Source organism: Lathyrus oleraceus, chromosome 4 (genome assembly GCF_024323335.1).
Source record: "Lathyrus oleraceus cultivar Zhongwan6 chromosome 4, CAAS_Psat_ZW6_1.0, whole genome shotgun sequence".
Taxonomy (NCBI): domain Eukaryota; kingdom Viridiplantae; phylum Streptophyta; class Magnoliopsida; order Fabales; family Fabaceae; genus Lathyrus; species Lathyrus oleraceus.
The window spans coordinates 333,533,567-333,605,655 of record NC_066582.1 but is presented as its reverse complement, the minus strand read 5'-3'; the positions used below and the strand labels follow the sequence as shown (position 1 = coordinate 333,605,655).

The window sequence follows — 72,089 nt, the reverse complement described above, 5'->3', positions numbered from 1 at the left end:
ATCATTTTTCCCCAAACGTGCTATTTTGGTTTTTGTGCTAACGCTGGTATGTGTGTCGTTTTGCATGTGTTTTTACCCTTAGTATATAAACACTTTTCTCACATTTCACACACTTATCACTCTCACTCACTCTTAAACCCTAAACCCTCTCTCGAAGTTTTCTCTGCAACCTTCTCAGTTCTTCATCTTCTTCATCAATCTTCGTCATGAATCCTCAAGAGCAAGAAGTTTTTAACTTCTCCCAACAAATGGAAGCCGCTTCTAATCCCCAAACCTCAAACACTCAAACACCCATGGTTATAGACGTTACCACAACCCCAGTTTACAAAGAACCTCACATTCTTGAACGTGAACAACACATAAACCTTTCAACTCCCTTTGAAGGTTTAGATGTACTGTGTGAATCGCTGGTGGATTTTGAGAACTTAAGAAGAAACGGTGTTGATCTTACTGAAGATCTTCGCAAGCAAGGTTGGGAAACCTACTTCGACAGGCTGTATGGTCCAATCTATCCTCTTCTGGTAAAGGAGTTCTGGAGATGTGCAGATGCTGATGACCAGTTCATTGTTTCTTTTGTTCTGGGTGTGAAGATTGTCATCACTGAAGCATCAATTGCTTCCTTGCTAAACATGGAGAAAGCTGGAGGTAAAAGGATTTACAACATTCCTCCAAGGTCCAAGCGCATCACAGAAGTCATTAACCCTACAATCTTCAAAGCAAATGTTGAAGGAAACCCCTCTAAGAACAAGGAGCTTCATCAGAACCTCCGAGTTTGGCTGAAGATTATTCTGGGAACAATCCATCATCGTCCAGCCTCCAACTCTTCAGATTACATAAATGCTGATCAGAAATGCATCCTTTACTGTATTCAGAAGGGTATCCCGATCAACCTCCCTGTTCTCCTCTTCAGATATCTGAGGGATTCAGTCAGAGAAACCAGGAATAACATGAAGCCCAGATCCTACATTCCTCTGGGTAGATTGCTCTCTGACATCTTCATTGAGCATGGGCTGGTAGATGCTCTAGAGAAGACCAGATGTATGGATGATCTGGCAATTGACGTTGGAAAGCCTCTGAATGCCAAAAATCTGAGGAGTATGGGAATCATCAAAGACATCAGAGTCAAGCCCACTATGGATGTGACCTGGGAAGCTCTGAAAGATCAGAGGAAGATGCCTCATGGCCTTGAAAGGTTCTTCAAGAATGAACCCAGAGATGCCATTGCTATCTACCTTCAGGATCGTCTGGATGAAGGCATTGATATTTCTGATTTCCGCCTTGAAGACTGTCTGGACTCTGTAGAAGATTTGGTCAGATACAAAAGAGGTCTTTCTGAGAAGAAGATAGCTGAGGAAGCAAGGAAGGCAAAGAAAGCCAGACTTGGAGAAACCTCTGGCACCAAAGCTTCAGCACCTCTGAATGTCTCTTCTGGTAAGTCTATTCCTCCTGTCTCTTCTGAATCTATAATGGCTTCCTCTAACCCTCTCTCCTCTCAACCAATATTTACAACCTCTGAAATCCCTCCTTCAACCATCAGAACCTCTCAACCTCCACCTGTTCTAAAAATTGCTCGTAATTTCACAACAACCTCTGACCCTAATCAACTATATCACCACAGCTCTTCCTCATCCTCTGAATATGAATCACCCCCTTACCTTTCCCCTTCTTCTGACCAAGAGTTCTCTGAACAAGAGTCCTCTGACCAAGAACACTCTGACCCAAACTCCCCAACAATAGCTGAAATTTATGCTAAAAATTTCGCTCCACAACCCACACGACAATCTGAAGTAACCTCACCCCTCCAAACTTCACTTCCACCACAACAAACAACAACCTTACCCTCTGAAACTCAACCATCTAATCCATTCACCTCTAATATCACTCCACCATTTATTCCCGCTGTACCTGGACCAGACTCTGACCCTTTAGACCTAAATCCACTATATGCTTCATCCCCTAGTCTTCAACCAGACGCAGATTCTGAACTTCAAGCAGAATCTGAACCTCAACAAACTGAACCTCAACCTCTAAATCTCAGCCCTCAAAACTCTCCACCTCATTCACCTGAACCTGAACCTGAACTTACCATACCTACCCTTGAGGAGGCCATTATACAGGTTGCAGAAGCTTCAGTCCAGAAGATCAAGTCTCTGGCTAAAAACTCTGAAGTTAGTGATGATCCTAAATCTGTTAGGACACACTGGAACAGAGTCATTAGTTGGATGACCTCTGAGTCTTATAGGCTGAAGAGTATCTCTGAACAAGTCAGAAATGGCTACATCAGAGACTCTGAGGAAAGACTCCAAGAGAGATTGGCTAGAGAAGCTGAGGCTAAGAGATTAGAGGAAGAAAGGTTGGCCAGGGAAGCAGAAGAAGCCAAGAGGTTGGAAGAAGAACGACTGGCAAAGGAAGCAGAACTTCTAAGGATTAAGGAAGCTGAAGCCAAGGCTCAGGCAGATGCAGAAGCCCAAGCTGCTGCTGAAGCTGAAGCTCAGCAAGCTCTGATTCAGGGGGAGTCTTCCTCTGTGATCCCTCTGATTCTTAACACTCTGAAGGAGATCAAGCAAGATCAGCAAGAGATCAAGAAAGATCAGAATGAGCTTCGTGCCAGGATGGACAAGCAAGATGCTCTGAATGAAAACATCCAGAACATGTTTGCCATGTTGCTTCAGAGACTTCCTCAACCTCCAAACCCTTAGGCACTTAGGATTTTTTTTTTGTTTGTTTGCCTAGTGTTTTTGCTTCTGTCTTCTTGTTAGCTCTGATATTCTTCTTTGAATCTGATGTTTTTGACTGTTGTTTGCCTTTGTGCTGTTTAATGAAATGTTTTTCTCTTTATTATTCTTTTTATTTTTTATGCCTTTTTGATTATGCCAAAAAGGGGGAGAAATTATTAAATAGCTCTGATGAAAATTATGTCTAAAACCTTAAGCATTCTGCAACAATTATAGAAATAGTTCTAATATAAATAGCTCTGATTAAATAATAGCTCTGATTAAATAACTCTAACATTAAAATTAAGAAATTGCAGAAAGTTTTCAGAAACTTAATTACTTGGAAAGCTCTGGTAAGAAATTCTGAACACCCTAGTACTAACTCAGGGGGAGCTTTTGTCTATCTGATCTAATATTTTTCATGTTTCATCTGATAATTTTATTTGTTTTGTCATCATCAAAAAGGGGGAGATTGTAAGAACAAAAATTGTTCTACAACAGATTCCATGATTTTGATGATAACAAAGGATGAAACCAAAAATGGCACCCTAACGAAAAGGTTCTAAGTGTGCAGGGTTCTAAAGAAAGAAGAAATAAATCTGATGATGTCATCAGATGCAAAACAAGATCAGATGCAAAATCTCAAGTATCAGAAGCATCTAAAGAGGAATCTCATTCAAGAAGCTCTGACTCTGGACAAAACTGCAAAGTATCAGAAGCATCTGAACATGAAGTAAAGTCTAGAAGCTCTGACTCTGAACAAATGCCTTCTGTAAATTCTGAAGTTATCAGCGCCATTTGAACTTTCAAGAGATAACATCAGAAGCCAGTTTCTCCAGATACACAAAGACTCTAATCAGAATTGTTAATCATGATGAAGTAACGTTTAAGCCAAGTTAAAGTTCTGCAAATGGATTTCCTCAATTAGAAAGAGACGTTAATCTCCACTTCCAAGAGAAAAGATACTAATTGTGGTAAGTAGTCACTTCTAAGAGAAAAAGTCTACTGCAGAAGCTATTAATGGAATGGCGTAACTACATCTCAATATCCAACAGATTCAACGCTACTTCAACTCTACTTCAACTCCTATAAATAGAGAAGAAATCTCATTCAGCACAACAAGAAATCACTAGCCAAAACTATACTGAAATTATATCACGCTCAAGAAAAACATCTTTGTTCTTCAAAGAATTTCACTAAGCTTTTGCTTATCAAGTGAAAAATTTGTTCTTAAGTTTGTAATATTTGCTTTCTTAGAAGCACTCTAGATTACACATCTTGTATCTAATTTTTAGTTGATTTCCTCAAGTGACTCTTTGTAGTCTGTAGACTTGAGAGGACTAAGAGATTTTCTTCTCTCTTAGGGGTTGTTTGTAATCTTTCAAGATTAGTGGATTAAGTCCTTGTTGAAGGCGAAATCACCTTGGCCGGGTGGACTGGAGTAGCTTTGTGTTATAAGCGAACCAGTATAAAATCATTGTGTGATTTCATTTTGCAAAAGCGCTTATTTTTCAAACAATTCAAACCCCCCCCTTTCTTGTTTTTCTCACCTTCATTTAATTGGCTGCATTATATGGTAAAACACTAGCTGGATTCTAATATCTTGACTGATGTCATGACATGGTGTGTATGTGTGACTGCATTGTAGGTTAGAATATCTAACTGTACTCTAATGTCTTGACTGATGTCATGACACACTTGAGTAGTTACTGCAGGATTAGCTAATACAGGATTTATTGAATGTCAAACTGGAGACTGTGACATTCATCCCTGTCAGCAGCTACTGAGGAATAGAACAGTTGGTGTTCTGTTAGAGCTCAGTATTCATTTGCAGTCTGGTTATCAAGGAAGAACCAGACCTGGCATAAGGCCTACGGTATGAATGTCAAACTGGATGTTATGACATTCATCATGGACAGTATATACTGAATAATAGACAGGGTGGGGTTCTGCTACACTTCAGTATGTTTCTTAGTTTGTTCTCCAAGAGGATAACAGAACTGACTTAAGGCTAAATGTGTAAATGTCAAATTGGATGCGTTGACATGTATTAATGTAAGTTGTTACTATAGAATGGACAGTTTGGTCCTGTACAGTTCAGCAAACTTGTACAGTCTGTTTTCAGGAAAAACAGACTTAGCATATGGTCCTTGATGTCAAGCTGAATGTTGTAACATTCATTCCTGACAGCATATGCTAGATTGTAGGTTGTTTAGTTTTTCTGTTTCAGCATTTTTCTCAGGCTAAAATCCAGGAAACCAACAACCAAGCTACAATTAAGGAACCTAACAAATAGCCTATTTGTTAGCACACTAATATCTGGAAATTAGTTAGAATCCTATGTGGCATTACATGTGGAGGTCTTGAAGACTCAATCAGAAGATATATAGGCTCAAAATATGGAGATATATATGGAGAGATTCTAGGATTGAAGACCTTGTTTGTAGCAGAATTTTTCTGCTGAAGTTGTAACAGCAAAGAACAAGTCTGCTGCGATTTCTGAAGGCCCAAATCCAGTTGGGTGATTAGGTTATAAATAGCTGATTGTAACCTAGTATTTGTAAGCCTCCTAGAATGAAAATTTAGGGGTGTGTGTGAGGTAAACCTCCCAACCTGTGGGATGGTTACCATGTGTTTCTCAGTGTTCAAAGCTGAGAGTATTTGTAACTCAAATCCTGTAGGCAAGAGTGATTATGTTCTTGAACAAAGCTGTGAAGCAAGTTCAAGTTGTTTTCTCAGTGTTCAAAGCTGAGAGTATTTGTAACTCAAAGCCTGTAGGCAAGAGTGATTATGTTCTTGAACGAAGCTGTGAAGCAAGTTCAAGTTGTTTAGCATTACATTGTAATTGTGGTGATAGGAATGGAAACTGGAGGTTTCTATCTAGGAGTTCCTAGGTATAGATTGCATTGGGTAGGGATTAAGTGATAAGTTGTAAACGGGTGAGTTTAGCTTTGAATTGATACTACTAATAGTGGATCTTCTTCCTGGCTTGGTATGCCCCCAGACGTAGGTGATGTTGCACCGAACTGGGTTAACAATTACTTGTGTTTTTACCTTTTGCATGTTATAATTTTGTAAAATAAGGTAAACCTGTAATGCTGTAACAGATGATGTTCAAATCAATGTTGAGACATCATGCTGATAACTGTGCAGGCTCAACAGAAGTAAGTGCTATGTTTGATCTCTACTGTGCCTGTGTACCAGATGGACAGAACTGGGTGTTCTTCCATTCTATGGTGATATAGTAGCAGATGTCGTGACATCTGTGAATGTGTGCATATCAGTACTAGGTTGTAATTTGTATAACTGTCTTGCTGTATTAGTTACAATGTTAGATCAGATGTCATTACTTGGAGTAGAACATCTAAACTCTAACTACACCAGAATTTCAAATGGTATCAGAGCAGGCATCCTGTTCTGCTTCTGGATGAGATCCATGGGTAATACTTTCTGGTATCTTGCAAGGAGTTATGTTAGTACTGATGCTGGAACCTGTGAAAGGTTCTGTAATTTCCCTGAATGGTCCCTTGAAGTAGGTGGATGGACTGTTCATGACAGGAATGGTGTGTACCTGTCTTTGGAGGGTGGCAATTGGCCTGTGTGTGGGACAGCTGTGCCAGTATTGAATCACATTCAAACTTGGTATGGTCTTGGAGGCTGATCTGGTGAAGTGTGTGTTCATAGGTTGAGTTGTATTATGATTTCCGCTGCATAATACCTGGCAAAACTCAAACTCTGATGTTGTTTCCCCTCATGTGGATGAAAGGTTGCTGTATTCAAGATCTCATCATAATCTACTGAAGATGTCAAAGATACTTGAGTCTCCTCAAGTCCACTCATCATAACGTTCTCACTTCAGGATGGTAAGAATCACTTAATAACTGATTCTTTTACTCACTTGAGTAGGGTGTATGAAGACCTTGAAGACCTTCAAGGAAGGTTTGTTCCAAGGAGGTGGAACTAATGTTCTATGCGATGTTAGAACATGTTGTTCAACAAGTATGCAGCTACTGGTTGAAGAGCAGATGTTTTTAGGTATCAAACAAAGGGATACTTCTGTTTGGAACCTACTCCTGACCTGGAAGAGGAGACATCTGTGTGTGCTAAGTTGACAAGGGTAGGGTCAACTGTGTGTGTGCTCAAGAAGGTCACCTTTAGAAGTCTGATCTCTAGAAGTTGAGCTGGTTGAGATGTGACATTGTGCAATCTCCTGCTGTTTGGCATATTCCTGTTGATTGATCAGGGTTGGATAGCTGTTCCCTAAAGTACTATGTTGTGTTGGAAGACAAGTCCCCTGGATGTTAGTAGTCAATAATGGGATAACCTGATTGCTATACCATTTAAGAGGATTGGAACCATGAATCTTGTTATTCAAACACCACATTTCAGAAGTGGCAGTTCTTTCGAGGAGTGAGAATATGACGATTCAGAGGTTAGTTGAGGTAGTATGCTCTAGCAATGCATATTTACCATTGACTGGTGCTGTTTTGTATCACTAGTACTTATGGTCAGGTGGAGTCTGATTGGTGTGATTGGAGTATGTATAGGTATAACTCATAGAGTTAGTTGCCACTGGTAGGGATGGTGTATGTCAGGTTGAGACATTTTTATACAATGCATGGTTATTGATGTGGAGTTTCCATGATTGTTAAGTTGAGGGGGAGTTTTGGTTAACCTCCTCAAGTCTGGTCAGCCTAGGGCCTGGTTGGCTGTTGACCTGTGTCACATGGGTTCTGGTAGTTGTGTGACATATTTGCAAGGAAGAATTCATCTCTCTCATTCCTAAGGGTGAATTTAATCTGGGAAGACTTTCAAAATTGTCTAGGTGCTTGCAAGCAGAAGATATTGACACAAGAAGAGTACTTTCAAAGTATTCTTATGGTGGAAGTATCTGAAAGGAAAATTGGGAAAGGATTTAAGATCAATGTCTACTTGTGCCAAGTACAAGTGTTTAATTGATTATCCTTGGAGCTCAAGATAACGGATGTTCTTAAAGATGTTGGAACATCACTTCTTCAAGACCCTGTGCAGAATCACAGGAAGGATAGTACATTGGCTTATGATCTATCTCTTTGGTGGCAGCAAAAGCATATGATCTCTGAAAAGGTTTCCTGGCAAGAAACATGATTCAGCCTTGGTATGTACAAGAAGAAGAAGACATCATAGTCTTGATGGTGGTTACTTGGATCAGTTTATTTCTGATCTAGGTAAGGAAGTGCATTAGCTTGTGCACACTGTGGAGTCAAGAACAAGTGGCAGCAGTCTTGACATCATGGAAACAGCCTTGCCTTAGGATGTGGAATCCTTGGTAGAGCTGAAGGGTTAGTTTCTAACTGGTCCTTCTGAAGACTCATACATCAGAGTGTCTGATGTCTTTGGAGAAGAAGCAGGGATTCATCAAGGTGTGAGCTTGGATGACTTAACTGCAAACCTGCAGGATGGAGGTTGTTTACTCAAACTTGGTTCCACAATCAAGTCTATGAGAACATTGAACTCTTGTTCTGTGAAGGGAGGAAGTTCTTTCAAGTGGCAGAAGAAGGAGTTGAATTCAACAGCTAGATGTCAAAACACAATGTTGTGACATTTGGTTCAACATCAGATTCTTAGTTGGTGAAGTGGCACATCAACTTGAGATAGAAAGGTCTACAGGGTTGTAGATTGGATACTTCAAAAAGCTTGAAGTTCTAGTATCACTTGGAATGTCAGAATATCTTTGGGAGAAGTCTGATAAACTTGGGGAGGTCAAAAGGCAGCATTTGACCTTTTCATATGAGGATTCATGAAGGAGGTAATCAACCAGTGGCAATTGGTCTACCTCAGAAGTGAGTTCGAAGAATCAAGATAATCAACATATGGCAGCTGATTATTCTTGAGGAAAGTCTGAGACAAATTACTTTTGAGCAGAAAAGTAGTAAGTTGAAGACAAAAGGAGGTGTTTTTAATTCATCCCTTGGAGCTTGTGGTTGGAGTTCTGAGCCATCTATGGAAGATTATCTCTTGTAATGGGACGAAAATGTATATGTCCCAATGTATGTCTGGGTTCTTCTTGATCAAGCCGGTGACTCAGTGATATCTGAAGACTATCAGATGGTGTGCCTTGTCCTGTTATGAAGGATGTCCCAGCTGATGTTAGAACATCTTGTGAAGTGGTCTTCTGTTCTGGTTAGAAGAGAGATTGACACAGAGTGTAAATGTGTTCAGCTAAGAGGGTTGAACAGAGGGTGTGCTCTTGAAGACATGAAGATGCGTCTTATGTTTTCCATTCATCAAGTGGTTTGGATTCTCTTTGAATCAGGAAGTATGTGAAGGTCCAACCTTGGGATGTTGGATATGATCATGTGTGATCTCCCAGTTTTAAGAGGAGAGTGGGTTGTTCATGACAGGGGGAGAAGAAGTACCCGTGTGCATTGTACATTTGTGTGTCTTACTAGTTGCATCCATAACTAGTAATTCTGATTGTTGCAAAGATTTAGGGGGAGGAGAAGTACCCTTGTGCACGTGTGTATTACTAGTAGCCATAACTAGTAATCGTTTTTGCTTCTGTTGCTGATTAAACTACTATTATGTGGTTTAAACTGCTGATAGAACAAAAAGGACAGAGTATTCACAAGATGTCATATGTGATGTCTTAACATAAGATATCTTATGTGCCTGCTGGAGTTCAAGAAAGTGTTCATGCAGGAGTGGATCAAGATGTCAGACTCAAAGTCATGGAATCTGATATGGGTGTACCTACAGTAAAGATCAAGTGGATGCTAACTTGGTTGAAACTGTGAAGTAAAACCAAGTCTGTAACTCTGTCATTGTTCTCTGGTTATGTTGTTGGCTTTGGCAACATTTTTGACAAAAAGGGGGAGTAATAACCACCCCTGACAAACAGAGTGGGTCTCTACAACAGACTCTCATGACAGATTTTCCCTCCCCTCCAGCTGATGTGTGCTGCTTTGTTGTGAAGTTTTTATTTAACTTCCATGTGTGTGAGTGTGCTGCCACTCTGAGTGTATTAGCTAGGTTTATTTCCTGCTAGATGTGTGATTCCGCTGCTATGAACTCTGTTATGGGGATCAAAGTGTTTTAGCCAAAAATTTGCCAAAGGGGGAGTTTGTAGGTGTTTAATGTAAGAACAAAAATTGTTCTACAACAGATTCCATGATTTTGATGATAACAAAGGATGAAACCAAAAATGGCACCCTAACGAAAAGGTTCTAAGTGTGCAGGGTTCTAAAGAAAGAAGAAATAAATCTGATGATGTCATCAGATGCAAAACAAGATCAGATGCAAAATCTCAAGTATCAGAAGCATCTAAAGAGGAATCTCATTCAAGAAGCTCTGACTCTGGACAAAACTGCAAAGTATCAGAAGCATCTGAACATGAAGTAAAGTCTAGAAGCTCTGACTCTGAACAAATGCCTTCTGTAAATTCTGAAGTTATCAGCGCCATTTGAACTTTCAAGAGATAACATCAGAAGCCAGTTTCTCCAGATACACAAAGACTCTAATCAGATTGTAACCCAGTCTGCTGCGATTTCTGAAGGCCCAAATCCAGTTGGGTGATTAGGTTATAAATAGCTGATTGTAACCTAGTATTTGTAAGCCTCCTAGAATGAAAATTTAGGGGTGTGTGTGAGGTAAACCTCCCAACCTGTGGGATGGTTACCATGTGTTTCTCAGTGTTCAAAGCTGAGAGTATTTGTAACTCAAATCCTGTAGGCAAGAGTGATTATGTTCTTGAACAAAGCTGTGAAGCAAGTTCAAGTTGTTTTCTCAGTGTTCAAAGTTGAGAGTATTTGTAACTCAAAGCCTGTAGGCAAGAGTGATTATGTTCTTGAACGAAGCTGTGAAGCAAGTTCAAGTTGTTTAGCATTACATTGTAATTGTGGTGATAGGAATGGAAACTGGAGGTTTCTATCTAGGAGTTCCTAGGTATAGATTGCATTGGGTAGGGATTAAGTGATAAGTTGTAAACGGGTGAGTTTAGCTTTGAATTGATACTACTAATAATGGATCTTCTTCCTGGCTTGGTATGCCCCCAGACGTAGGTGATGTTGCACCGAACTGGGTTAACAATTACTTGTGTTTTTACCTTTTGCATGTTATAATTTTGTAAAATAAGGTAAACCTGTAATGCTGTAACAGATGATGTTCAAATCAATGTTGAGACATCATGCTGATAACTGTGCAGGCTCAACAGAAGTAAGTGTTATGTTTGATCTCTGTTGTGCCTGTGTACCAGATGGACAGAACTGGGTGTTCTTCCATTCTATGGTGATATAGTAGCAGATGTCGTGACATCTGTGAATGTGTGCATATCAGTACTAGGTTGTAATTTGTATAACTGTCTTGCTGTATTAGTTACAATGTTAGATCAGATGTCATTACTTGGAGTAGAACATCTAAACTCTAACTACACCAGAATTTCAGGATCGAACCGAGGCCACGATTTGAATAAGGCCAACGCGCGCTACTGTTCATAACAGCGTCCGCACGGCCAAACACGAATTTGAGGATCAAACAGCCTATTTTGGAAAATATTTCAAGTGTTCTTCACGTGTTCATACATTCATCACCACATTCATCACTCAAGAACTTTTTGTCACCAAATTGTACAAACCATACATCAATGGAAAGGTCTTTCAATGTACATTCACAATCTCAAATTAAATTTTCCTAATTCTTGATAAATAAATAAAAATCGAAGCAAAACATGTTTGTGCACAAAACTTCAAATCATCATAACTTCCTCGTTTCTCAACCAAATTTAGTGGTTCAAATTGCAGAATTCTCTACTAAACAAGATTTATCCAAAGCATCAATCAATTTCAAGAATCATTGAAGTCGAAAACTCACCTTAATTTGAGGACAGTTGCTAAATTGCGCGTTCTAGGCCTTGAAATGTGAAAACAGAACTTCTATGATGCTTGTAGAAGTGAATGGAACAAGTCTTGTTGCTCAATTACGCACGATCTTGATGAAATCTTGAATTGCCATTGTTGCACCTCACTTTAACAGTCCAAAATTTGGCTTGGAAATGATGAAATCTTGCTTCAATTAGCTTCAATAATGCATGTAGATGATGAATTGATGAAGAACAATGCAATGTTTATGCAAATTTTTTGGAAAAAAAGTGAGAGAGAAAGTGAAGAGGTTTTTGTGATTTCTAGATCTAGATCTGAATTCTGTTATGATTAAGATGAAAACAGTTACAATTAGGCTTTTATATGTTATGTTAATGATGATTCTAATCCTAATTAGTGCTAATGAAATGGATTAGTGAAAATGCACTTTTATGCTAAATGGACAATTGGTAATTTCACCTCACTTATGCCAAACCAATGTAACAGTGAAAATTCTTTGTTGCAGCAAGTTACAAATGGTGTATGTGAGCTAGTGCAAAAGGAATCATGTGAAAACAATGAATATTTTGCAAAATCACTTTTTCCCTCCACTTTTTAAAATTAAGTCCACTTGAAAAATGACCTTTTTATGTGATGAGTTTTGATGAAATGTAATGATGGATCATGATAGTACATGTCAAATGGAGTTTGCTCAAAGAAACCTCACTCAATTTGGCCTTGTGAATCAAAAGTTATGCCACTTTGAAATTCAACTTTTTTGGACAATGATCCATCCATAACTTGCCAACCACACATGAGAAATTCATGTTCTTGGACTTTTTGGAAAGGTGAGAGCAAGATCTACAACTTTCATGTTGAACAAATTTTCATTTGAAACATTTTTGGACACGTAATTTTGAGGAGAAAAACTTTCCATTTTTGGCAGTTTTCAATTACAAGTCATTTTCTATTTTTGGAAAGTTTCCATCTGACTTTATTTTCTTCATTCTTGATGTTTGAAATGTCAAATGAAACTTGTTTAGACATGAATGAAGTGTCTCTAACCCTCTCCCACCTCCAAATCCATCAATTCAGGCACAGTTGACCACAGTTGACTTTTTCTGACTGATAAATGAATAGGCTGTGCATTGATCCACTTGAGCCTCAAACTCCTGATGAAATGGCTCAATGATGAAACCCAAGCTTCCATAAGCTCAATATAATCATAAAATGATCCCCATATCCATTGAAAACCTCATCTCCTTCACAAGCCTTGATTGGCCTAATACAGATGATTCAACTGATTAGGGTTGACCAGTGGTCAAAACCCTAATCTCAAGGTATCTGATCAATCTCTTGGATGATATCTAGACCATGATGATGATGATGTAGCATTGCAACCAAGATAAAGCACAGCCCTCCTTGAGGAACCATGAACCCTGATTTGAATCACCAACCCTCAGATGGCTAGTGATCAGTTCAATGAACCCTCAACTTGAATCTCAACCTCTTATCTTCTGATCAAGACTTAGGAGGATGACTTGCACAATGACCTACAAAATGATATGCAAAGCTAGTCCCAAGAGAGGAGGGCAAATTTTGAGGTGTTACAACTGCCCCTATTCAATCCACTGTGAACCTGTCGATATGAACAGCCTCGGCTTTCAGATGATCAGGATGAAAAGTGATTGAATACCAAGAACAGACGAACAATTTGCACTCTGATGGGAAAATAATTATCAATGCCTGCCAGAATCGGCAAAGAACACAACCTCAAAGAAAGAACCCGCCTGGTACGGAGAAAGTCGGCCTGATCACTGAAACAGAATGTCGACCTGGATACCAAAATAAATGGTAACGCAGGGATAGCCATGGCCTGAACACCGCATCCTCTGGGGATTATTACTATTTTTCTTTTCTTGAACCCCGAAAATTTTGATGATTGCTTTTTCATTTTCTTGAACCCCGAAATTTTCCTTCGCGCAAGTGATCCCGGATCACTGCATTTGAACCCCGACATCTTATTTGCCAAAATAATGAACCCCATTCTCCATTTTGAACCCCAGTCGCCTGACGATAACTTGCGATCGCCATTGTGAACCCCATTCTCCAGAAAATGCCTCAACATTTCCCTTTCTCCGTTTGAACCCCGTTCTCCAGAAAATGCCTCAACATTTCCCTTTCTCCGTTTGAACCCCGTTCTCCAGAAAATGCCTCAACATTTCCCTTTCTCCGTTTGAACCCCGTTCTCCAGAAAATGCCTCAACATTTCCCTTTCTCCGTTTGAACCCCGTTCTCCAGAAAATGCCTCAACATTTCCCTTTCTCCGTTTGAACCTCGTTCTCCGCTTTCTTGTGATAATTCCGCTGGCAACGTCGGAAATAACACCAAACACCACTCTGAGGGCGACATATCAGAGGGTACACCTTCACAAAAGGAAGGTAACATGTGCATCTCTTCTTCAGAAGACACCTATAACGACCTCCATTGACCTCAGCCAAAGTCTAAGGTGACACATGAACAGAAGATAATCCTGCGGACCTCATCCCGGATATAATCTTCAACTCCAATCTCCACTTGAACCCCGCTCTCCAGAAAATGCCTCAACACTTCCTTTTCTCCAATTGAACCCCGATCTCCAGAAAATGCCTCAACATTTCCCTTTCTCCATTTGAACCCCGATCGTCGCGCTGATCGCGTAGCGTCCTTTGATTTTATTTCCATCTCTGTCCGACGGAAAAATTTCCTCCAGTATCGCACTATTGGGGAACATTGCTGATCTGACATCATGATGCTAAACTCCTCAGAGTAACACCTTCACCATCCGGCGAAACTAAATCTCAAACGGCAACCACGGCTTGAGTCGCGCTGATCACGTAACATTCCCATCTCTGTCCGACAGAAAAATTTCCTCCAGTATCTCACTACTGGGGAAGTACTGTTGATAAAAAAAACGGTGCCAAACTCCTCGGAGCAACACCTTCACCCTCAGGCAACCACTTCTCAAACGATAACCACGGTCTAAGACTAGCTCATGCTTGCAATATGATGCATGATTGATTTTTCTGCGTAATGCTCCATAATTATGGAAATGCTACGCGATTTATTATGCAATATGCTATGCTTATCTACATGATGAATGTATAAAAGAGGTATCCCCCTCAAGGGACTCTCCTGAGGAGCTCGAGACACTCTGCTGAGGAACTCGCCATCGCTCCGATTCCGCCCTGCTGGGGAATAGCACTGTTGCTGGGAAATAGGCATCCCTCGCTGGGGAAAACCTCCTTTGCACCCGGTCCGCTTGGGGACATCGCTGGGGAAGATCACCAACACACTCTGTGGGGATACACCAGTCTCTGACTTGCTGGGGATATAAATCCCGACTTTGTTTGAGAAACCACCACACACAGATACTTCCGCTGGGAAAACTGCAACCTTCAGGTCGGGCGACTGGGAAAGCATCGATCTGAAACCTGCTGGGGATAACCATCCTGACCCTGCTAGGGAAGCCACAGACCTTGGATCTGCTGGGGAATTAGTCATTCCGACTCTGCTTGGGGAGGAAGATAGTCTGGTATTGAACACCCGACGACTCGTCGAACCATGGTATTCATATCCAACTCCCATGTCAGCTTTCCAATTTTGAGAACTCTCAGACTCATCTGGACTTTTCTGCTCCATCATCTTGTATTCCAAACCGCTCCGTACTCGACGGAGAACGAACTCCTGGGATTTATACAGACTTTCCAATCTTCCAACTTTGAAGAGTCTTCTTGATTAATTTCCAAGGATCGTTGTACGTCTCGCCGTCTTTTCACCGTTCTTCCATTCATTCGTCCCTGATTGGACTCCGTGGGGATTTATTTTGTCAAAAGCTTCCACATCACAACCTGCAAGTGAGTGAAAATATCTAACAGTTCCTGCAAAAGAGATCATTAGATAAAACCGTGCCCCAGGCGTGTCAAGACTTCAACACTTGGGTCACCCAACCTTCCAAATAAGATTTCAAGCTTCAATCTTATAAACATGCATTGGAAGGGACCTATATGTCTTAAAATGCAAAGATTCTTCATAAAAAATAATCGGATGTTTTTGCAACCAAAGCGGTAATGAAAAACAAAAACAAAATTATTTGACTGAATATGCATTTTATTGATTGGAAAAGTGTGGCTCAAAACCGAGCAATACAAAGGAAGCAATTCCTGAAAAGAGGTAATTGCGCACAAAGGAAAAATCTATCCTAATGGCAATGTGAAACCGTGATCTCCTCGAGTTCCAACTCGGTTACACCCCATATGTCCTCAGACTCTCCGTGCTTTCTGCCTTCTGAACAAGACGTTTCCGATTGATCCCTACCGGGTATTATCCATGATGCTTTAACCAAAGCGCAAACGATCATGCCAGGCGCAGTTGTTCGTTTCAATCCCTCTTTTGCCTGGACCGTCCTTTCGGGTTTTCAGTCCACCGGGATACCCTTTTTTGCCCAAGTCACCTTTTCAGGTTTTCGACTTGCCGGGTGTACAATTTTTCTTTCTTATCCCTGACTTTTGCCCGAACCTTTCTTTCTGTTTTTTGGTTCGCCGGGATGCCCTTTTTTGCCTGGACTATTTTGTTCTTTTCGTCCAGCGGGTCTATTTATACGAAGTATTTTTTAACTGCGTCCGCATTCACAGGGGATGGAAAATCTTCGCCATCCATGGTCGTTAACAACAAGGCTCCGCCAGAGAAGACCTTCTTGACCACGAATGGACCTTCATAATTAGGTGTCCATTTGCCCCTTCGATCGTTTTGAGGAGGAAGGATCCTTTTCAGCACCATATCACCCACGTGATATACCCGAGGTCGTACCTTTCTGTCAAAAGCACGTTTCATCCGTTGCTGATACAACTGCCCGTGACAGATGGCTGCCAGCCTCTTCTCCTCTATCAGGCTCAATTCTTCGTATCGGGTCCTTACCCATTCCGCCTCTTGCAATTTCACGTCCATCAGGACTCTCAAAGAGGGAATCTGAACCTCAACTGGTAGCACCGCTTCCATTCCATATACCAATGAGAAAGGCGTTGCCCCGGTAGATGTACGCACCGACGTTCGATACCCATGCAATGCAAACGGCAACATCTCATGCCAGTCTTTGTAAGTTACCACCATTTTCTGCACAATCTTCTTTATATTCTTGTTGGCTGCCTCAACCGCCCCATTCATCTTCGGACGATAGGGAGAAGAATTGTGATGTTCAATCTTGAATTCCCGGCACAATTCTGCCATCATCTTGTTATTCAAATTAGAACCATTATCAGTAATGATTCTCTCGGGAACCCCATATCTGCAAATGATGTCTCTCTTGAGAAACCTGGCAACGACCTGCTTCGTCACGTTCGTATAAGAGGCTTCTTCTACCCACTTGGTGAAGTAATCAATAGCCACTAATATGAATCTGTGCCCATTCGAAGCTGTAGGCTCAATCTTTCTGATCATATCAATGCCCCACATAGCAAACGGCCATGGAGACGACATCAAACTCAACGGGTTAGGAGGCACGTGCACCTTGTCAGCATAAATCTGGCATTTATGACACTTCCGCACGAAGTTGAAACATTGGGCCTCCATGGTCATCCAATAATAACCTGCCCTCAACAGCTTCTTTACCATTGCATTCCCACTAGCATGGGTACCGAACGATCCTTCATGAACCTCTTTCATCAATTGGCTTGCTTCTCTATCATCAACACATCTGAGCAAGACCCAATCGAAATTCCTCTTATACAGAACCCCGTCCTTATTCAAGTAGAACACCATGGCCAACCTCCGCAGAGTCTTTCGGTCCTTCTTCGATGCTCCCTCAGGATATTATTGAGTCTCCAGATAGCGCTTGATATCATAATACCACGGCTTCTCATCATCAGGCGTTGTATCAACAGCAAACACATAAGCTGGTCTATCCAGACGACCTACTTCAACACTGGGGAACTGATTCCACCACTGCACCTTAATCAAGGCAGCCAGAGTAGCCAAAGCATCTGCCAAAGGATTCTCTTCTCTAGGCACATGATGCAACTTCACCTTGGTGAAAAACGTCAACAATCTCCTCGTATAATCCCGGTATGGCACTAAGTGAGACTGATGCGTATACCATTTTCCGTTAACCTGATTAACCACCAGAGCTGAATCTCCATATATGACAAGGTTCTTGATCCTCAAATCAATCGCCTCTTCAATTCCCAATATACAAGCTTCGTATTCAGCCACGTTGTTGGTGCACTCAAATGTTAGCCGGACAGCAAAAGGAATGTGGGATCCTTTCGGCGTAACCAAAACAGCACCAACACCGCTACCATTCACGTTAACGGCCCCATCAAACATCAAAATCCATTCGGATTCAGGGTCAGGCCCCTCCTCCGGGATTGGTTCCTCACAATCTTTCGATTTGAGAAACATGATGTCCTCATCAGGGAATTCAAACTTCATCGGTTGATAATCATCAATGGGTTGCTGAGCGAGGTAATCAGACAATACACTCCCCTTGATTGCTTTCTAAGAAGTATATTGTATATCATATTCTGTCAAAATCATTTGCCACCTCGTAACCCGTCCGGTCAATGCTGGCTTTTCAAAAATGTACTTGATTGGATCCATCTTGGAAATCAACAAAGTGGTATGAACCAGCATATACTGCCTCAGTCGGCGAGCAGCCCAGACCAAAGCACAACAAGTTTTCTCGAGCAGTGAATATCTTGTTTCACAGTCGGTAAACTTTTTGCTAAGGTAGTATATGGCATGCTCTTTTCGACCAGACTCGTCATGCTGCCCCAATACACACCCCATAGACCCCTCGAGGACCGTCAAGTACAGAATTAACGGTCTTCCATCCACAGGAGGCATCAGAATCGGAGGCTCTTGCAAATACTCTTTTATTTTTTCAAATGTCGCTTGGCAATCATTATTCCACCTGACCGTTTGATCTTTTCTCAACAATTTGAAAATTGGTTCACACGTGGCTGTTAGGTGAGATATGAACCGTGAGATATAGTTCAATCTACCTAAGAAACCACGAACCTCCTTCTCTGTTCTCGGTTCAGGCATTTCTCTTATTGCTTTTACTTTAGCAGGATCAACCTCGATTCCTTTCTCGCTTACAATGAACCCCAACAATTTACCGGACCGCACCCCGAAAGTGCACTTGTTCGGATTCAACCTCAGTCTGAATTGTCTCAGCCGGTCGAACAATTTGGCCAGATCTACCAAATGCCCCTCTTCTGTTTGGGACTTTGCTATCATGTCATCAATATAGCATTCAATTTCATGATGAATCATATCATGAAACAAAGTCACCATGGCCCTCTGATAAGTAGCATCGGCGTTCTTGAGACCGAATGGCATCACCTTGTAACAAAAGGTGCCCCACGGTGTGATGAACGTTGTTTTCTCCATATCATCTGGCGACATTTTGATTTGATTATAGCCAGAAAAGCCATCCGTGAAGGAAAACACCGAGAATTGAGCTGTATTATCTACCAACACGTCAATGTGAGGTAGTGGGAAATCATCCTTCGGACTAGCTCTGTTCAGATCTCGGTAGTCCACACACATTCTCACCTTACCATCTTTCTTCGGGATTGGCACGATATTTGCAACCCAAGGCGGATAATTAGTGACAGCAAGGAAACCAGCATCCCACTGCTTCTGCACTTCCTCTTTAATTTTCATCGCCATGTCAGGTCGAGTCCTGCGCAACTTCTGCTTCACTGGAGGACAATCTGCTCTCAATGGTAGCTTATGCACAACGATATCGGTATCCAACCCTGGCATATCTTGATAAGACCAGGCAAAGATGTCGACATACTCTTTCAACAACGCCACCATTCTGCTCTTAACGGTTTCCTCCAAAGCAGCCCCGATTTTCACCTCTTTCTTGACCTCGTCGGTACCCAGATTCACAACCTCAATCTGCTCTTCATGCGGCTGAATCACCTTCTCCTCTTGTTTCAACAACCTGGCTAATGCCCCTGGCAGTTCACAATCTTCTTCGCCTTCTTCTTCAGCATGATAGATTGGATTGTCGAAGTCATACAAGGGTGTAACAGGATTGTTATCAATGAGATCTGGCGAATGATCGCATCTGCATGAATGTGAATTCATGCATTGCTTTAGAACCGGAACGAGACAAATTGAAAAAGAAAAATGAAAACATTGCCATTTTTATTTTGTTTTATTTTTAAACTTGCAAAAATAAATGAAAAACAGGGAACACCGCTTTTAACTGAAAAACATCCTTTTATTAATGATGCAAAACTTGCAAATTTTAAACATGAGGTGGCCCTTACAATGGACCATTACGTTTCGGGCAAAACGTATGGCTTTCATGTAAACAGAATTGAAAACAGAAAAAATATTACTCTTCGAGCAGAGTGACCCGGATGATCTTTTCAGCCTTCCAGTTCTGGATTCCCATCCCTGGTGCGCACGGCTTTATCCATTGGTCAATTTCGCAGTCGCTATCAGCTTCCTCACTCATCATGCAGATGTGATCCGGATCCAGCATTCCGGCACTAGTGAAGGTGACTGACGTACGGCGTCCTCTGCCTTGTCCAGATGAGCCTCTGCCAGGCTGATACCCCACTCCGAAGCGGTCCTTCTTTGCAGAGATATCCATCATCCTGCCCCAACCAGGAGCCTCTCCATTCTTCACCACCTCAGCGGCCTGCTTGTACGAAGCAATGGACGGTTTCTCTTCTTCCTTTGCAAACAGAGCATTCTCCACCTTGATGGTTTCGAAAGCTTGACTCGGCGTCTCCCATATTTCGCCGTCCATTTCAACATATTTGAATGAGGACAGGTGGCTGACAAAGATGTCCTCTTCTCCGCACACAGTGACAACCTGTCCTTCCCAACTATATTTCAGCTTTTGGTGCAAAGTCGAGGTCACTGCCCCAACAGCATGGATCCACGGCCTACCCAACAGGCAACTGTATGCCGGCTGGATATCCATGACATAGAAAGTAGACTTGAACACCTCTGGGCCTATCTTCACAGGAAGCTCAACTTCTCCAAATACAGCCCGCTTCGACCCGTCAAACGCCCTTACTATCAGATCAGTGGGAGTCAGAATCAGCCAGTCACAATTCAACTTTGTCAGAGCCTTCTTCGGCAACACATTCAATGAGGAGCCGGTATCAACCAGCACACGCGAAAGCACGGCTCCTTTGCATTCCATTGCAATGTGTAGAGCCCGGTTGTGATTTCTCCCATCCACAGTCAGGTCCATGTCTGTAAAACCCAACCCATGGCTGGCATGCACGTTAGACACGACCGTCTCCAACTGGTTTATAGTTATCTCTTGAGGAACATAGGCTTTCTTCAATATTTTCAACAGAGCCTCTCTATGCCCCTCAGAGCTTAACAGCAACGACAGAATCGATATTTTGGAGGGAGTCTGCTGCAGATGGTCCACAAGCTTGTACTCGGATTTCTTGATGATCCTTAAGAGTTCCTCTGCATCATCATCAAGTTTCTCTTCCGACCCCACGGGCGCCGGTGTCACATCAGGAGTACCATCGCTCACCACTGCTTTCCCTTTCGCCCTGGCTAAAGCCTCGGCCTTTTCTTTTTTCTCTTTTTCTCCTTCTTCTCTCCTCAACGCGTCCGGCGCAAACAATCTGCCACTGCGAGTGAAACCACTGGTACCGGCATTATCCACCTTTGAAATGGTGGTTTCACTTGCAGTCTGATCTTCTACTTTCTCTCTGTTACAATATACCTCCCCACCATAATGCCATGGCACGGCATCATCTTTGTCATATGGAATTGGTCCAGGCACCGTGATGGTAACTGGAGCCGCCTCAGCTAGATTTGACAAATCCACCGGATCAAAATAAATTGTTATGGTGGAGACTTCATCTTTCCCCAAATCAACCTTCTCGATCAGAATACTCCCATTGTCCATCAAACCCTGGACAGTCCTCCTCAATAATTCACACCCATTCTGAACAATAGTGCGCTCAGCACAATCAATACCACAGCCCAGATGAACCTCATTCAGCAACAACTGCCTCTTAACCTCAGTCAACGGAGTCTTCAACTGATCAACAGTAGACAGCCCAACCCTACTCTCCTCAGAAATAGCATTCACCCCCCTTTGACCATGCGCGGGCATGGGATTAGCATTGACATTGGGAGATGGTGCGAAGTTGATTGCCTTCGAATCCACCAGGTCTTGAACTGTGTGCTTAAAAGCTTTGCAGTTCTCTATATTGTGTCTGGGCGCACCTGAGTGAAATTCGCATTTTGCATTCTCATCATAATTGGCTGGCCTTTGATCAGGTCTCAAAGGCGCCAAAGTCCTTAACTGTACCAACCCTAAGTCTTGCAATTTCTTGAACAAGAAAGAGTAGGTCACAGGTGGCCTGTCGAACTGACGGTCATTCATTCTCCCCCGCACCTGATAACCAGCCCTCTGAGGCCTCTGCTGAAATGGTTGTCTTTGTTGTTGAGGTTGCTGCTGTTGCTGCTGTGCAGGTTGATTGTCAACAGGAATAGTTACCGCAGCAGTGTGCTGAAAGTAACGATCCCTACTGGGTCCTCTCTGAGCATAGACCGCACTAGTATCACCCTCTTTCTTTCTCTGGCCATTACTGAAGGGCTTCTTCGACCATGAAGAAGAAGCATTACCCTGAATCTTTCCGAGCTTTAGCCAGCTCTCAATCCTTTCGCCAGCCACCACTATATCTGAAAAGTTCGTCACCGGACAACCAACCATTCTCTCGGCGAACGCCCCTTGCAGGGTTCCCATGAAGAGATCAGACATCTCTCTGTCAACTAGTGGAGGTTGCACTCTGGCAGCCAACTCCCTCCATCTCTGAGCGTATTCTTTAAACCCCTCGTTATTCTTCTGAGACATACCCTGCAGCTGGGTACGACTCGGAGCCATATCAGCGTTGAACTGATACTGTTTAAAGAAAGCGTCCCCAAGATCTTGCCAATTCTTGACATCTGAGGACTTGAGCTTGGTGTACCACTCCAGTGAGCCTCCAGACAGGCTGTCCTGGAAGAAATACATCCACAGCTTTTGGTCCATGGTGTATGCAGAGATCTTACGGACAAACGCCTGCAAATGAGTCTCGGGGCAGGAACTCCCATTGTATCTATCGAATGTGGGTGCTTTAAATTTCTGCGGGATCACAATCCCCTCCACTAGCCCCATGTTTGACATGTTAACCACCCCAGGAGTGGCATAACTTTCCAAGGCCCTGATCTTCTCAGCCAGCAGCTGAATCTCTTTATTCTGTGGTGGGGCACCGTATTGTCCGAACGGTTCGTTGTGCATCGAGAACTGGTCAGCTTCTCGGTCTTCCTCTCTGTCGTCATCAACCCCGAAGAAAGGCGGGAACAGACTGTCCTTCAGATTCTGACCCATCGGCCCAGGTTGACCACCAGCAGCACCAAAACCAGCAGCATTATTCACTATACCCACTGTCGTTCTTTTTCCACCGTCTCTTGAGCCACCCAGCCCCTGGTTGGAGACACCATCCAGGTTGACACCACTAGTAGCCGCTGAAGCCCGCTCGAGCTTCTCAACTTTGTCAGCTAGAGTTTTCTGACCAACTGCAAAACCTTGCATGATGTTGATCAGCTCGGTCATCTTGTCCTTCAGCTCAAGAATATCTGAATTCGGGAGATCCATTAGTCTGGGAGTATTGTGCCGAGTAAAGTATCTGTGAGGGCGTGTTGAGTGCAAAGGTACAACTCTACGAGCACGAGCAATGATTCCTGAAACAATCAAGCACGTTAGAACTGATACCTGCAAAATAAAACACAAGTTATTATGATCATGCATGAATGCGGTGTTTATCCATATGAGGAACACTTTGTCTCTCGATCCTGGCTTCATCGAGACATATAACAATCCGGCAGCAATATTCTGACATTCCTCATTCGATTTCATCATACAGATCAGAGATATATGATTTAGCAAAAAAACCCCAACCATGTGTGTGTTGTGTGAGTGCCTACGGTAAAGCAAATAAAGCTTGAAGATCAATCACTGAATGCAAATAACCATCACATAGCAAAATGCACAATAAGTGCCATAGTCATACATCAAATCAGATACAAATCTCCAGAATCAGGAAAGAAATACAAGCAAAATGAATTCCGTCAACAAGCCTGACGGTAATCCACACAAATAATGAAGGCTAGCCTGATGAGGGTCCCATAGACGGCCCTATATCATCAACCATCTTCGCGAACTCTGCTGCGAACCTGAGCTCGGTATTCTCCTGCTGTAATCTCCCCACCTCCTTCTGATGGATCTTCATCTGCCTGAATTAATGATCTCTCTCAGCAATGTAATGATCTCTCTCGGTGATGATCTTCACATTCTCTGCTTCCTTGATCTTCAGCTTTTCCTCCCACTCAACAATGAGAACTCTGACTCTGTCATCCCTCTGATCCCTCACGAGAATTTGCCTCCTCTTCTGATCTTCAATGACCTTTGAAGCTCTAGCCAATCTCTCTTTGGTGATGTCGTGCTCCTTTGTTAAAGATGCCAAAGCCTGACTGACCTTCCCATAGTAGGCAGTATCCATCTCGAAGCGCTTTGCCTCCAAGGCATGTCGCTTACCTTGATCTTCCATCCTCACCCTAATCTCCTGGTTGGCCGTCTGAATCCGAGCAACACTCATCTCCAATTCAGCTTTCTCCGCTAGCAACTGATCTCTGGCTCTCTTCATCTCGAGGAATTCTTCCATACTGACAGAAGAACGCGGACCCTCAATCAAAGGACACCCAGGATCACCTCCCGGAAATGGTAGATGTGTGATCTCAATCCTCTTCCGAAGCCAATCATCGAATAGAGGAAAATACCGGCTATTGACCTTGCCATAAGGAACCTTACCCTTTCGCTGAACGTCACGCCACTCATCCAATACTTGCCTCAACTTGGCCTGATTGCCCTCAATCGGAAAGTAAAAGGACTCCTGAAACTCTCGTCCAAGAGGAGGACCCTCCACAGCGAACCCCATCTGTCTCCTGAGAAGCACCGGGTTGTAATTGACGCAACCCTGAACTCCCACAAGAGGCACATTGGGAAGACTCCCACAACTGCATATGAAATCCCGTCCTGCCATACCGTTATGAGTCCATGCTATATCAGCAGCCCGCAAACCCATCAATCTGAATGACCACTTGACAGTCGGATCGAGATGAGCAAAAGCACCCTTGGAAGGCAAATACCCCATAAACCACTTATACAGTAGCTGAGCACAACATCGGATCAGTCCCCCACGCCGCTTCTCATTCCGGTTATGGACCGAGTAATAGACATCTCCAATCAGAGTAGGAATAGGGTTCCTCTGCATAAACAATCTGATAGCATTATGGTCGACAAAGCTCTTCTAATTAGGAAACAGAATGATCCCATAAATGCTCACAGCAACCAAAGCACAAACTGTCTTCCAATTACCCATAGCAGCATGTTCCTTGGTTTTGGCCTCCAAGAAACTCAAATGCAAACCCGGTAATTTGCCCTTTTCCTTCAAACCCTCCCTGATCATTTCCGGACTCAAACAAAGAGCACGGGAAATCCCAAGGATGTCAGGCTCCACCCTAGTAGCATGGAAAGGAATCTGATCACGGATCTGCATACCCAGGATGCTAGCATAGTCCTCCATCAGAGGTCCCAACAAGTAGTCCGGGAACACAAAACATCTCAAACCCGGGTCGTAGAACTGGAGAAGTGTATGAATGGCGCTTCTGTCGCTATCAGTGAGCCTGAAAACCATCTTCAGAATACCACCGTATGCCTCACGGAACATCCCCACATGGTCTGGTGTAATCAAGGCTATCATATCTCTCAACACACCAATCTCTGGGTCGAAGAAACTGTAGGCAACATCATGCTTCAAACCGGTCCTCATGTCTAAGCAAAGAAAATCTCTCAACCAGGATCTCAATAGAAATGTCCCTGCATATGAATAAACATGTGTTAGATGCAGGTAAATGCAAATGTTAATGATGCTGATGAATGAATGCAATGCATTGCCATCCTCCAAGTCATCTGAACATCTGTTGCACTGAAGCCCGATCTCTGAACTGGTCATAACCATCTGAAGGAATATGTAACCATAAATCCACCTCAAGGGTTCCGAAATAAACGGAACTGAAAGATACATCACCATCATCACCAGACAATCTCTGAGCAGATAACCACAATCCTCTGAATCGGCCCGGGGAATCCTGAAATAAACGGATCCCCACTGATAAATAACACGGACAGCACTTCGGCGTTTCAGCAATAAATGACCATAAATCCGACTTATAAATATGACTCTGATCAACTGTTGAATCGATAGTCACCATCAAAGTCAACATCTGAACATGCATCTGTAAGAATCAACCCACCCCTCACAGGTAAATTCTAAACAGGTCATCCTAAGGCGGATAATAGTCTCGACAATCGGGCAGAGATACTCAATGGGTTTGCCCTTTCGGGTGTGCCATTGTAGCTCTCCTGAGATCGTCTAAACCAAAGATCCGGGAAATGATCGGTCACTAGAGTCAATAGCTCAGATGAAGTGACTCAACCAGAGTGGAGTACCCCACAAAGGAAGAGCACTATCAAATGAACCTCGTCCGGCTTGTGGTACATCACATTGCCAAGCACATGTTGACCTAACATGAAAGAGGCAACATGAGACCACACTAATCCTAGGTGTATACTCGGGCCTGGGTTTTAGCCCCACTCAGAACACCCACCCCAAACAGAGGAACCACCTGCACAGAGGACGGCAACATGATAGTATGATGCATGCAAATATTTATGCAATATATACACAATCAGAATAATAAATGCAATAAATAAAGCGGCACAAGCAACCTAAACTATCCTAGAACGCTAGGAGAGACTCGCTTAGGGAAGATGGACCAGCACAGGTCAACATGATCTTCCCCAGCAGAGTCGCCAGCTGTCGCATCCGCGAAAAACAACCGGCGGGCTAAAACAAAACAACACAGAGCCGCCACCGTGCGTTATTTATCCCAAAAGAGGGAAAGGAAACGCTCGAAGTAAACCTGGAAAAGCCATGGTCTCGCGACCAAAGAGAATGGGATCGGGAGTCGGTTATGCGAAGGGAAGGTATTAGCACCCCTACGCATCCGTCGTACTCGACGGGATCCACGCTCAAAAGATAGGTTAAGGTTGCTAAAACAAACATCACACACACACACACTGAAGACAACACAGGTGGGGGAAAAGAGGAGAGGGCTTGCTAGGACATCGCGTCTTATGCCTACGTATCTCGTCTAGAACGAGAATCAGAGCTGTCGTAGTTCGGCTCACGCACGCCGAAACAAAACACACGCACAAAGAGGCAAACATGGAACCCGAACGCCAATCACTGGACTTACATCGGCTTCCGAACCAAACAAACACAATCAGGATACGGACAGCCAATCGCTGGTCTTACATCCATATCCCGACACTCAAGAAGAAACAAGCAAACAAGTTACTAAGGAGTCAGGCACTCGAGCCTAGCAACTGTCAAGCAAACACACACAAAAAGAAAAAAAAGTGTCCGGAGAGACCTCGCACGGTCTCCTGCCTACGTACCTCATCTGGTATGAGGATCAGGGCGACGTAGTTCCCCTGAACGGGAAAGAAATTCTAACCAGATACAAAGGGAGACACACTACTAGGGAGCTGGACTCGAGCCTAGATGTTATCATGCATCATTGCCCTATGTTATGGTTCGCTATCTACTTGCACAACAGCAAGCTAATCCTAACCAGGAAAAAGCAAATCATGCAAGCATAATCAAAACAAAGCAAACATACACAATTAGCACACACTATATCCAGACAAGGTGGGCTCAATCAAGGGTTAAGTTGCAAAAGCAACACAACTGTGTCAGGGTGATGTTAGCTCTTAACCTTGACATTGAGAGTCAAGGTGAAGCCAGATGAAAGGTGAGTGAAGATTAGACTTCACAGCTCTTATCCCTGGCCAGGGAGAGCTTCAGACAAAGGAGTGTGGGTTCAGAAAGTGGGAACCCTTCTACACTCATGACTCTGACTCAACTGTACAACTGTACATGGATCTTGGGTTAATGTCCCAATGCATCAACACAGTGGTGTGAGTAGAGAGACGACTCAACAAGAATAGCAGGAGGTGGACTACACACCTCTTGTGTCTGCCAATTGCCTTAATCAAGGTCTTTTCCTGCTTGGGGACAAAAATAAACAATCACAGGCATTGCCTCTTAAGGAGGACTTCAGACAGGTGCCTGGCCAAGTAACAGGCCAGGTCTTCCAGACTACATGGAGAAAAGAAATTCTACCTCAATTGGTTTATACAACCAAGCAGCAGCACAAGCAAGTTCTCAAGGAACTGTTAGCGACTAAAGTACCTGAAATCAATCTAATTCAGTCAGTATACCAATCACAAAGTCAAAACAGACAAGATAAGAATCAACAGTCAACACAATCAATCACATGTGCAAAGCACAATCAACTCAAGTGAGCCAAGCATCCTACAAAATAAACCAAGTTAGTTCATAACAATCAACCAAACTCAATCAATTTGCATTAACCTCCTTGAAGCATTTGCTTCTTCAACCTGACAAGCACATCCAAACGTGAGAAACAAGACCACTAGGACAAGCCTAGGGTCCAAAGGAGATGAAAATTTTAAAACAACAAGTGAAAATTGATCAAAATCAATATTAATCACTCCAGAATAAGGTCCAATTGGTCTCACACCAAAACTATGTACCAAATCCATTTCATATACAAAACATGCCAAACTATGCACTTTGGAAACACATTAGAGCAAACAGAATGATCACAATCAAATCAATATCAAAACAGCTCAATAAATTCCACAAAAATTCAAGCCTAAACAGAACACATACAATGAGCAACATACCAAATTTCATGGCAATTGGATAAGTGGAAGTATGGAAATGAAATTCATAAAGTCCAGACAAGTTCAAGTAAGCTCATACAAAGCATCAAAACATACATCAACTTCCATCCATCACAAAACAGAAATAAAATATGATAAATGAATGGGACTAAAACCAAGATGTACCTCAAGATGTCTACAATCACTCCACAAAATTTCACATCCATCCAATTAATAACCAGAATTTCACAAATCAAATACAAACATGTCTCACAAATGGTCAACAAATGACTAAACAGCAAATAAAATCCCAATCAAATAGGAAATGCCTTCAAAAACTCCACAAAAAATTCACATGTATTCTCAACATCCATATGTAATCTCATGCAAAAATTCAGCTCAATTCAAGTTCAATAAGCATAGAAAATAAAATCAAGAAGTTGCACAAAGCATGGCATGGCATAAAATGTAACACCTCCAAAGATCATGTCATAACTCTCAATCCAGGAACTCAAAAATTACAAACCACATATCAAAATGACTAGGAACATGTCCAAAATATGCACAAAAACTTTCATGAATTTCTAATGAAGCATCATCATTTTATGAATGAAAGAGTGAGCATGGTGCACAAAATGACATGTTCAAACAAACCCTAGCCAATAAATTTTTCCACACGTGCACAATATTATTAAAAATCACCATAAAATCAAGCACATGACAAGGAGAATGATGCAAAAAATTGCATCAATTTTGGATTAAAAACGAGTGAGATATGGATTTTTGATGTTGAGAAAAAAATAAAAAAATGTTGAACAAGCATGTAAAGCACATGAAAGCATATGGAAATTAAATAGGCAAGGCAAAAGGGAACCACTGTACAGCGGGATCGAACCGAGGCCACGATTTGAATAAGGCCAGCGCGCGCTACTGTTCATAACAGCATCCGCACGGCCAAACACGAATTTGAGGATCAAACAGCCTATTTTGGAAAATATTTCAAGTGTTCTTCACGTGTTCATACATTCATCACCACATTCATCACTTAAGAACTTTTTGTCACCAAATTGCACAAACCATACATCAATGGAAAGGTCTTTCAATGTACATTCACAATCTCAAATTAATTTTTCCTAATTCTTGATAAATAAATAAAAATCGAAGCAAAACATGTTTGTGCACAAAACTTCAAATCATCATAACTTCCTCGTTTCTCAACCAAATTTAGTGGTTCAAATTGCAGAATTCTCTACTAAACAAGATCTATCCAAAGCATCAATCAATTTCAAGAATCATTGAAGTCGAAAACTCACCTTAATTTGAGGACAGTTGCTAAATCGCGCGTTCTAGGCCTTGAAATGTGAAAACAGAACTTCTATGATGCTTGTAGAAGTGAATGGAACAAGTCTTGTTGCTCAATTATGCACGATCTTGATGAAATCTTGAATTGCCATTGTTGCACCTCACTTTAACAGTCCAAAATTTGGCTTGGAAATGATGAAATCTTGCTTCAATTAGCTTCAATAATGCATGTAGATGATGAATTGATGAAGAACAATGCAATGTTTATGCAAATTTTTGGAAAAAAAGTGAGAGAGAAAGTGAAGAGGTTTTTGTGATTTCTAGATCTAGATCTGAATTCTGTTATGATTAAGATGAAAACAGTTACAATTAGGCTTTTATATGTTATGTTAATGATGATTCTAATCCTAATTAGTGCTAATGAAATGGATTAGTGAAAATGCACTTTTATGCTAAATGGACAATTGGTAATTTCACCTCACTTATGCCAAACCAATGTAACAGTGAAAATTCTTTGTTACAGCAAGTTACAAATGGTGTATGTGAGCTAGTGCAAAAGGAATCATGTGAAAACAATGAATATTTTGCAAAATCACTTTTTCCCTCCACTTTTTAAAATTAAGTCCACTTGAAAAATGGCCTTTTTATGTGATGAGTTTTGATGAAATGTAATGATGGATCATGATAGTACATGTCAAATGGAGTTTGCTCAAAGAAACCTCACTCAATTTGGCCTTGTGAATCAAAAGTTATGCCACTTTGAAATTCAACTTTTTTGGACAATGATCCATCCATAACTTACCAACCACACATGAGAAATTCATGTTCTTGGACTTTTTGGAAAGGTGAGAGCAAGATCTACAACTTTCATGTTGAACAAATTTTCATTTGAAACATTTTTGGACACGTAATTTTGAGGAGAAAAACTTTCCATTTTTGGCAGTTTTAAATTACAAGTCATTTTCTATTTTTGGAAAGTTTCCATCTGACTTTAGTTTCTTCATTCTTGATGTTTGAAATGTCAAATGAAACTTGTTTAGACATGAATGAAGTGTCTCTAACCCTCTCCCACCTCCAAATCCATCAATTCAGGCACAGTTGACCACAGTTGACTTTTTCTGACTGATAGATGAATAGGCTGTGCATTGATCCACTTGAGCCTCAAACTCCTGATGAAATGGCTCAATGATGAAACCCGAGCTTCCATAAGCTCAATATAATCATAAAATGATCCCCATATCCATTGAAAACCTCATCTCCTTCACAAGCCCTGATTGGCCTAATACAGATGATTCAACTGATTAGGGTTGACCAGTGGTCAAAACCCTAATCTCAAGGTATCTGATCAATCTCTTGGATGATATCTAGACCATGATGATGATGATGTAGCATTGTAACCGAGATAAAGCACAACCCTCCTTGAGGAACCATGAACCCTGATTTGAATCACCAACCCTCAGATGGCTAGTGATCAGTTCAATGAACCCTCAACTTGAATCTCAACCTCTTATCTTCTGATCAAGACTTAGGAGGATGACTTGCACAATGTAACCACATGATATGCAAATATGTAATGCCTAATGACCTACAAAATGATATGCAATATGCAAAGCTAGTCCAAAGAGAGGAGGGCAAATTTTGATGTGTTACATTTATGAGTTAAATGGTTCTTGAATGAAGTCTTATATGAACTTGAATGAATTGAATTTGGCATTTGAATTGACATGAACCTTGAATGTATTGACTTGTAAATGGATTGTAATGGATTGAAATTAGTTTTGACTTAATCTTGAATGGATGTGATTGAATCTTGAATGGATATGATTGAAGTGAACCAAGAATATGACTTTGGATGAACATGAATGACTTGAATAAACCAATAACACGAATTAACTTGACTTGCATAGACAATGATAAACATGAACCAAAGATCCATAAACCAAACACTAAACATTGAAAATGTCATGAAGTGGACTTGGATGGGCTTAACCGGATGAAACCAAACAAATCAATGGCTCGACACTTGAAATGTACAAATGAAATGCCATGGGATACAAGCAAAGGGTGGAAGTTTATAGGACCAAAGGCTTGGGCTAGAACCAATGGCCTTAAGAACAGATGAATGAAACCAAACCAAAATCAACATGAATGAACCAAATACAAGAGGTTATGAGGGGCAATGACCAAGCAAGATTGTTAAACACACAATGGGTGATGAATTGGGTGACACTAGGGTTTGAGGATCATCTAGATTAAGGGTCAAGTTATAAGATACCTTTAGACCAAATCCTCCTTGATTGGGGTTACCCGAGGCATTCCCTTCAACCGAAGTTTTTGAATCAACCAAGATGTTTCACAAACAAATCCTCAATGGATAAACCTTCTCAATTAGGGTTTTGATAGCCAAGATAAAGCCCAGAGGAGCTTTACAAAGTTTCATGACCATATCATCAAGCATTAGGGTTAGAAAGTCTAGAGGATTGCCTGGATACCCCCTTGTTGAATTCATACCTCCATCATTTCCGTTTCTGGTTTTGGGTCTAATGCAGCATGGCCATGATTAGCTTTACAGTTCTGACTTGGTAAAGGCATAACAACTAGGTTCATATAATTGATCATGCACCTGGAGGATGGTTGAACAAGGGCTTACAATATGATGAACAAGATTGGAGTCTGAAGCATTTATGACAAATGGTAAGGATTCAAAGGTCAAGGATCAAAATTTGAACTTAGGATTAGAATTAGAACTAGGACTTAGGGTTTTAGGATGAAAAGGGATTGGGTTGACTTTGGTCAAAGTTGACCAAAAAGTCAATTGTTGACCAAAGTCAACATTTGGTCAACATGTAATTTTTTGTACTTTTTGGATGTAATGAACATTGCAATGGACTATAGATGGTTATTTGAATGGAAATTGGAGTTTATGAGTGAAATGGTTCTTGAATGAAGTCTTATATGAACTTGAATGAATTGAATTTGGCATTTGAATTGACATGAACCTTGAATGTATTGACTTGTAGATGGATTGAAATTAGTTTTGACTTAATCTTGAATGGATGTGATTGAATCTTGAATGGATATGATTGAAGTGAACCAAGAATATGGCTTTGGATGAACATGAATGACTTGAATAAACCAATAACACGAATTAACTTGACTTGCATAGACAATGATAAACATGAACCAAAGATCCATAAACCAAACACTAAACATTGAAAATGTCATGAAGTGGACTTGGATGGGCTTAACCGGATGAAACCAAACAAATCAATGGCTCGACACTTGAAATGTACAAATGAAATGCCATGGGATACAAGCAAAGGGTGGAAGTTTATAGGACTAAAGGCTTGGGCTAGAAACAATGGCCTTAAGAACAGATGAATGAAACCAAACCAAAATCAAAATGAATGAACCAATAACAAGAGGTTATGAGGGGCAATGACCAAGCAAGATTGTCAAACACACAATGGGTGATGAATTGGGTGAAACTAGGGTTTTAGGACCATCTAGATTAAGGGTCAAGTTATAAGATACCTTTAGACCAAATCCTCCTTGATTAGGGTTACCCGAGGCATTCCCTTCAACCGAGGTTTTTGAATCAACCAAGATGTTTCACAAACAAATCCTCAATGGATAAACCTTCCCAATTAGGGTTTTGATAGCCAAGATAAAGCCCAAAGGAGCTTTACAAAGCTTCACGACCATATCATCAAACATTGGGGTTAGAAAGTCTTGAGGATTGCCTGGATACCCCCTTGTTGAATTCATACCTCCATCATCAAGAAATTAGGGTTTTTAAGGCCCCTGAGCTTTGATGAAAGTCCAAGCCACACCTTTCAAGTTATTACACATGTAAACTTTAGCTCCACAAGCCAAGAATTTGGAATTTATGGTGATCCCTTAAGGGAATGAATGATGCATGAGTTATTAATGTATGCAACTGAACCCAAGTCAAATGGTTGGATGGAGATATGAAAAAGGGGGAGACAAATTTTGGGGTACAACAATGTGGCCCCAACGTTGATCGTTGTCGTATGTCCTAGTCCACTTATCCAATGGAATAATATCAATCCATTATACTGCATCTTCGTTTGACAATCTTATTTCTTTGTGGTAGTGTTTGAAAGAAGGTTCTGATAATGCGTAACCTGCATTGACAACCTTCTTTCGCAACGTATTATCTTTAATTTCTCGCTTGAAATTCTGAGCAATATGTCTAATGCAGAAGACATACGTCGAATGAGGATTTTGCCAGCCATTATCAATGTTATTATATGCACTGATGATTGAAGGGTGTTTGTCGGAGATCAAACATAAGTTAGGCTGAGGTGCAACGTGCAAACGGAGATTTCTTAGGAAAAAACTCCATCCCTCAGCAGTTTCCCCTTCAACAAGGGCAAATGCGTTTGGAAAAATGTTGTTATTGCCATCTTGTGCCACTTCCATCAGTAAAGTTCCTTTGTATTTCCCGTACAACCATGTACCATCAATTTGTATAATTGGTTTATAGAAAGAAAAACCTATGATGCATGGTTGATACGCCCAGAAGGACGGTGGAATATTCCATTTCCAACAGCACACGTCCCGTCTAATGTATACACGGACAACATTTCCAACTTGACAATAGTCCCTGGAGCATACTGTTTTAGAGCAAACATGTATTTTGGAAGTTGCTTGTAAGACTCATCCCAATTGTCAAACACTTTTTCAACAACCTTTGTCCTAGCTATCCATGCCTTCCTATATGATGGAGTATACTCGTACTTTGACCTAATATGCGAGATTATTGTACTCACCTTTAACGACAGATTATCGCCAATTACAAACAATATTTCATCGCATATTAGCTGAGAGCTTAATTTTCGATTATCCTGCATTGGGTTTGTCAACATGCATGTATGAATTGGACCCATGAATCCAATCTCCCAAGACTCGCTCCTCTTCTGGTACGAAGCTGACAACCTAAAAAGGTAGTGATTATTCGGATAATAAATTTTGTACCTCAATGCATTAGTTCTGTAAACTCTAAGATCAGATGATAGTTGCATGTGAAATTTTTTAATGGCTTTTACTCATTCCTCTTTTGTGCGTAATGTGTCTCCTTGTTTCAAAGATCCTTGCATTTGCACATAAGGATTATACCATATATCTGATGAAGGTTCATCGGAACCCAAATTCAACCTTGTCATATGTTGAGGTGGACAATATACATGACTAGATGGTATTGACTACTCTTTCTCATCAGCATTCACCATTGAATCAACCATGATCTCGACTTCTTCTTCTTCGTCATCTGGAACATTCACCTTAGCTTGTTCGTCATCAGTTTTGCAAAACACTTGTGACTGATCAATGAACTGAGACACTTGTTGTTGATGTGGTAATATATACAACTCTATATCGTTGTACCCAGATTGTTCGTTGTCATACCCCGATTTTGGTCCTGAATTTTTTTCTTTTTTCATTTTTATTTGGCACTTGGCCTAAAGTTCATTTGCATACATTCATTCCCAAATCCATATTTTTGTTACACATTGGTCATTGTCTAGGCCTTTTTGATCATGGTGTTTTTTATTATAAAATGGATTTTAATTATTTGACTTTTTAATTTTCAATTTGATTTTAATTTCGAATTAAGTTTAATTCCAAATTTCAATTTAATCTTAATTGTTTATTTTACTAATGATTCAACTCTAATTGATTTTAATTTTCAAATAAATGTTAGAATTGATATCAAAGTATTTTTAACAAATTATAGATTAATTTGATGTAAATTTGTTTTTTATTATTATTTAAATTAGTCTTGGATTATTTCTAAAAATCCGTTTTATAATCAAACACGATCCATTTCCCATCCATAGTGCATTTCAAATCAAAATAGTACATACACTCAATTCTTGAATTCAGTATTCACTCAAGTTCCTCCTGTTGGCATCAGTGGGGCACCCCAAGACAACAATATCATGCTTTGGAATGCTGTGATCTTTGGGCCAGATGACACCCCTTGGGATGGAGGCACGTTCAAGTTGACGCTTCAGTTCACAGAGGATTATCCTAATAAACCACCTACTGTGCGTTTTGTTTCTCGGATGTTTCATCCAAACATCTATGCAGATGGAAGTATATGCTTGGATATTTTACAAAATCAGTGGAGTCCAATTTACGATGTGGCTGCTATACTTACCTCAATCCAGTCATTGTTGTGTGATCCAAACCCAAACTCTCCAGCAAATTCTGAAGCTGCTAGAACATCCCAGCTGGAAAATAAACAGGAATTGAACCTAGAGCATATCAAAGAAAGTAATTGGCGCATGAAGCATTTTCTTCTTGAACATTTACAATATCCATTATTCAGTTTCTCATTCACTATTTTGAGTTTATGTTAGACATGTAATTTAAGTGCTTTTTGTTCAATTACACAATACAACGTATACAAAATTCATAAATTCTTTGAAATGCAAATTCTTTTTCCGGATTCATTCACTTGTTCTTCGCCGTTAGCATGGAGAGAAGCTTCAATTTGGTGATCTTGAGAATGTTCCCGCGTTTTTCTTGTTGTGACATGATTATCCTAGGATATATGTTCCTGCCAACAACAGTGGAAAGCAAATCATAAGTCCATCCCAAGCATACCGTATATACAAAGAAGCTGGCAAGAAATGGTTCCAGGGGACTGCTGATGCTGTGAGGCAATTTCTATGGGTTTTTGAGAACGCCAAGACCAGAATGTTGAGCATATATTGATACTTTCCAGGGATCATCTTTACCGAATGAACTATACGGTATGATGTCCGCAACCTGCAACAAACAACAAAGGGCAAGGCAAAACCGTGAAACAACCCCACAGAGAAACAAGAGAATCATTCGAGATGGCAACAACATCAAATTCTACCTTGCAAATTGCAATGTCAAGATCATGCATTCCTTCATCACAGAAGTTTGCCGATGTGAGTACTGAGATTTTCGGTGGAAAGTCCAAGGGGGATCATGGAATAAACTTGCGAGTGCGTGTCATGATGCGTCGGTGCAGCCCTTCCAACGGAGCTTTACATCATCATCTGTAAAGTCTATCAAATTTGCAACGAAGGCAGTGTCTGAGTCTAGTGAAACAAGCCCAATTTCAGGATTACCAATTAATTTGAAAGGTAAAAGAGCTTTTATTACCGGCGTGGCTGATGACAATGGGTACGGATGGGCAATTGCAAAATCTCTTGCTGTTAGCAGGAGCTGAAATTCTGCTAGGCACATGGGTTCCGGCTCTGAATATATTTGAGTCCAGCTTACGACGTCGAAACTGTGCAGAAGCTCGTTGAGGCGTTTGTAGCACAGGAACATCAATCTCTGTTGGAAGACGAATTGCAGGAGATCAGAAGTCCTAAAATGGTATCAAGTTCTTCTAGCAAGATCAAGGTAGCGAAACTGGTCGATAGCTATCTTGCTGAGATTGCACGTGATCCAAATTTGCCTCTTCTGATATTTGTGAATATCGCCGATCTGGTATCAAGCTTTCCTAGACAGTCTCATGATGGTCTTTACCGTGCCATTGACATGTATTTAAAGGAACATCCTGAAACATTAAAAAACCGGAGGAGTTCAATTTACTTATCACTCAAGCCATAAGCTAAATTCAAACACAACAAGCGCCATCACCAAACATTAAAGCAATGTCGCCTTTCTCAGTAGGATTCAACCTAACAGAATAACTCAATTCATGCCTGTTAAGTGATGTCCCTGGTCCATAACCAATCATACCGCCATAATTCATGTTAGCCGTGGACCTGCATAACCCAAACCATAGCAATCCAAAGCCGTGATCAAAACGAAACCGCCGTTTAAACTTCCAGTTCAGTTCAGGATAATGATAATATGAAGAATTGTTGGTTTTTCGATAAAAATTTTAACGGTGTGTCGGATGAGATTCTTGGGGAAATTGCGATCCATGTCTTCATCGTTTTCACTGCAGTAAAAAACATGGCCATTAGTCAAAACTGTAGAAATTACAAAAGATCCCAATTTGGCATTAAGACAAAATTCAAAGAGAAAGCATGAGTTCATATTACCGTTTCTGATTTAGCATCGAATAGGGCAATCCAAAACTGAGAATCCCTAAAGGGATTTTGCAGAGACCCCTTTTGAACTCCACTGTACCAATTCGAAACCCTAACGGCAGAAGATAAATAGAGAGGAAGAGAATCAGTGAGAGGAGGCGATTGGGAGGCGGAACAAAATCTCAGAGAAAACCCTAAACACGAAAAAGGATCCAAAATTTGGAGACCACGAAAACCTGAAAGCTAGCAAAGGGAGGCATTTGTAAGCTCGTCATTACCGCCACCGAAGGTGAGTTTTTGATTGAATCCCTCTGAAGCATTTGATAGAGAATGATTGATTGAATTTGAGAGTGTGAGAGAGATTCGTTGAGGGTGATGAGAGTTGAGGGAGAGCGATTGAGAGCGATAGGGAGAGCGATGGAGAGCGACGGTGAGATAGAGAGAACGGACGTTTGAGGTCTGGGACGTTCATCTGCGTCCTCACCTTTTCTTTTCTTTTTTGTTTATTCACTATTTGTCCCCCTTTTTTTTTAAGCAGACCTTTAAACCCCATTAAGTGAACGTTTAGAGTTTTTAAATGGTCATTAACTGTGGTTTATTGGTATTAGTTTTGGTTAAATGCTATTTTGTGTTCCCAATCCCTAACCTTTTGAACCCAACAGCCAGGCGGCTAGGGTCACCTTTTGGGATTTCTCCTTTTTATTTTTATTTTTAATTAATCGTCCATTAAATAGACCACCCCATTTTTATTTTTATTTTAATTCATACTTTAATCTATTTTGGTTTATATATCTAATTTGTTATTTAAATTATAAACAATCATAAGTTGGTCTAGTGGAGAGAGGGTAGTTTTATAGTCTTTAGTGGAGTGGGTTCAATACTCATGTGTAGCATTTTATTTCTTTTAGCATTTTTTTTATGTTTATGCTTTATTATACTCATAGTTTCATTATTGTTTAATAACACAGATTTGCTTTCTTTTTATTTCATCATCCATTCAAAACCATTTTAAACTATTAAAATCACATTTTTCTCGATTCAATGTCGAGTCCATTTCCACACCCTTGTAAGTTGATTGCTTTTAAGCATCGCCATCAACCTCACATAGCTTACTCTTGGGCTTTCTTACAATGAGCCTGTTCTCTTGCACATACACTCATGCATTGCATTATTTGTTGTTTGGGCCCGATTTAATTATTTCATGATTTTGAATCCCCATTTGACAAAATGTACCCCACTTCCCCGATGTGTAATAATTTTGTACTGTTTTATTTCTTTATTTGTTTGATTGTTTAGTTAAATACTAACACAAGAATAAAATCAACCATTTTCAAAAAAATACAAAAATATGACTCGATCCAATGTCGAGTATTTTCTCAATAAACAAATCAATTCATTTCTCCCTCCTATTCTATTTCATTTCTTTCAAACTTTCATCAAACGCTTGATTCAACGTCAAGCCATTTTTCTAATAAAAACTCAAAAAATATTAATTTATAGTTAAGACTTTTTCAACAAGATGGAAGTGGAACGTGGTGTATATCGCGCACTCCTGAGACTAGGATTCAAGATGTATATCTCGCCAATCCTAGTTCTCGCTATCATCCAAATTCATTCACTTTGCTCTCTCAAACACTCATTCAAATTAAACGTCCATCAATACTTGATTCTTGTGTCAAGTCATTTTTTACAACAAAACCCAAAATACCTAATTCTTAACACTTTTTTCAATAAAGGTGGAAATGGAACATGGTGTATACCATGCACTCCTGAGGTTAAGATTCGAGACGTATGCCTTGCCAATCTTAACTCTCGTCATCGTCTGAAATTGTCAATGCGGTTTCTTCAAACCCTTTCTCTATCAAATTCCAAAACACTTAATTCCTATCTTAACCTCTTTCAATAAAGATGGAAATGGAACATGGTGTATACCGTGCACTCCTGAGGCTAGGACTCGAGATGTATATCTCGCTCATCCAAGTTCTTGCCATCACTCAAAATACATCCAACCAATCAAACTCTTTCTCGCCGCCGTACGATTAATCAAAACCTTTTTTCATAAATGAAAGACATATTGTCTTAAGGTGATGCAAAACAATGTTTCGGCCACGATTGTTGAGTAGAGATAAATGACGCTTTTCCGAATGTAGATTTATAAATCCGTTCGATGTGTGGTATGCGTCCACTCCTCATCTGTTTTGGGTAAAACAATGTTTTCGTCGATTAATACAGTATAGCTTTCGCTAAAATCGACCAACAAACAAACATTTCTACCCAGAACTACGTAAGCCTTGACTTCTCTATTGAGATACGTAGGAGCAGGATTTATAAATCTTGTCAGGCCCATTAATAAAAAACTTAGGTTTAGTCCTTTCATCAAAGATCCAAAAACATTTCTTCTCTCTTATATTCTTTCTTTCCCACTTAATAAACTGAAAAGCCTAATATTTCAACTAACACTAACGCACATAATCGACCTAATGGTTCCCGTTGAGTACAACGGACGTGAGGGGTGCTAATACCTTCCCCTTGCGTAATCGACTCTCGAACCCTGATATTGGTTGCGATGACCATATCTTATCCTTTCTTTTGTCTTGGGTTTTATCGATATTTCCCCTTTCCTTTTTAGGAATAAATAAAGTTCGGTGGCGACTCTGTTCAGTCCATCATTGCGAGCGTGCGATCGCGCTTCGCTTTGAAGTCGTATCCCCATTTTTTTGAGGTGCGACAGATGGCGACTCTGCTGGGGAGTACCCAATCCCTAAGTGAGTCAAGCCTAGTTAGGACGTTTGTGTGCCTTTGTTTGTTTAATTTTGTGGCTTTTCCCTTATTTGTTGCTTTTTAATATCTTTATTGTTATATTGATATTTGTTGTATATTGGTTCCACCGTGTTGGATACTTGGATTTTGATTGCAAACCATGTGGGAAAGACTCTACACCCGAGTCTAGAGTGAAAAAAAAACATAAGATAGGACGATGGTTGAGTAGTACGGACTCCCGAGGTGGATACTTCGTAAGAGTCGGTACGAGAACCTCACTTAGAGTAGATCCTTTTGCAAATATTATCGCCCGAGGTGTATACCTCGTAAGCTTCGATGTTTCAAAGGGGTCCATGACTCTAAGAACCTTTTAGAACATTGAACCTTTGGCCAACTAGAAATGATGGTTGGTATGGATTCCCGAGGTGAATACTTCATAAGAGTCGGTACGAGAACCTCACCCATAATAGATTCCCTTGATGGAGTTGACGACCGGAAAGTATTTCCCGTAAGCGTCAAACATTCTTGTGAATCAATGACTTTGGGGATCCTTTGTAACAAAACCTTAGATCATACCCGGTGAGAACCCCGTTTTGGAAAAAATATCAAATTTATCCATACCTCGGACTTTTGAGCCCGTGTGTTGAAAAAACACAAATATGCATGGCTTGTATTGCATTCATTCACATCTCATTGCATCTGCATCTCATCATAACGCATGTCATTTTCCAGACAAAGTACAAAAAAAACTCATCCATCCTTTGTCCATGATCAAAGCAAAGTGATTCTCAACACACGTTTAGAGCAAAGAACCATGTCTCAGGAGATGATGGATGAGCTAAGGAAAAGCCAAGAAGCACTGAAGGAGGAACTTAATCTTTTGAAGAGCCAAATGAGATGGGTCTTGGAAACCCTACAAGTCTTGTTGAGAAAAGAGGGTCACCCAATATACACTGCTGCAACAAAGAGAGCTACTACCCCACATCCATCTGGTGTTACCCCAAGTCAAGGGAAATTCTATGAGGTAACTCCTCATTTACCAGTATATGGACCTCCCTCAAGACGTCATCATCAACATCCTCTGGCTATTCCTCCTCAAAATCACCCAAGCCAGGTTCAGAACAAAAATCAGAATCAGAACAAGAGGAACAAGGATCACAATGACTCGATTCCGGTGCCATATAGCAAGCTCTACCCGCAATTGATCCAAAATGCTTTGGTGACCCCTCGAGCTCTCACACCTGTGTCACCATACCTGTCATGGTACAATCCAAATGCAACATGTGAATTCCATAAAGGAGCATTGGGACATGACCTGGATTCTTGCTTAGCGCTGAAAGCCTTGGTGCGAGGGTTGATTAACAAAAAGAGCTTAATCTTTGAAGAAGATCATCCGAAGGTCAGGTGCGAATACCATACTGGGACAATGGGGCACTCCATCGAGGAATGCAAGAGTTTTAAGCTCAAGCTGCAAGGATTGATTGACATAGGGTCACTAACACTCAAGGAGGAAGGCTCAGGTACATATACCTTGATTTCTGAGCCAGGTAATGAGAAAGGGAAAGGACGCTTGAGACCCCTCAAGGTTTTGTACCACAAGGAAGATGTCAGGGATGTGGCTAATGAACTATCATTATTTCCTGATAAGAGCATTGAGATACCGCCTTGGATTTCCAATGTCACGACCCATACCAATGAAAGAAAAGGAGAAGTGAGTAGTGGATCCAGGAGGGTTGCGTTCAACGATGAGATTGAAGGAAAAGAATTTGAGGATCATCATGTCGATGTCAAAAAGCTTGTTGATCCCAACCTTCAAGTTTGAAGAAGTCAATTCCCTAAAGTTGGCAATCATTTGGCTGTTTCAACACTTCTTTTGTAGTTTCTTTGCATGTTGGTTGTTATTTGCTTTTAAACATTGTTGTTTTATTTGAATTGGTAAGATTAATGAAATGTTTATGCATCTTTTGAATTAATCCATTCGTATTCACTTGTTTTTCATTTATGTTAAAAAACAAAAACAAAAATACTCCTCTCATTCATTTTTGTTTATCAAACCGTTGTGTTAACAAAGATTGGAGGGAGGATGATGAAAACGAAACACCTGAAATTGTTGTGGTATGCTTTTGAAGAAAACCTTGCCGATGATGTAAGGCATTGTTTCAAATCCCCAAACACTGAAGAGATAAGGAGTTAATCCCTAGTCAACCACTTTGAGCCTAGAAGTTGGTGTTTATTTCGGATCTAAAACCCTTAATCTTAACCTGGGGCAGGGTAGTTATGTTCAGATAGTTTGATCGTGCATTCGATCTTTCCAAAAATCGTCCATATATACATCCTCCAATTAGGTTCAACCACATGTTATCCTTCGCGCACATGTTGAAGTGTCGGAGAAGTTGAGAAAAGATAAAATTAGTGTTGGTTGATCCTCATCCACCAATAATGTGGCAGTCAACACCTTTAAAAATAGAAAAAAAGCCCGCTAAGTCAAATACCACAAAATGACTTAGGCAAAAGTCAGGGCATCCCGATGGACCGAAAGCTTCAAAGAAGCGGTCCAGGAAAAATCAGGGATAAGGGAAATCACCCAAAAGAGGTCATTAAGTCCTCGACAAAAACAAAACAAGGTGACTGCCATTTCAAGAAAATTCGTCTTGAATCCTCATCACACCTTCGAACCCTCTTGGAAGTCGAATGCGTGTATTGAATTAACTGAACATAGGAACTGGAGATCATCAAGAAGAAGGGATGGGTAAAATAAATTTTGAGCCTTATATCCTTTTGTTTCAAAAAAACCGTGAACCAGACCACGTTACAACCCTTAAAAGACCTAATTGAGGTAGGGTTTTTTTTGAAAGCATACTATAACAAGGTTGTGTTAACTTGACTCCAAACGATTTTTGTTAATCATTTGATGGCACCAACTTGCATACTGTGAATGACTTGATCACCATTGTGTTCTTATCAACGACTCGTTCACTGTATTTCACCCATTCATATCAATAAACTTTGAGTTCAAATTTTGGCATAAGTATTGAATTAAAATTACCATTTTTGAATGAACAATCTTATTTGCGATTCAATACTTAGCATCAAAGAAATTCAATACACAGTTGAGGAACTTGATGGAGTGAAAGAAGTCTAGTCAGGGGCAAATCACTTTGAGCATCAGTTAATTCGAGCTAATCACCCTAAGGGTCATCTAGCCAAGAGTAATCTGCTTCAAGACTCAGACTGGGGCAAGCCACCTCAGAGCTCAGTAAGTCCAATCACTCCAAGGTTCAGTTAACCAAGAGTAATTTGCTTCAAGACTTAGACTGGGGCAAGCCACCTCAAAGCTCAATGAATCCAACTATTCCAAGGAGAGTCAATCAAGAGTCTACCATTCCAACATTTGGTTAGTCAAGTTTGGACCATTGCAAGTTTCAAACACTTGGGGCAAGCCATCTCGAGGTAGTCTCATGGCAAGTTGCTTCCAAACTCACTTTCAAAGTGAACATTTTCAAAGACCCAACAAACTGGGGCAAGATGAGCCACAGAGGGGCAGAACCTCTCTCTTCGTGCTTTCAAACTGCTCAAACAAATACTGCCATACGTCAACAATTATTGAGTTTAAGACGAGTGCCCGAAAATTATGCTAGCACGATTCATTAATCCTCAAAAAGGATCCCATTGGCAAAGTTGTGGTTATCAAACTGGATAGAATACTCCTTTGGCAACATCTATCATAAAATATTTGGTTGAGTTCTCGGTGTTGAGGAATCATGAGCTTCCATAAAAAGCCTTTACAAACTCCCAGTCTACCCAGTGTCAGCATTCTCATAATCATGATCATTCATATATCATGCATAAAAGGAAATTCAAATCATGCATAGCCGAAATGTACTTCGTGCTCATTTTGCATTGACTCAGGTCTTGTTGTCGATCCTTTGACCTTTGATTCCAGTTTGTATTTGGTGCCCTTAAACCCACATCCGGTTTTCGCAGTCATTTTCAAATCCAATGTTTGTTCAATACTATTCAGGTCATATACGAACCTGTTGTTGAGCCTTATTCCGGTATCAGGTCATACATGAACCTGTTCTGAAGTTTTTTCCTTTTGTTCAATACTATTCAAGTCATATATGAACTTGTTGTTGAGCTTTATTCCGGTGTCAGGTCATACATGAACCTATTCTGAAGTTTTTTCCTTTTGTTCAATACTATTCAGGTCATATATGAACCTGTTGTTGAGCTTTATTCCAGTGTCAGGTCATACATGAACCTGTTCTGAAGATTTTTTCTCTGCTTGTTCAATACTATTCAGGTCATATATGAACCTGTTGTTGAGCTTTATTCCAGTGTCAGGTCATACATGAACCTGTTCTGAAGTTTTTTCCTTTTGTTCAATACTATTCAGGTCATATATGAACCTGTTGTTGAGCTTTATTCCGGTGTCAGGTCATACATGAACCTGTTCTGAAGTTTTTTCCTTTTGTTCAATACTATTCAGGTCATATATGAACCTGTTGTTGAGCTTTATTCCAGTGTCAGGTCATACATGAACCTGTTCTGAAGATTTTTTCTCTGCTTGTTCAATACTATTCAGGTCATATATGAACCTGTTGTTGAGCTTTATTCCAGTGTCAGGTCATACATGAACCTGTTCTGAAGATTTTTTCTCTGCTTGTTCAATACTATTCAGGTCATATATGAACCTGTTGTTGAGCTTTATTCCAGTGTCAGGTCATACATGAACCTGTTCTGAAGATTTTTTCTCCTTTTGTTCAATACTATTCAGGTCATATATGAACCTGTTGTTGAGCTTTATTCCGGTATCAGGTCATATATGAACCTGTTCTGAAGATTTTTTCCCTATGTTTGTTCAATACTATTCAGGTCATATATGAACCTGTTGTTGAGCTTTATTCCAGTGTCAGGTCATACATGAACCTGTTCTGAAGATTTTTTCTCTGTTTGTTCAACTCTATTCAGGTCATATATGAATGTTGAGCTTTATTCCAGTGTCAGGTCATACATGAACCTGTTCTGAAGATTTTTTTTCTCTGTTTGTTCAATACTATTCAGGTCATATATGAACCTGTTGTTGAGCTTTATTCCGGTGTCAGGTCATATATGAACCTGTTCTGAAGAGTCTTTCTCTATGATTGTTTCAGTGTTGTCAAGTCATATATGAACCTGCTGATGAGCTTTCATTCCAGTATATTCAGGTCATATATGAACCTGTTGATACACTCTTCTTGAATTTTTCTGAGTTTGTTTGGTCATACCTGAACCTGCTGTCAGAACTTCTTGATATTCCCCAGCGTTGTCAGGTCATATATGAACTGGTTGTAGCATCTTTTCCTTTATTCTGGTTAGTAGGTCATATGTGAACTTACTACCGAAACCTCTTGTATTCCAAGTATCGATTATCAAATTTCACTTTGAGTACTCCCCGTTGTGTCTGATTCTCCAGCCGGATTTGTCTTCTCCAGCGAGTTTGTTTTTTTTACCATTTGTCTTGTCTCCCTGTGGACCATCAACATTCCCCACAGATTTGGTTCGCTTAGTAGCATCTCCTATTAAGGGTCCACCATATCCCTAGCAGATAAAAATTACAAAAAAAGAATCATACATCCATGCATATCATATTATATCATATCATATCATATCATATCATATCATATCATATCATATCATATCATATCATATCATATCACATCATGTCATAGGGATTCAGGATCAAAATCCGGGTCTTCTTAGTATTTAACCATCTCCCACTATGATCATATGAAGAGTGTCCTGCTTCATATTCTCTAGTTGAAGATACTTAAATAGGGGCAACTGTCATACCCCGATTTTGGTCCTGAATTTTTTTCATTTTTTCATTTTTATTTGGCACTTGGCCTAAAGTTCATTTGCACACATTCATTCCCAAATCCATATTTTTGTTACACATTGGTCATTGTCTAGGCCTTTTTGATCATGGTGTTTTTGATTATAAAATGGATTTTAATTATTTGACTTTTTAATTTTCAATTTGATTTTAATTTCGAATTAAGTTTAATTCCAAATTTCAATTTAATCTTAATTGTTTATTTTAATAATGATTCAAACTCTAATTGATTTTAATTTTCAAATAAATGTTAGAATTGATATCAAAGTATTTTTAACAAATTATAGATTAATTTGATGTAAATTTGTTTTTTATTATTATTTAAATTGATATTTAAATTAGTCTTGGATTATTTCTAAAAATCCGTTTTATAATCAAACATGATCCATTTCCCATCCATAGTGCATTTCAAATCAAAATAGTACATACACTCAATTCTTGAATTCAGTTTTCACTCAAGTTCCTCCTGTTGGCATCAGTGGGGCACCCCAAGATAACAATATCATGCTTTGGAATGCTGTGATCTTTGGGCCAGATGACACCCCTTGGGATGGAGGCACGTTCAAGTTGACGCTTCAGTTCACAGAGGATTATCCTAATAAACCACCTACTGTGCGTTTTGTTTCTCGGATGTTTCATCCAAACATCTATGCAGATGGAAGTATATGCTTGGATATTTTACAAAATCAGTGGAGTCCAATTTATGATGTGGCTGCTATACTTACCTCAATCCAGTCATTGTTGTGTGATCCAAACCCAAACTCTCCAGCAAATTCTGAAGCTGCTAGAACATCCCAGCTGGAAAATAAACAGGAATTGAACCTAGAGCATATCAAAGAAAGTAATTGGCGCATGAAGCATTTTCTTCTTGAACATTTACAATATCCATTATTCAGTTTCTCATTCACCATTTTGAGTTTATGTTAGACATGTAATTTAAGTGATTTTTGTTCAATTACACAATACAACGTATACAAAATTCATAAATTCTTTGAAATGCAAATTCTTTTTCCGGATTCATTCACTTGTTCTTCGCCGTTAGCATGGAGAGAAGCTTCAATTTGGTGATCTTGAGAATGTTCCCGCGTTTTTCTTGTTGTGACATGATTATCCTAGGATATATGTTCCTGCCAACAACAGTGGAAAGCAAATCATAAGTCCATCCCAAGCATACCGTATATACAAAGAAGCTGGCAAGAAATGGTTCTAGGGGACTGCTGATGCTGTGAGGCAATTTCTATGGGTTTTTGAGAACGCCAAGACCAGAATGTTGAGCATATATTGATACTTTCCGGGGATCATCTTTACCGAATGAACTATACGGTATGATGTCCGCAACCTGCAACAAACAACAAAGGGCAAGGCAAAATCGTGAAACAACCCCACAGAGAAACAAGAGAATCATTCGAGATGGCAACAACATCAAATTCTACCTTGCAAATTGCAATGTCAAGATCATGCATTCCTTCATCACAAAAGTTTTCCGATGTGAGTACTGAGATTTTCGGTGGAAAGTCCAAAGGGGATCATGGAATAAACTTGCGAGTGCGTGTCATGATGCGTCGGTGCAGCCCTTCCAACGGAGCTTTACATCATCATCTGTAAAGTCTGTCAAATTTGCAACGAAGGCAGTGTCTGAGTCTAGTGAAACAAGCCCAATTTCAGGATTACCAATTAATTTGAAAGGTAAAAGAGCTTTTATTACCGGCGTGGCTGATGACAATGGGTACGGATGGGCAATTGCAAAATCTCTTGCTGTTAGCAAGAGCTGTAATTCTTCTCGGCACATGGGTTCCGGCTCTGAATATATTTGAGTCCAGCTTACGACGTCGAAGTTGTGCAGAAGCTCGTTGAGGCGTTTGTAGCACAGGAACATCAATCTCTGTTGGAAGACGAATTGCAGGAGATCAGAAGTCCTAAAATGGTATCAAGTTCTTCTAGCAAGATCAAGGTAGCGAAACTGGTTGATAGCTATCTTGCTGAGATTGCACGTGATCCGAATTTGCCTCTTCTGATATTTGTGAATATCGTCGATCTGGTATCAAGCTTTCCTAGACAGTCTCATGATGGTCTTTACCGTGCCATTGACATGTATTTAAAGGAACATCCTGAAACATTAAAAAACCGGAGGAGTTCAGTTTACTTATCACTCAAGCCATAAGCTAAATTCAAACACAACAAGCGCCATCACCAAACATTAAAGCAATGTCGCCTTTCTCAGTAGGATTCAACCTAACAGAATAACTCAATTCATGCCTGTTAAGTGATGTCCCTGGTCCATAACCAATCATACCGCCATAATTCATGTTAGTCGTGGACCTGCATAACCCAAACCATAGCAATCCAAAGCCGTGATCAAAACGAAACCGCCGTTTAAACTTCCAGTTCAGTTCAGGATAATGCTAATACGAAGAATTGTTGGTTTTTCGATAACAATTTTAATGGTGTGTCGGATGCGATTCTTGGGGAAATTGCGATCCATGTCTTCATCGTTTTCACTGCAGTAAAAAACATGGCCATTAGTCAAAACTGTAGAAATTACAAAAGATCCCAATTTGGCATTAAGACAAAATTCAAAGAGAAAGCATGAGTTCATATTACCGTTTCTGATTTAGCATCGAATAGGGCAATCCAAAACTGAGAATCCCTAAAGGGATTTTGCAGAGACCCCTTTTGAACTCCACTGTACCAATTCGAAACCCTGACGGCAGAAGATAAATAGAGAGGCAGAGAATCAGTGAGAGGAGGCGATTGGGAGGCGGAACAAAATCTCAGAGAAAACCCTAAACACGAAAAAGGATCCAAAATTTGGAGACCTCAAAAACCTGAAAGCTAGCAAAGGGAGGCATTTGTAAGCTCGTCATTACCGCCACCGAAGGTGAGTTTTTGATTGAATCCCTCTGAAGCATTTGATAGAGAATGATTGATTGAATTTGAGAGTGTGAGAGAGATTCGTTGAGGGTGATGAGAGTTGAGGGAGAGCGATTGAGAGCGATAGGGAAAGCGATGGAGAGTGATGGTGAGATAGAGAGAACGGACGTTTGAGGTCTGGGACGTTCATCTGCGTCCTCACCTTTTCTTTTCTTTTTTGTTTATTCACTATTTGTCCCTTTTTTTTTAAGCAGACCTTTAAACCCCACTAAGTGAACGTTTAGAGTTTTTAAGTGGTCATTAATTGTGGTTTATTGGTATTAGTTTTGGTTAAATGCTATTTTGTGTTCCCAATCCCTAACCTTTTGAACCCAACAGCCAGGCGGCTAGGGTCACCTTTTGGGATTTCTCCTTTTTATTTTTATTTTTAATTAATCGTCCATTAAATATACCACCCCATTTTTATTTTTATTTTAATTCATACTTTAATCTATTTTGGTTTATATATCTAATTTGTTATTTAAATTATAAACAATCATAAGTTGGTCTAGTGGAGAGAGGGTAGTTTCATAGTCTTTAGTGGAGTGGGTTCAATACTCATATGTAGCATTTTATTTCTTTTAGCATTTTTTTTATGTTTATGCTTTATTATACTCATAGTTTCATTATTGTTTAATAACACATATTTGCTTTCTTTTAATTTCATCATCCATTCAAAACCATTTTAAACTATTAAAATCATATTTTTCTCGATTCAATGTCGAGCCCATTTCCACACCCTTGTAAGTCGATTGCTTTTAAGCATCGCCATCAACCTCACATAGCTTACTCTTGGGCTTTCTTACAATGAGCCGGTTCTCTTGCACTTACACTCATGTATTGCATTATTTGTTGTTTGGGCCCGATTTAATTATTTCATGATTTTGAATCCCCATTTGACAAAATGTACCCCACTTCCCCGATGTGTAATAATTTTGTACTGTTTTATTTCTTTATTTGTTTGATTGTTTAGTTAAATACTAACACAAGAATAAAATCAACCATTTTCAAAAAAATACAAAAATATGACTCGATCCAATGTCGAGTATTTTCTCAATAAACAAATCAATTCATTTCTCCTCCTATTCTATTTCATTTCTTTCAAACTTTCATCAAACGCTTGATTCAATGTCAAGCCATTTTTTCTAATAAAAACTCAAAAAATATTAATTTATAGTTAAGACTTTTTCAACAAGATGGAAGTGGAACGTGGTGTATACCGTGCACTCCTGAGACTAGGATTCGAGATGTATATCTCGTCAATCCTAGTTCTCGCCATCATCCAAATTCATTCACTTTGCTCTCTCAAACACTCATTCAAATTAAACGTCCATCAATACTTGATTCTTGTGTCAAGTCATTTTTTACAACAAAACCCAAAATACCTAATTCTTAACACTTTTTTCAATAAAGGTGGAAATGGAACATGGTGTATACCATGCACTCCTGAGGTTAAGATTCGAGACGTATGCCTCGCCAATCTTAACTCTCGTCATCGTCTGAAATTATCAATGCGGTTTCTTCAAACCCTTTCTCTATCAAATTCCAAAACACTTAATTCCTATCTTAACCTCTTTCAATAAAGATGGAAATGGAACATGGTGTATACCGTGCACTCCTGAGGCTAGGATTCGAGATGTATATCTCGCTCATCCAAGTTCTCGCCATCACTCAAAATACATCCAACCAATCAAACTCTTTCTCGCCGCCGTGCGATTAATCAAAACCTTTTTTCATAAATGAAAGACATATTGTCTTAAGGTGATGCAAAACAATGTTTCGGCCACGATTGTTGAGTAGAGATAAATGACGCTTTTCCGAATGTAGATTTATAAATCCGTTCGATGTGTGGTATGCGTCCACTCCTCATCTGTTTTGGGTAAAACAATGTTTTCGTCGATTAATACAGTATAGCTTTCGCTAAAATCGACCAACAAACAAACATTTCTACCCAGAACTACGTAAGCATTGACTTCTCTATTGAGATACGTAGGAGCAGGATTTGTAAATCTTGTCAGGCCCATTAATAAAAAACTTAGGTTTAGTCCTTTCGTCAAAGATCCAAAAACATTTCTTCTCTCTTATATTCTTTCTTTCCCACTTAATAAACTGAAAAGCCTAATATTTCAACTAACACTAACGCACATAATCGACCTAATGGTTCCCGTTGAGTACAACGGACGTGAGGGGTGCTAATACCTTCCCCTTGCGTAATCGACTCCCGAACCCTGATATTGGTTGCGATGACCATATCTTATCCTTTCTTTTGTCTTGGATTTTATCGATATTTCCCCTTTCCTTTTTAGGAATAAATAAAGTTCGGTGGCGACTCTGTTCAGTCCATCATTGCGAGCGTGCGATCGCGCTTCGCTTTGAAGTCGTATCCCCATTTTTTCGAGGTGCGACATTCGTGACTAACAAACATATGTTGAACATCGTCATCATCTCGAATCTTTTTTTGATAAAACGTCACCTGGTTTTATGCAAACCAAACCAGATTTTTATAGATGATTTGACCCACATTACTGCACTGCAATTTCTTTTCTATTCTTTGTTTCATATGTGAAAAATTTGATCATCGATTTATTGTAAACCGAGTTACCTCTGTGTTGCGAAAACAAAAACCGAATAATTGACGATCAAATATTTCACCTCTGATATGGGCACTAATCATGTAATGTTGTGAGGAAGACATTTTTTTAAATCTAACTTTCTTTTCTATACTGAAATTGAATGCATTGCTAAGTTGTTCATCTGCACAGACTTAAATAGCGTAAATGTTGAATGCATTGAGTACTCGGTTCGTCTGCACAAACCTGACCATGCATGCAGTGACAAGAATACACATGCAGTGACAAGAATGACAAGAACACACAATGCATGCGCCCAAGGAATCTCTGTGGCAAGGAATCTCACAAGAGAATCTCTGCCCTAATAGTCCAAACAGGCGCCCATTCCTGTAACACCTCAAAATTTGCCCTCCTCTCTTGGGACTAGCTTAACATATTGCATTTCATCTTTTAGGACATTAGCCATTACATCTTTGCATATCATGTGGAAGCAATAAGCAAGTCATCCTCCTAAGTCTTACTCAGAAGATAAAGAGGTTAAAAGATTCAAGCTTGAGGGTCTCATGGATTGATCATTAATCATCTGAGGATTATGCTTCAATTAGGGTTTCTTGGTTCCTAAAGGATGTTGATCTTTATCTTGGTTGAAATGGTACATCACCATCATCATGGTCTTATCATCACTAAGAGGTTCATTGTGCCTGATCATGTTCCTTGGGATTAGGGTTTTGACCTCTGGTCAACCCTAATAAGTTGTATTGTGCCTATCAGGGTTTTGCAAGGAGATGAGGTCTTTCATGGAGATGGGGATCATCATGTGGTTTTAATGAGCTTGTGAAAGCTAGGGTTTCATTTTGGAGCCATTTCATCAGGAGATTGAGGCTCAGATTCACTTGTGCATGACCAAGTCATCTATCAGTCAACAAAAGTCAACCAAAAGTCAACTGTTGGATTTGGAGGTGGGAAGTGGTTAGAAATACTTCATTCATGTTCAAACAAGTCTCATTTGACATTTCAAACATCAACATTGAAGAAAATAAAGTCAGGACAAAACTTTCCCAAAATAGAAAGTGACTTATAATTCAAATTTGCCAAAAATGGAAAGGTTTTCTCCTCAAGATTACATCATCAAAAATGCTTCAAATGAAATTTTGTTAAACATGAAAGTTGTAGGTCTTGTTCTCCCATTTCCAAAAAGTCCAAGATCATGAATTTCTCATGTATGGTTGAAGAGATATGGTCAAAACTTGGTCAAATGAACATGGAACTTCAAAGGGGCATAACTTTCAAACCATAAGTCCAAATCATGTGGCTCTTTTTGCAACATTCTTGTTATGACCTCTAGTTTCCAAAATTGGCATTACAGGGCATTCATTCCATTCACATAAATATTTAAAAATTCAATGCCTTTTTGGAGGGAAAATCAAGTTCAAAAATAATGCATTGTTTTCACATTTTAACATTTCCATTGGTCTTAAAACATTATTTTGAGTGAAATACAAGGCAAAAACGTGCACTATTCACATGCAATGCCATGCATAAGGTGAAAAAATAATTTTTGCAAAACACCTCCAAATTAACCATTTTTCATTAGCATTTGATTAGAGGTTAATTAATCATGATTAGTGAAGCATATATAACACAAATCATAACAGAATTTTCACAATTCCCAATTCTAGATCTAGAAATTCTCAAAGTCTCTCAAAATTCTCTCTCATTTTTCCTCCAAATTTCTTCACATCTCATGCATTTTCCTTGCCAAATTTATCATCTAGCATCATCATAGAACAAGATTCAAGCAAGAATCACATGAGTTCGTGCATTTTGGAAGCATACATAAAGCTTGAACGACAATGGTGAAATCCTAAATCTGTGGAATCGTGCTCAATTGAACATCAAGATCTCTTCCAATTCACTCCACAAGCTTGCTAGAGGAAGATCTAAGCACTACAAGGCCTGGAACACGTGAATCAAAGAATTGCACTTCAAGAGGTCACTTTTTCGATCTCTTTAATTCATGAAATTGTTGATATGTTCTTGTAGATCTTTTAATGGTGATAATTCTGCACTTTGAATCGAGTGATTTGGTGGAATATTCATGAAGTTACATGCGTTTAAAGTTTTGGTAGTGAAACTTAAATCCTTTTATTCTTGAGTGTTGTGTTGTTTCTTGTTAGATTAATGGTTGATTATTGATGTATGTTGAAAGATCTACCAATTCACGTGTTTAATTTCAAAAACGGGGAAAAATGTTCTTGAATGATTGTTACTGTTACTGTTCATAACCGTGCGAAATCTTGAAGAAGATGGTACAGTGGCTAAGGCAACGGTTTTTGTGGTGCTGAAAGCGTGGCCATAGGTTTAGCTAAGGCAACGGTTTTTGTGGTGTTGAAAGTGTGGCCTTAGGCGCGCTAGGGCTTGCCTATGATTGGCTGCATGCCAAAGCCATGCAGGCGCGCCAATCTTGGTTCAAAAACACGCACGGTTCGAGTCTTGGCTAGGGACCTTTTCCACATGTTCATTTCTTTATTCCATCATATGTTCATGTATACTTCCTTCATGTTTTTTATTTTCTTTCTCACTTTAAAAATTCATAACTAAATAAATAATCATCCAAAAAATATGGTTGTTTTTGCATTGTGTCACATTTTGTGTCTAGAATTTTATGAATATTTTTTCACAAATTGTCCATGGCTGTATAATTTTTTGTGCGACAGAATGTTAACATGTGTGCATTTTGGACATTGCTTTGCTATATCATTTGTGAAATGCTCAATTCTTATCCAATGCTCATGAAACTTTACATGGTGAAACTAGACATCTTGCTGGACATTTTGGTGTTGAGTTTTCATTTTTATCAATTGCCATTGCTGAGTTATGATTTTTCTAAGTTAGGTATGACAATTTGTGTCACACCTTGTGATGTCCAGTTTGATTGATGCATTTACCTTGGAAAATGAATTCCAATTGTTCTGATTTTTTGTATGGTGCTTGATGTGCATGTTGTGAATGCTCATGATTATTTGTGGAATTTTTGGAATCATTTCTGATTTGATTGAGATTTTTTCTTTCTGGATGGTCATATGTGAGCTTTTGAAGTGTCTTGAACTTCATTCATTTGTGAAATGCTTGTGCTTTATCCTATGGATGTGAAATTTTGCACACTCTTTCTAGATATGTTATAGGTTGTTTTGGCTTTGGTTTGAGGTTTTTACTAATCATTTCTGATTTGATTGAGATTTTTCTTTCTAGACTGTCATTTGTGAACTTTTGGATTGTCATGAACTTCAATGATTTGTGAAATGCTTATGCTTTATCATATGGATGTGAAATTTTGCACATTGGTTCTAGACATGTTAGAGGTTGTTTTGGCTTCGATTTGATGCCTTTATCATTTTCCAATTCTGTTTTAGGCTTGTGCTAAGTTGATGAAGCATTTGATGCCTCATTTGAACTTGTTTTGATTGCTTTGACTTGATGAATTTGATTACCATGCCTAATCATGTCCAAATGCTCCAATTTTTTGTGTGATAATCATGTTGTGTGTTCTGTTTACTCATGATTTTTGCCAAAATTAATTGAATCATTTTTAATTTATTGTGCATTTTTTCATTCTGTTATCACAATGTGGTTTCAATGAGCATACCTTGCCATATTTTGTTCATGAAATGAAATTGGTGAATGATATTGACATGGGATCTTTTGGATGATGTTCTTGATTGATTGAAGTTGATTCATGTCAATTTTCATGTTCTGTTTTGAATTTTTTTCTCCCTCTTTGACCCTAGGCCTTGTCCTAGTGGTTTGTCTCATCTTTGAGCTTTGATTTCAGGTTGAACATCCAGGTTATATGGTTCATGATGCAATCTCACTTGAGCATTTGATGCTTGCTTTTGACTACTAACATTGTGTGTTTTGTAGGATTGTTAACTCATTTGAGTTTGAGTTGTGGCTTATGCCTTTGCTCATTGGGTTTGACTGTTGATATTCATGTTATCTGTTTGTCTGTACAGTTTAACTGACTTGTGTGATGTTTCAACAGGTACATTAGTTGCTTAAGTTCATTTTGAACTTGCTTTTGCTGTTGCTTGGTTGCTTAACCATTTGAGGTATAACTCACTGACTTCATGTAGTCTGGAAGACCTGTCCTGTTACTTGGGCAGGCACCTGTCTGAAGCCCTCCTTAAGAGGCAATGCTTGTGTATGTTTATCTTTGTGCCAAGCAGGGAAAGTCCTTTGATAAGGCAATTGGCAGATAAAAGAGATGTGCAATCCATCTCCTGCTATTCAGTGTGTCATCCACTTTGCTCACACCTTGTGTTGATGCATTATGGATATTAACCCAAGATCTTTGTTGAGTCAGTCACATGTGGATAGAAGAGTTCCTGCTTTCTGAACTCCCACGCCTTCTATTTGAGTCAAGCTCTCCCAGGCCAGGGATAAGAGCTGTGAAGCACACCCCTCACTTCCCATTTCATCTGCTTCACCCTAACTCTCAATGTTAGGGTTAAGAGCTAACTACACCCGATTACAGTTGGCTTGTGTTCCACAGCCTAACCTTGTGTGAGCCCACTTTGTTTGTATATAGTGTGTGCTAATTGTGTATGTTTGCTTTGTTTGTCCTGATTAGGATAGCTTGCTGCCTGTGCAAGTTAGATAAAAATCTCAACCTAGGACCATGGTGGATTGCATGATAACTATTAGGCTCGAGTCAGTCTCCCTTCTAGTTTGTCATTTCCCAGTCTCTGGTTAGGAGAAAGTTTCTCCCCTGTTAAGGGGAACTACGTTGCCCTGATCCTCATACCAGATGAGGTACGTAGGCAGGAGATCGTACGAGATCTCTCCGGGCACCCTTTTCCTTTTTTTTGTGTGTTTGCTTGACAGTTATTAGGCTCGAGTTCCCGACTCCCTATTAACCTGTTGTTTGTTATCCTTCTTGTGTGTTAGGAGATGGACGTAAGACCAACGATTGGCATTCTGTATCCTATTGTTGTGTGCTTGGAGTCCGATATAAGTTCAGCAATTGGCATTTGGTTTCCAGTGTGGGTTTTGTTTGGTTCGGAGTCTGATGTAAGTCCAGCGATTGGCATTCGGTTTCCATGTTTGCCTGTTTGCGTGTGTTTTGTTTCAGCGTGCGTGAGCCGAACTACGGTAGCTCTGATTCTCATTCCAGATGAGATACGTAGGCATAGGATGCGATATCCTAGCGAGCCCTTTCCCCTCTTATCCCACCTGTGTTGTTTCCAGTGTGTGTGTGTGATGTTTGTGGGCAGTTTTTAGCAACCTTTCTTCTATCTTTTTTAGCGTGGATCCCGTCGAGTACGACGGATGCGTAGGGGTGCTAATACCTTCCCTTTGCATAACCGACTCCCGATTCCATCTCTCTTTGGTCGCGAGACCATGTCTTTTCCAGGTTTACTTCGAGCGTTTCCTTTCCCTCTTTTGGGATAAATAACGCACGGTGGCGGCTCTGTTTGTTTTGTTTTAGCCCGCCGGTTGTTTTTCGCGGATGCGACAGCTGGCGACTCTGCTGGGGACTCATGATGTTGACCTTTTGCTGGTCCATCTTCCCTAAGCGAGTCTCTCCTAGGGCTCTCTAGGATAGTTTAGGTTGCTTGTGTTGCTCTATTTATTGCATTTATGATTATTCTGTTGTGTATATATTTGCATAAATATTTGCATGCATCATACTGTCATTGTGCTGTCTTCTGTACAGGTTGGTTCCTCTGTTTGGGGGGGGTGTTCTGAGTGGGGCTAAAACCCAGGCCCGAGTATACACCTTGGATTAGTGTGGTCTCACGTTCCTCACATGCTGGTTGGGCATGTTGTTGCGACGTGACATACCACAAGCCGGACGAGGTTCATCTGAGAGAGCTCTTCCATTATGGAGTATTCCACTTTGGTCTAGTTACCTCTTTTGAGCTATTGACTTTGGTGACCGTTCTTTCCCGGATCTTTGGTTTAGACGATCTTACGAGAGCTGCAACGGCACACTCGAAAGGGCAAACCCGTTGAGTATCTTTGCCCGATTGTCGAGACCATTATCCGCCTTAGGATAACCTGATTAGAATTTACCTGTGAAGGGGGGGTTGATTCTTACAGATGCATGTTCTGATGGTGACTATTGGTTCAGCCGTTGATCAGAGTCCTATTTATAAGTCGGATTTATGGACATTTATTTCAGAGACGCCGGAGTTCTGTCCGTATTATTTATCAGTGGGGATCCGTTTATTTCAGGATTCCCCGGGCTGGTTCAGAGGGTCTTGTGGTTATCTGTTCAGAGAATGTCTGGTGATGATGGTGATGTATCTTTCAGTTCCGTTTATTTCGGAACCCTGAGTGGGATTTGTGGTTACATATTCCTCCAGATGGTTGTGATCAGTTCAGAGATCAAGGCTTCAGTGCAACAGATGTTCAGATGACTTGGAGGATGGCACTATGCATTGCATTCATACATCAGCATCATCCTCATTTTGCATTTATCCGCATCTAATTCATGTTTATCCATATGCAGGGACATTTTCGATTGAGATCCTGGTTGAGAGACTTCTTTGCTCAGATATGAGGCCCGGTTTGAAGGATGATGTTGTCTATAGTTTCTTCGACCCAGAGATCAGCGTGCTTAGAGATATGATAGCATTGATTACACCCGACCATGTGGGGTTGTTCCGTGAGACGTAAGGGGTATTCTGAAGATGGTTTTCAGGCTCACTGACAGGGATAGGAGCGCCGTCCATACTCTTCTCCAGTTCTATGACCCGGGCTTAAGGTGTTTCGTCTTCCCGGATTACTTATTGGGGCCTTTGATGGAGGACTATGCTGGTATCTTGGGCATTCAGATCAGAAATCAGGTTCCTTTCTATGCTACTAAGGAAGAACCGGATATTGGTGGGATATCCCGTGTTCTTTATTTGAGTCCGGAGATGATTAAGGGTGGTTTGAAAGAGAATGGGAGGTTGCTTGGTTTTCATCTGAGTTTCCTAGAGGCTAAGGCCAAGGAGCATGCTGTTTTGGGTGATTGGAAAGCTGTCTGTGCTTTGATTGCTGTGAGCATTTATGGTATCATTCTATTCCCTAACCAGAAGAACTTTGTGGATATTAATGTCGTCCGTTTGTTTGTTCAGAGGAATCCTATTCCTACTCTGGTTGGAGATGTCTATTACTCGGTCCATAATCGGAACGAGAAGAGGCGTGGGGGATTGATTAGGTGTTGTGCTCAGCTGTTATACAAATGGTTTATGGGATATTTGCCTTCCAGGGGTGCTTTTGTTCTCCTTGACCATACTGTCAATTGGGCGACCAAGTTGATGGGTTTGCGGGCCAAAGACATAGCTTGGACTCACAGTAGTGGGGTTGGACAGGACTTCATTTGCAGTTGTGGGAGTTTTCCCAATGTGCCTCTTATAGGGGTTCAGGGTTGCATTAATTATAACCCGGCACTTCTTAAGAGACAAATGGGATTCGCTATGGAGGTTCCTCCTCTCAAGAGTGAGATTCAGGAAACTTTGTACTTCCCGGTTGAGGGCAATCAGGCCAGGTTGAGGCAAGTATCTGATGCATGGCGCAACATTCAAAGGAAAGGCAAGTTTTCTTGGGGTAGAGCTAATAACAGGTCTTTTCCTCCGTTTGATGACTGGCTCAGCAAGAGAGTGGAGCTCACTTTTCTGCCATTTCCTGTGGTTGATCCTTGGTATCCGTTGATTGAGGAATCTCATTCTTCCGTCAGTATGGAAGAATTCCTAGAGATGAAGAGAGAGAGAGAGAGAGAGATCAGCTGCAGGTAGAGAAGACTGAATTGGAAATGAGTGTTGCTCGAATTCAGATGGCTAATCAGGAGATCAAAGGGAGAATGGAAGACCAGGATAAGAGGCATGCTCTTGTGGTGAAGCGCTTTGAGATGGATACCGCTTACTATAGCAAGGTCAGCCAAGCTTTAGAGTCATCCATAAGGGAGCACGACATTGTAACACCCTTCTAAAATACCCCAATAATATTTAATTAAATTATCAAAATATAACATCAGAGTAATTATGCCCTTTAAGGGTGTCACACAATCTTCACACCATTCAACAATATAGAGGTCATGCTCTTTTATTAATTTAAAACTTAAACAATTGCATAAAACACAGCGGATATAATTTCATCAATCATGTAAAACATTACATGGAAAATGATTCTCAACCAACAGTAAAACATTCAAAACAAATTAAGACAACCCATCCCGATGTTACATCTATCAGAGCACGACCCACTACGGAGACCACACTAGACTCCATGCATTAGCTTCTACTCAACTCATTTCTCGTTACCTGAAAAATAGTTGTAAGGGTGAGTTCCTCAATCAATATAATGAGTATTATAAAACATCATGCTATGTTAAGTGATTCAACACACTTCATCACCCTAATCAAAACACACATTCAGGGACAGCATATTAATTCAACATCATACTCCATAACAACACAACAATACCAACATAAATTACACGTGTAATATTGGAATACATCCATTCATATTACACGCCATACATATATTATGCAATGCGACTCCATGCATGCGGTACCGACTATGTTGTGAACATATAGTTCAACCTCACCGTCCAAATCCAGGCACGGCTACCAAGCTCACTAGTCCCACTCATTTGAGACATAGTGACTCACTCACTAATTCCTCACCATGGGAATTAGCTACCACCCCAAATGGGCCATGCTATGCACGCTAATCACCTAGCATGCAAACATCAACAACAATCAAAATGATTTACTCACTAATTCCACACCATGGGAATTAGCTACCACCCCAAATGGGCCACAATATGCATGCTAATCACCTAGCAATGCAACAACAACAACAACTCAAGAGTAGACGTATGCTCACACTCTAAGCCATAAAACAGTCTATTCACAAATGCATACATTCACATCATCATGTATACTATCACATATCATCAACAAAAGCATATCATATCATGCCACATAATTAATCATAGTATTAGCACACTCTACTAATACCTATACTACTCAAAACAACGGGAAATGATCCCTACTACGTCATACATCAGCTAAGTTACACCACTCAGCCTAAACAACCAAAAACTGCACAACAACAGTTCAGAAAAACCACAAGTCTGCCCATACGCGTATCGCCTATGCCCATACGCGTATGGCGCATTTCCTCGCCCATCCCATACGCGTATCGCCCACGCTCATACGCGTATGCTACGCGTACCACATCCTCATACGCGTACCAACAGAGACGTTTTCACGTTCAAAACATTCTCTTTCTCACCCATACGCGTATAGCATACACCATACGCGTACCACTCCAGGGATTACGCGTATCACACGCGTATGGCGCGTACCAGCGCCAAAACCCCCATTTTCAAGCCACCCCATACGCGTATTGCCTAGTGCCATACGCGTATGACCAGAATGCAGTTTTCCAGATCTGCTATGGGTTTTCTCTGCTACGAGATCCTTCCGATCCAACCTCTCCCAGTCCAATTTTTCATACACTTTCGTTCGTTTTATCAATTGCAACTCAGATACATTCAACTTCTCAAATCGCTAACCTTACTACATCTAATTCCTACAATTTCATCAATTATCATCCAATTTCGTTCATCAATATATTTCACAAATTCATCACATATCATTTCAATCAGAGTCAATTTCAATGGTTTCTCACTACCCATCACATACTATCCCATAATACCCGTTAATCGATGATAAACCCCCCTTACCTGAGTAAATCCGGCAGTCTCTGAGCTCCAAGCTTTCCCTTCCTTCAACCTTCGTTCTTTTGCTTTTTGCCCTTTCTGCCTCTTTTCCCTTTTCACGTGAAAAATAACTTTTTACCAAAAATGGGATTTTTCTAACTTCCAACTTATATATTTTCCAAATTATATTATTATTCCAATAATAATAATAATTCAATAATACCAAAATAATAATAATAATAATTATAATCCAATTATCTAATTAAATTAATAAATCTATTATTAACTTAATTTAAATAATAATCATATTATTATCGGGGTGTTACAACTCTCCCCCACTAAAAGAGTTTTCGTCCTCGAAAACATACCTCAATCGAATAACTCTGGGTAAGACTCCTTCATCTTACTCTCCAGTTCCCAAGTCACATTGCCACCTGCTGGTCCTCCCCAAGCTACCTTCACTAAGGCAATCTCTTTACCTCGCAACTGCTTCAACTCTCGATCCTCGATCCCCATAGGTGATGTTTCAACAGTCAGGTTATCTCTCACCTGTACATCATCTACTTGGACTACATGCGACGGATCATGAATGTACCTCCTCAACTGAGACACATGAAAAACCTCATGCAAATTCGCAAGCGACGGCGGTAAAGCGATACGATAGGCTACCTCTCCTATCCTCTCCAAAATCTGATAAGGACCAACAAATCGAGGTGTCAACTTCTTCGACTTCAAAGCTCGACCAACACCAGTTATCGGAGTAACACGAAGAAACACGTGATCTCCCTCTTGGAACTCAAGTGACTTCCTCCTCTTATCATGATAACTTTTCTGACGACTCTGAGCAATTCTCATCTTCTCCTGAATCATCTTAATCTTTTCTGTAGTCTGTTGAACAATCTCCGGTCCAACCACAGCACTCTCACCGGACTCATACCAACATAACGGTGTCCGACATCTCCTACCATACAAAGCTTCAAACGGTGCCATACCAATGCTCGAATGAAAACTATTGTTGTAGGTAAACTCAATCAAAGGCAAATAACAATCCCAAGCACCTCCTTTTTCCAAAACACAAGCTCTCAAAAGATCCTCTAATGACTGAATCGTCCTCTCAGTCTGACCATCAGTCTGCGGATGATATGCAGAACTCAATCTCAGCTTAGTTCCCAAAGCCTTCTGCAAACCTTCCCAGAACTTCGATGTAAATCTAGGATCTCTGTCTGAAACAATACTCGACGGAATACCATGCAAACTTACAATCTTCTCAATATACAACTCGGCTAATCTCTCTAACGGATAATCCATCCTGATCGGAATGAAATGAGCCGATTTCGTCAATCTATCAACAATCACCCAAATGGCTTCAAAATTCTTACTCGTCCTCGGTAAACCAGAAACAAAATCCATACTGATACTGTCCCACTTCCACTCTGGAATAGCCAACGGTTGCATTAGCCCAGACGGCTTCTGATGCTCAATCTTTGACTTCTGACAAGTCAAACAGGAGTAAACAAAACTCGCAATTTCTCTTTTCATTCCCGGCCACCAAAATAGCTTTTTCAAATCATGATACATCTTCGTAGCTCCAGGATGAATACTCAAGCCACTACGATGTCCTTCCTCAAGGATACTCTTCTTAAGTTCGGTAACATCCGGAATACACACCCGACTACCAAATTTCAAAATACCATTCTCATCAACTCTGAATTCACCACCTTGACCTTGATTCACTAAAGTCAACTTATCAACCAAAAGCATATCGGATTTCTGACCCTCTCTAATCTCATCCAGAATACTACTCGTTAACTTCAACATTCCCAATTTAACACTATTGTGAGTACTCTCACACACCAAACTCAAATCTCTAAACTGCTCAATTAAATCCAACTCTTTAACCATTAACATAGACATATGCAATGATTTCCGACTCAATGCATCAGCTACTGCGTTTGCTTTACCCGGATGGTAATTCAAACCAAAATCATAATCCTTCAGAAATTCTAACCATCTCCTCTGTCTCATATTCAGCTCTTTCTGATCAAACAAATACTTTAAACTCTTATGATCACTGAAAACCTCAAATCTTGACCCGTACAAGTAATGCCTCCATAACTTCAGAACAAATACCACGGCTGCCAACTCTAAATCATGTGTCGGATAGTTCCTCTCATGAACCCTTAGCTGTCTCAAAGCATAAGCTATAACCTGCTTGTTCTGCATCAACACACCACCCAAACCCAACAATGAAGCATCACAGTAAACCTCAAATGGTCCCGACGAACTCGGTAATATCAGAATAGGAGCAGTAGTCAACCTTCTCTTTAACTCTTGGAAACCTTCTTCACATTTCGAATCCCAAACAAACGCTTGCCCCTTTCTAGTCAACATCGTCAACGGTAACGCCAACTTGGAAAATCCCTCAATGAACTTCCTATAATAACCTGCAAGTCCAAGAAAACTTCTTATCTCAGAAACTGACTTTGGAGCTTCCCATTTAGATACCGCTTCTATCTTAGAAGGATCAACAGCAACACCACCTCTTGAGATCACATGCCCAAGAAAACTAACCTCTTCTAACCAAAATTCACACTTAGACAGTTTAGCAAATAACTTCTTTTCTCGTAAAACTTCTAAAACTACTCTCAAATGCTTAGCATGCTCTTCTTCAGATTTCGAATACACCAAAATGTCATCAATAAACACTACCACAAACTTGTCTAGGTACGGATGGAAAATCCTATTCATATACTCCATGAATACACCAGGCGCATTAGTCACACCAAAAGGCATCACAGAATACTCATAATGTCCATACCTTGTTCTGAAAGCAGTCTTCTGAATATCTTCAGTTTTCACACGTATTTGATGATACCCAGATCTCAAATCTATCTTGCTGAACACACTCGCACCAACCAATTGATCCATCAAATCATCAATCCTCGGCAAAGGATACCGATTCTTGATCGTCACTTTATTCAGTTGCCTGTAGTCCACACACAACCTCATAGTACCTTCTTTCTTCTTAACCAATAACACTGGAGCACCCCACGGTGACACACTCGGACGAATAAATTTCTTATCCAACAAATCTTCCAACTGACTCTTCAATTCAGTTAACTCAACAGCAGACATACGGTACGGAGCCATCGATATCGGTCTAGTACCAGGTACCAATTCAATCGAGAACTCAACTTCACGCTCTGGCGGCAATTCATTCACTTCTTCAGGAAACACATCAGGAAAATCACACACCACAGCCAGATCACCAATCACTAGTTTATCTTTAGCCTCCAAAGTCGCTAACAGCATAAACAACTCTGCTCCATCTGCTACTTCCTCATTCACTTGCTTTGCAGATAGAAATAAACTCTTTCCTTCTTCAATCTCAGGAAATATCACAGTCTTATCAAAACAGTTGATATAGACTCGGTTAAACACCAACCAGTTCATACCCAGGATAACATCAACCTGCACTAGTGGAAGACACACAAGGTCCATCCCAAAGTCTCTACCAAAAATACTCAGAGGACAATTCAAACAGACTGAAGTAGTAGTCACTGAACCCTTTGCAGGAGTATCAATCACCATACTACCATACATCTCAGATATCTCTAACTTAAGTTTCACAGCACAATCCAAAGATATAAAAGAATGAGTCGCACCTGTGTCAATAATAGCTACAAGAGGAAAGCCATTAATATAACACGTACCTCGGATCAAACGATCATCTGCAGAAGTCTCAGAACCCGATAAAGCAAAGACCTTGCCTCCTGACTGATTCTCTTTCTTCGGCTTAGGACACTGTGGACTGATATGACCCACTTCTCCACAGTTGAAACAAGTCACAGTCTTCAACCGGCAGTCTGCAGCCAAGTGACCACCTTTTCCACACTTGAAACATTTCTTCTCATTACTGGTACACTCATGGATACGATGTCCAGCCTGACCACATCTATAACACTTAGCAGGAGCACTCGAATCTCCCCCACTAGGCCTCTTCATCCCACTCTGTCTCTGGAAACCTTTGCCAGCTGCATACGGTTTCCCACGATCAATCTGATTCTTACCTTTCCTATCAACCCTTTGCTGATAACTCTCTGCTCTAGCCTTGGAATCCTGTTCAAAAATCCTGCAATAGTCAACCAAATCAGAAAACACTCTGATCCGCTGATATCCAATAACCTGTTTGATCTCGGGACGCAGCCCGTTCTCAAACTTCACACATTTGGAAAATTCCCCAGTAGCCTCACTATATGGAGTATAATACTTTGACAGCTCGGTGAACTTAGCAGCATACTCAGTAACAGACCTGTTACCCTGCTTCAATTCCAAAAACTCTATTTCTTTCTTTCCTCTGACATCCTCTGGAAAGTACTTCCTCAGAAATCTCTCTCTGAACACTGCCCAAGTAATCTCAGCATTTCCAGCAGTTTCCAACTCAGTGCGGGTAGCAACCCACCAATCATCAGCTTCCTCTGACAGCATATGCGTACCGAACCTGACCTTCTGGTTATCGGCACACTCAGTTACTCGGAAGATCCTCTCGATCTCCTTTAACCACTTCTGAGCACCATCTGGATCGTATGCTCCCTTGAACATTGGAGGATTGTTCTTCTGGAACTCACTCAATTGGCGAGCAGCTCCCATTCCCACAACATTCGGATTTCCTCCAAGTACTCCAGCTAGCATACCCAGAGCCTCAGCAATCGCAGCATCATCTCTACCTCTTCCGGCCATCTCTATTCTGAAAACCCAAACAAACTAAAACAATAAGTACTGATAGGTTACACAACACCTATACCGTACAGGGGAAACAGAATAATTACGACTCGACTCGACCAACCAGGCTCTGATACCACTAATGTAACACCCTTCTAAAATACCCCAATAATATTTAATTAAATTATCAAAATATAACATCAGAGTAATTATGCCCTTTAAGGGTGTCACACAATCTTCACACCATTCAACAATATAGAGGTCATGCTCTTTTATTAATTTAAAACTTAAACAATTGCATAAAACACAGCGGATATAATTTCATCAATCATGTAAAACATTACATGGAAAATGATTCTCAACCAACAGTAAAACATTCAAAACAAATTAAGACAACCCATCCCGATGTTACATCTATCAGAGCACGACCCACTACGGAGACCACACTAGACTCCATGCATTAGCTTCTACTCAACTCATTTCTCGTTACCTGAAAAATAGTTGTAAGGGTGAGTTCCTCAATCAATATAATGAGTATTATAAAACATCATGCTATGTTAAGTGATTCAACACACTTCATCACCCTAATCAAAACACACATTCAGGGACAGCATATTAATTCAACATCATACTCCATAACAACACAACAATACCAACATAAATTACACGTGTAATATTGGAATACATCCATTCATATTACACGCCATACATATATTATGCAATGCGACTCCATGCATGCGGTACCGACTATGTTGTGAACATATAGTTCAACCTCACCGTCCAAATCCAGGCACGGCTACCAAGCTCACTAGTCCCACTCATTTGAGACATAGTGACTCACTCACTAATTCCTCACCATGGGAATTAGCTACCACCCCAAATGGGCCATGCTATGCACGCTAATCACCTAGCATGCAAACATCAACAACAATCAAAATGATTTACTCACTAATTCCACACCATGGGAATTAGCTACCACCCCAAATGGGCCACAATATGCATGCTAATCACCTAGCAATGCAACAACAACAACAACTCAAGAGTAGACGTATGCTCACACTCTAAGCCATAAAACAGTCTATTCACAAATGCATACATTCACATCATCATGTATACTATCACATATCATCAACAAAAGCATATCATATCATGCCACATAATTAATCATAGTATTAGCACACTCTACTAATACCTATACTACTCAAAACAACGGGAAATGATCCCTACTACGTCATACATCAGCTAAGTTACACCACTCAGCCTAAACAACCAAAAACTGCACAACAACAGTTCAGAAAAACCACAAGTCTGCCCATACGCGTATCGCCTATGCCCATACGCGTATGGCGCATTTCCTCGCCCATCCCATACGCGTATCGCCCACGCTCATACGCGTATGCTACGCGTACCACATCCTCATACGCGTACCAACAGAGACGTTTTCACGTTCAAAACATTCTCTTTCTCACCCATACACGTATAGCATACACCATACGTGTACCACTCCAGGGATTACGCGTATCACACGCGTATGGCGCGTACCAGCGCCAAAACCCCCATTTTCAAGCCACCCCATACGCGTATTGCCTAGTGCCATACGCGTATGACCAGAATGCAGTTTTCCAGATCTGCTATGGGTTTTCTCTGCTACGAGATCCTTCCGATCCAACCTCTCCCAGTCCAATTTTTCATACACTTTCGTTCGTTTTATCAATTGCAACTCAGATACATTCAACTTCTCAAATCGCTAACCTTACTACATCTAATTCCTACAATTTCATCAATTATCATCCAATTTCGTTCATCAATATATTTCACAAATTCATCACATATCATTTCAATCAGAGTCAATTTCAATGGTTTCTCACTACCCATCACATACTATCCCATAATACCCGTTAATCGATGATAAACCCCCCTTACCTGAGTAAATCCGGCAGTCTCTGAGCTCCAAGCTTTCCCTTCCTTCAACCTTCGTTCTTTTGCTTTTTGCCCTTTCTGCCTCTTTTCCCTTTTCACGTGAAAAATAACTTTTTACCAAAAATGGGATTTTTCTAACTTCCAACTTATATATTTTCCAAATTATATTATTATTCCAATAATAATAATAATTCAATAATCCCAAAATAATAATAATAATAATTATAATCCAATTATCTAATTAAATTAATAAATCTATTATTAACTTAATTTAAATAATAATCATATTATTATCGGGGTGTTACAGACATCACCAAGGAGAGGTTGGTCAGAGCTTCGAAGGTCATTGAAGATGAGAAGAGGAGGCAAATCCTTGTGAGGGATCAAAGGGAAGACAGAGTCAGAGTCCTTATTGCTGAGTGGGAGGCAAAGCTAAAGATTAAGAAAACAGAGAAGGTAAAGATCATTGCTGAGAGAGATCATTATATCACCGAGAGAGATCATTATCAGGCTGAGAGAGATCACTACTTCAGACAGATGAAGATTCACCAGAAGGAGATAGGGAGATTGCAGCAGGAGAACATTGAGCTTAGGTTCGCGGTGAAGTTTACCAAGATGGTAGATGATGCGGAGCCGTCTGCGGGGCCTTCTTCAGTGTAGTCTTCTGTTGTCATTTGTGTGGATTACCGTCAGGCCTGTTGACGGAATTCACGTGCTTGTATTTTCTTTCTGATTCTGGAGAATTGTATTTGGTTTGTATCAGCTTTGATGTATGACTATTGCACTTATTGTGCACTTTTGGTATGCGATGGTTGTTTTCATTCAGTGATCAATCTTCAAGCTTTATTTGCTTTCCTGTATGCTTTCACATCACACACACGTGGTTGGGTGGTATTTTGCTAAATCATATATCTCTGATCTGTATGATGAAATCAAACGATGAATGTCAGAATATTGATGCCGAATTATTATCTGTCTCGATGAAGCTAGGATCGAAAGACAGAATATTCCTCATATGGATAGACATTGCATTCATGCATAATCATAATAACTTGTCTTTTATTTTGCAGGTATCAGTTCTAACGTGCTTGATTGTTTCAAGAATCATTGCTCGTGCTCGTAGAGTTGTACCCTTGCACTCAACACGTCCACACAGATATTTCACCAGACGCAACACACCAAGACTGATGGATCTACCCAATACAGATGTTCTCGAGCTGAAAGAAAAGATGAATGAGTTGATCAATATCATGCAAGGTTTTGCTGTGGGCCAGAAAGCACTGGCTGATAAAGTGGAGAAGCTCGAGCGGGCTTCAGCTGCCAACAGTGGTGTTAATCTGGATGGTGTCTCTAACCATGGTCTGGGTGGTTCTAGGGACGGTGGAAAAAGGACAACTGTGGGTGTAGTGAATAATAATGCCGGTGGATTTGGCGCTGCCACAGGTGGTGGACCTGGTCAGATGGGCAATAATCTGAAGGACAGTCTATTTCCTCCTTTCTTCGGGGTTGAGGATGATAGGGAGGAAGACAGAGAAGCTGATCAATTCTCCATGCATAATGAGCCGTTTGGTCAATACGGCGTCCAGCCACCAAATAAAGAAATCCAGTTGCTGGCAGAGAAGATCAGGGCTCTCGAAAGCTATGCCACTCCAGGGGTTGTGAACATGTTGAATATGGGGTTGGTTGAGGGGATTGTGATCCCACAGAAGTTCAAGGCGTCCGCATTTGATAAGTATAATGGGAGTTCTTGCCCGGAGACTCACCTTCAAGCTTTTGTCCGCAAGATTTCTGCGTATACGATGGATCAGAAGTTGTGGATGTACTTCTTCCAGGACAATCTGTCCGGAGGATCCCTGGAATGGTACACCAAGCTGAAGTCTTCTGATATCAAGAGCTGGCAAGATCTTGGAGATGCTTTCTTTAAACAATACCAGTTCAACGCTGACATGGCTCCTAGTTGTACCCAGCTGCAGGGTATGTCTCAGAAGCCCAATGAGGGGTTTAAAGAGTATGCGCAGAGGTGGAGGGAACTGGCTGCCAGGGTCCAACCTCCATTGGTAGACAGGGAGATGTCTGACTTGTTTATGGGTACCCTGCAGGGGACGTTTGCGGAAAGGATGGTTGGATGCCCGGTTACTAACTTCGCTGACATTGTGGTGGCCGGTGAAAGGATAGAAAGTTGGTTGAAGCTGGGGAAAATCCAGGGTGGTAATGCTTCGTCATCTGGGTCGAAGAAGCCCTTTGGAAATGGCCAGAGGAAGAAGGAGGGTGATACCAGTGCAGTGTATTCCCAAAGAGGACAAAGTAGGGATCGTTACTTTCAGCACACTGTTGCGGTAACTATTACTGCCGATAATCAGCCTGCACAGCAACAACAACAACCGCAACAGCAAAGACATCCGTTTCAGCAGAGACCGCAGAGGGCTGGGTATCAGGTGCGCGGGAGAATGAATGATCGTCAGTTTGATAGGCCACCTGTGACCTATTCTTTCCTGTTGAAGAAATTGAAAGACTTGGGGTTGGTACAATTGAGAACTTTGGCTCCTTTGAAACCTGATCAGAGGCCAGCCAGTTTTGATGAAAACGCCAAATGTGAATTTCATTCAGGTGCTCCTGGGCATAATGTAGAAAACTGCAAAGCTTTTAAGCATGTGGTTCAAGACCTGGTGGATTCTAAAGCTATCAACTTTGCACTGTCCCCAAACGTTAATGTTAATCCCATGCCTGCGCATGGTCAAATGGGGGTGAATGCTATCTCTGAGGAGGACATAATCGGGCTGTTAAGGGTAGATCAGTTGAAGACTCCGTTGGCTGAGATCAAACGACAATTGTTGAGGAATGGGGTCTTTCCGGGCTGTGATGAATGTTGTGCTGCGTGCATTGTTGCTCCTGATGGGTGTATATCATTGAGGGAGGCTGTCCAGAGACTGATGGACGAGGGAAGCCTCAGGTTCGAGAAGGCTGACTTGGAGAAGCCTGATGGGTGTATATTACAATTAACTATAAATAATATTTTTCAATTTTTTTTAATCTAAGGTGGTCAGTAAGGGGGATGAACTACAATGAGTGTCTGAAATACGCTATTGTAGTCTATCGCAATCTATTGGACCACATTGGACTTGACGATGTAATACTCCTACACAACTAAATTTTAATTTAAAAATACTTATCAAATTATTTATCATCTAATCCTTTCGTATTGTTTTACAGTTTATCTAGAGGTCATATCGGGGTCTTGATCATGATGTGAACCATGATGATGTTGTAGTTTGGACAACAAAGACACCGATTATCCGATTCACTATTGTGGAAATGCACCAGAGTGACCGGGTCAAACTGCAGTTCGGCATGCAACAACAGATTCTAGAACCTCCCACGTGTTTGGGGAATTGGCATAAAAAAAAGTTGATGCACAATGGGATTATTCAGATTTGAGAGACTTTGCAAAAGAGATGTGTCGTCAATGGAGGAATCGACGATAACACATCTTAAACGAACCAGTCATCCATGGTGCAAGACCAACTCAATAATATATGGCGTGGTTTAGGTCGGTAACAACTCAACAATTTGTGTCTGAGCCGCGGTATTTGATGGATCCACGCCAACTAGCTTCGTCATCATACGCCCAACAAAAATTCCCCGCCCAACACCAATGTCAAACCACTCAAACCCAACAACCAACCTCACAACATCAACCTACCATATACACCCAACAACCAAACACCCAACTTCCCAATCCATTCATGCCATCCATCCAACGTCGCAATCCATTCATGTCACCCACCCAACCACAAAACCAAGAATTAAACCCTACCCACCAAC

The 72,089-nt window shown here is 40.5% G+C and overlaps 1 protein-coding gene and 2 pseudogenes across 1 annotated transcript; all 3 read left to right on the top strand.

Annotated features, from left to right (window-relative positions):
* Window positions 1-35,707: 35,707 nt before the first annotated feature.
* LOC127137318 (ubiquitin-conjugating enzyme E2 2-like) lies at window positions 35,708-36,488 on the top strand. Its single transcript, XM_051063789.1, has 3 exons — window positions 35,708-36,044; window positions 36,131-36,134; window positions 36,320-36,488. Exons 1-3 carry the CDS (start codon window positions 35,708-35,710, stop codon window positions 36,486-36,488), a joined length of 510 nt encoding a protein of 169 aa, XP_050919746.1.
* A 123-nt stretch (window positions 36,489-36,611) lies between these two features.
* Window positions 36,612-37,456, top strand: LOC127135503 (enoyl-[acyl-carrier-protein] reductase [NADH], chloroplastic-like; annotated as a pseudogene).
* Window positions 37,457-47,837: 10,381 nt separating this feature from the next.
* LOC127137317 (enoyl-[acyl-carrier-protein] reductase [NADH], chloroplastic-like) lies at window positions 47,838-48,281 on the top strand (annotated as a pseudogene).
* Window positions 48,282-72,089: the final 23,808 nt, after the last annotated feature.

Excerpts from the sequence above, each read along its gene's own strand:
- LOC127137318 (XM_051063789.1), top strand. The coding sequence starts at position 35,708 with ATGCTTTGGAATGCTGTGATCTTTGGGCCAGATGACACCCCTTGGGAT.